Raw genomic sequence first — 54172 nt, 5'->3', positions numbered from 1 at the left:
ACTTTATTAATTGATACAGCTAGCGTACATATGTCGCATATGCACATATTTGTAGACATATATTGTGAACTTATAAGTATGATTGAAGCATACTTGATTGATTGCTGCCATTTCGCTCACCTTTACCTTTCTTAAAGCTCTCAAAAATTAGACAACTTTCCAAACTTTTCGCACAATTCAATTAGCAAAGTTTTTTCCTTTCTTTCAATTCAATTATTAAGCAGAAAGTATCTTCATACACACATACACATATATGCATGTGTAAATTTAACATCAATATGTAACATATTTGGTTTTTCGTTTTATTTTTCATTTTCTTTTTCTGGTAAGCTCAAATTGCACGTGTTTACATTGAAATCAACTTGCAGATTGCAATAGACTTGAGTAAGGCTCAAGCAGCCCTTGATAATTATTAATAAATATATATATACATATATTTGTATATATATATATATTTATAAGTTTATTTTATGGAACCTTAAGACCGTCTCCTAGTTTCCGACTGAACTGAAACTGATTAGAACATCTATAAACATTTATAGAATATATATGGATTTATTTAAAGACTTTAAGTTCGCATTGAGTTTGATTTTTTTCTGTTTGTTATTCATATGTATTCGTTTCCATTCATAACATATTCGTTATTTATATATGGTTATTTTTGCATATAATATGTATAGTCTGATATGGGTTAATACAGTTAATATTTGTACATTTTAGGATTAGAAGCATTTGCTTTGCATTTCAGTTGATTACAAAAAAATAGTATGTATATATAAATATATGTGGTATATATATATATAGTAAGTTGACACATTCATATTGGCTGAGATTCTCACATTAAAAAAAAAAATACTCTTTTCGTTTTTCCATTAAATATTTTTCGTTATTTTCTTTTCATTTTCATGTGGATTAAAAATGTAAATACGCTTTGTATGTAAATATATATGTTTTATATTATATGTATATATGTATATATTTAATAGAATATGCATGCTTTAATGTCTGTCGTTAGGTAAATTTGTCAATCGGCCTGCCTCGCCCACGTCCTTGTTTTCCCTGCCCTGCGATAATCACAAAACTCACCTGCTCTGTTGCCATACTAAAAAAATTGTGTCTCTGCTATTGCTATTAACTACTAGGTGTGCCCGGGTCACTCTGGTCACTCTGGCCACTCTGGTCACTCTGATCACCTTTACGATTTACCGTTATTGTTTCAAATTGTACCTTATGTTCCGGCTGTCAGTTGCGCTTCGTTTGTCCTGTGATTTGTATGAGAAATGATGCATTGAGATGCAAGTAGCTCGCTGCACAGCAAAGTCAGTGGATCAGGATCAAGGAATGTGTGTATAGGTGATTGCCGTCGTCTGCTCACCTTACATTCCTTTAATCTCCATTGCGTGTCGCTGTTCGGCTGTCCGTTTACTTGCGTCTCGGCGGCCCGATCTATTTGACAAAGAGATCCTTGAGCGTGGCGCACAGCGAAGCATCGCACGTGTCCTTCGAGTCGTCCTCGTCGCCCTTGCTGAACCAGTTGAGCGTGGAGCGCATGGCTCGTCCGGCCTGCGACTGGGCCGAGCTGGCGGCCGACGGCCGACTGCGTCGACCACCGCCAGAGCCACTGGAGCTGCTGCCACTGGCGCCGGAGTCCTTGGGTACGGCACCACGACTGCCACTGCCACTGGCACCGGCCGCTGCCGCGCGACCAGCCGCCGATGTGGATGCCCCGGCAGCATTCATGCCGCCGCCCATGCTCGCATTGGAGCTCTTGCGCAGAAAGCCCTCGATGGCCGTGCCCAGTATAGTGGCATCGACAATGTTCGCCTTGGTGGCATCGGCCCAGCTCTTCTTCTGCTTGCTGCGTGGCTTTAGCTTCGGCTTGCCGGAGTCGCCGCCAAGCGGATCCTTCTTCTGCAGCCGCTCGAGCATATCCTTGGAGAGGGCCATGGCGCTGCTCTTGCTGCGCACGCTCTTCTTGCGCGGCAGCGGCGTCGTCTGACGCTTGCCAAACCAGCCGGATATGGCGGCCGAGCTGTTGTCCTGCGCCTCGCTCACCAGCTGCTTGGCGTTGTTCAATATGGACACGTCGAAGCTGTTGGAGCGTGTCGAGCGGCCTGCATTCGGATCGAGCAGCATGCTGCTCGACGTCTGCCCACCACTGGGCGTGGGCGTGGCGCTAGTGGTGCGTCCGCGAGCCGCCTGCTGGAACGTATTGCTCAAAAAGGGGCTGGTGGCACTGTTGCCCGTGGCCCCCGACGAGCTGGAGGAGCCGCCGTCCGGATCAGGCCGGTGCGAATCGGGGCCCGAATAGCTCCCAGATCCGGTTATCGAACTGAATATGCCAGCGATGTCTGTGCGGCTGCCCAGCAAGCCCATGCCGCTGCCAGACTTCTTGCGTCGCGTCGATGCACGCGCCGACAACGGCTGCGGCGACACACTCGGTGCCTGTGGATGCTCTGAGGCACGCCGCATGATGCTGCCTCCAGCCGCGCCGGGCTGGGGACACTCGGAATAGCGGCGATTCGTGTAGCGTCGAGCTGGTGCCCCGGCGCCAACCTCATCCACCGTCTGCACCTCGCACACCTTCTCGTTGCTCGACGTCCAGAGCTTCAAGCGTGCCTTGCGCGACTGCAAATAGATGTCATCCATAATGTCCAGCTGCAGATTGTGTATGCTGCCAATAGGGTCTGTCGAAGGGGGTCCTGTATTGCTCTCCCGGCGTGAGTTCAATACGCGGCTGCTGCTGCAATGATCAATGGAAATGGTCATTAACTCGAGCTGGGTCTAGGTGAAGCTCAAGAGACTCTCACAGCAGAAGAATCAGCTCACAGACTTAGCTTACAGATCCCTCAAGGGCTGAGTGACTTACCCATTGCTTGATGGATAGGCGGCGACAGATTCGCGGCGAGAGCGTCCAAAGAGTGTGGTGGGCACCTTCGAGATGGTAACAACTGAGTGCCGACGGCCGGACGGAGCCGGCGCCTGTGAGAGTGTGGCCAAGAAGGCGGCCTCCTTGGGCGATGGGCCGGAGCCCTCGCCGCCGCGCTCGGATAGACGACGCACCTGACTGGCGGTGATGCCCTCGGTGACCTGCTGCGAGGGCAGCGAGTGTTTGCGAGCCTCGCGCGGATCCCGCCACGGTGATAGCAAGTAGGGATTCACGGGCGAATCAATGTCCAGACTGGCGCGATTCGAGAACGTTTCGGAGCTCTCCGGCTCCAGCTCCTCGGGCAAATTCGATTCCTCGACAACGATGAGCGGCTCCTGCTGTGTGATGTGTGCGGCATGTGCATGTGCCTGGGGATGTGGATGCGGCAAGCCGGGGCCATGGCCGGCCCCACCACCGAAGCGCACAAATGGCGAACCACGCAAGCGTAGCGCATCTAAAACACAAAGTGGAAGCAGTTAAATTGCAGATTGCTAGGTGATGCCGTCTCCCACATGGACGTTCATTAGTGTCGTGTCGTGTCGTGTCGTGTCGCCGTCAACATTAACGCTACTCCCTCTCGCTCACTTACCCATTTTCACAATTGCTCAATTGCTAGCCAGTTGGGAATACGCTCGTCCTGTGTGCGTGTCCTAGCTGCAAAGCGAAAGGAAACCACACATCAGATAAATATTCTATACAAATGTGATGAGCTGGTGTGTGTGCCTGTCTGTGTGTGTGTGTGTGTGTGTGGCAGGTTAAATAAAGCCAGCATGTTCATTATCCATGTGACGAGCATACGCTTTCGTTAGGGTATAGTAACTATGTCGTGCCCCAGAGAGCACTCCGACACAGTCGCCAATGCCTAAATATTTGGCTTTATTTTTTGGCTAAGACAAGAGCTCATATCTGGAAGTCAGTTGAGCCATTTGCTCGCACTGATTTCTATAGTGAGTAAAGCCTCAAATGGCAGCAGCAATCACTGCCTCAGCTGGCTTGGCTTGGTGCGCTCAACGACTACCTGGACAAGCAGAGCATTCAGTGTTCGTTGTAAGGCCCACAGGCGCTGTGACTTGTTACAAATTGCAAAAGGCAAGAAAATCATGCATCAAAGTAATTAAAGCTGTTGCGATGCTCTACACATTGCCATTGCCGCTGTCCTGGGAGTTGACATTTCGCTATTCAGCTAAAGCCAGCTCCCACTTGGCCAATAGAGCTGTGTGTGTGTGAGTCAATACAGTCGCCATAATGAGCATAAAATTATGCGAAAGTTGAAATGAAATTTCACCATTACTCAAGGCCCGCAAGACTTTGTATTTATGTGGCTGCGCGTCATGGACAACTGGTGTAACCCGGCCATTTTGATAACTCAGTCAGCTTAGCCTCTCGGCTTCGCAGCTTCGCAGCTTCTTAGCTGCCCAGCTGTGCGGAGCAATCCCCTGACCAGCCCTGTCCGCCAGTAATTACGGCCAAGAAGTTTTCGCTTTGACACAAGTTTTCAACGGCCCAAGCCGTGGCAATTTGGGCCAAGTCAGTTGGCAGCTGTAACTGGACTTAGTCGGGGCCACCGCAGCAGGTGTAAATATGACAACGCGTTTAAATAATTATAAAGTTTTTAGTATTATGGCCAAGCGAGTGAAAGAGAGCAAGATATTAACTTTAAGGCCAACACCAAATTAACTGCCTTCAGAATGCGATTGCGCAAGCAAAACTCAACATTCTAAATCAACTAACTTCGTTTGTCTTAGCGACAATTTTTATAATCAAAACTAATTAAGCAGCTGTGGGCGTGGCTGGCCGCCATTCCAGGCTGAATTTTCTTGTGCATGGAACATAAATCAGAAAGTTTTGCCCCACACTGCACAGCTCTTTAAGCCCTTTGATCAGCTTAACTAACATAAGTCTGGAATAATGGATTTTAAGCATTTGCTGAGGCTTTTTCTTCTAGACTCAAACAACTTTGAATTGGTAACATTGCTTCATTTGACAATCCATTTAACAGCTTATTATTGTCTCTTATTGAGCTCAGCTTGTTATTTTATTACAGATAAATTCATCAATGTGAGATTGAAATTATTATTCAAAATAATGGTTCTGTTCGCCCATGAGCCATTTAGTGTTCCAGATAGCGCCTTGACCACAATTACATGGCCAAAATCATACTCAAATATTAATGTCCTATAATAAGCTATACAAAAAAATTAGTTTTATTGGTATAAGAAATATATTTTTTTAGTTTATTATAACTAAAACCTATGTAACTTAAAAAAAAAAACAGCTAACATTATAATCTCGACTATAACGAATGGTTCTAGCGCCTCATCTGTTGGTGCGTTTGTTAAGTTGACTACATAGAGCTAGACAGCTGCTACTTAAAGTCTGCTCTATTCAATTTGTAAGTCTGAAAAACTTTGTTACTTAAAATACCAGAATAGCTGGCTACCGACTCAGCTTTGCTCCAATTTCTTATCCATATCGGAATTATATTGAATTAGTAGTCTAATTAGCTTTTCTCGCATCTCGAATCGGTTGGCCGATTTGCTCGACCTGCAGACCTAAATTGGCAATCAGCACAAAACTTTGCGTTCTGTGTTAAAGTTTAACTGAATTAGATGATTGACAAATGCTGCGAAACACGCCCACAACATCGGCAAGCACTGAATGGACAAACAAGCCCTGGCATGGCCATTGTTATGCTCTGCTCCATACACTTGACCAGTGCTTATATTCAAAACAACTAGCAGTGCTGCTGCTGCCAGTGACCGACTGACAGATGCCCTGCTCACTTAGATCCATTCCATTTTGATTAGTTTTCTATTGCGGCATCTGCTCTGATAATCAATTTCAATTCCAGCTTGAATTCCAATTTGAATACAGGTTAGACTTGAAATTCCAATAAGAATATCGACATTTTATCCACGTATGAACAATGCCTTGAGCTTCAAGTTTGTCCGAAAACATCGCCTACGTCTGCTGAGGTAACTTCAATATCTTATATATTCATATAATTAGATATCTATTTATCTATATAATTATATATCTATATGTCTTTATAATTATATATCTATATATCTAAATCTATTTTTTTCTGGCACGCCTCCTTTTCCCTGTTACAAACACAAAGACAAAGCCGTTATAGCCTATTAACCCATTTAGCGCAGCTTTCAGGGTATAAATATAGGGAAAATCTTCTATTTTTTTCCACTTTTTTTATTTGATTGGAAGCTTAGGCAGAGTGCGGGCGTGCTGTTTTTTATTGTGGGTCCGCTGAATGGCAAGTGCCAGACACATCAATTGCTTTGACCCAGTGATGTGTGTGTGTGTGTGTGTGTGCCCATGGGGGTTGTGTGACAGGCCGCTGTGAGCCTTATTAGATACACAGTGTCGAAAGAGTCCTTGCCGGTCTCAATGACCTCTGCTCTTCACTTTTCGCTTTTCGCTTTTCACATTTCAAATTTCACATTTCAGCTTCTGCAAGCTCCATTTGCATGCGTATTTGTTCGGCTGCGGCGTAGCGCATTGTTTGATTGCTTGATTGATTGATTGACTCGCTGACCAAATGTCAGACAAACCAATGTGAGTGATGTGAACAATGTGCACGATGTGACCAAATGACATATTGACCGCATGACAAATTGACAGATTGACAGCCCGTCGCTACTCCGACAGCAGTTGCATGTGCCCCAACAGATTCCATGTCATTCCGGTTGCGGACAGAACTCGACCCAGTTGCCCGCCCAGCTTTATTTAATGGACTTTGCAATAAGTTTGCACAGCAGCAGCAGCAGCAGCAGCAGCCACAGCCACATCGCATATGCATAAATATTGAATGTGGCAAGTGCACATCATTATGTTTGTTAATACATTATCATACTAAAAATCTTCAATCAATAACGAACAAACAAATATAGTTGTTACTCTGGGCTATATGCGACTGCATAATGCGCTTTGAGTTCCATAATTTATCACAAAAATATAAATCATTTGCAAACTATGTGTGTGATGCTGTTGAAGGATTTAATGCTGATACTATCTATAAGAGTCAATTAGCAGATATTGCCCTGTTCTTTTTAGATATATCTATATATATATATATATATATATATATATTTCTATATCTTTATATATTTGTATATTATTCCACAGACTCTTTATTAAGCTTTAAAGAGTAAGTAAATTCAGAAAAACAATGCATGGTATCATAGCCATCTCGCTCTCACTCAGCAATACTCGGGACTACGTTCAGCAACAGCTATCTTTGTCTCTTTCTCGCACACATTAGAGGAGCCAGAGCCAGTGAGCAGTGTGTAGCGAAGACACAAACTCACTCGGATAATACTTTTACAACAGTTCCCTTACAAGCTCCCAGCCTCACACTAATACTACTGCAACAGTAGGGGGCAATCTGCCATTCTGCTATGCATTTCACAGTCTCGCGTTATATTATATAAGACATATATATCAAATCACTAGACTCTAAACTCTGAGTATCGATACACTTTCATAGAGTAGCTCAGCAGTTGCCCACAAGCTCCAGCTTGTAGTGTTATGTTGCTGATTGCTTATTTTAACCAACTTATCAGACATTTAAGTGCCTCGAGACAGGGTTATCTAGACGCGTTTATGTAAGTGAAACTCCAAGTTGATTGCTTTAATAGCGACTTGAAAGCAGGAAAGCTTAAGAAGATGCTATGCGGATGCATGTATTATAATATAGATATGTTTATATAAGTATATATATATAGTAGATTGCATTTCATATGGGGTCGAAATATATTCCCTGCAAATGCACATCGAATATTTTAAGCCAAGTGAAGCATTCGACACATCTCAACTAAATGCTTGGCACAGTTTGTTGAGCACAGCGAAAATAAAATATAAATACAAATAAAAAAATATATGAATATATAAATATATAAAAAGAAAAATATACACAAATATACAAAATAAAGGAGCTGCTCACTGAATAAAGAATAAGTAAACATTAGGCTCTTAGCACTTTGCTCGTTATCCTTTGCCCTCAGCTCTGTGGAGGGGCAGCGGCGGCTGCTTACAGAGAAAGAAATCTATAGTTTGCATCAATTCTGATGAAAAACTCAAGCAGTCGCCATCAAACGAATTTCCTTTGAATTAATAATGAACAGCAAAATGAAAGGAGCTGCACATTGACATTTAAGCACACAGACACACACCGAGACCCAAGCATTGTGCCCCTCATTGACTTAACTTCAGTCCATAATTATAATTATTACTGAGATGTTGCATTGGCAATTATCGAAGATGCAGCTGCTTAAGCCGAGCAAAGCTCTTCTTTTGACTGCAGCGAGCAGGTTCAGTCAGAAGTGTAAAATGCATGAAGTTGTTCATGATTGATGGACTTCAATACAGGTAAATGATACAGTAAGAAGTCGAGGTCAGGGTCGAGTTAAATGCAGCATGACATATAGTAGATAGTAATATACATGTATCTATATATATTCTTAGTATATGCGCCATATAATTTAATTGTTACCAACTTTTTGTGCATTTCCCAAAATTGAGCTGCTTTAAGAAAAAAATACTTTTGTAGTCTTATCTTTGGTAGAAAAATCAAAACTTAAAGCTAATTTTGATTCGCGCTATAAAAGCTGACAGACATAGGAAAACTGTGGTTTCTTTTCTTGTAAGTTAAGAATTCTATTGAAAAAATTGGAGGTGGGACACAAAGCCGCACTTCACATTTCCAGGAAAGACTTTTTGCCAGCGAGAATGATTGGCTAGCAAAATAATCAGTGAAATATCAAATGAGAGCTGGTCTGTGGCATCAAATACATTTTATTAATGCATATTAAATGTCTTTGCCATTACATTTCCAATTTAATTTTTGTAATCATTATGCTAATAATTTCATTTAAAACCGTATAAAATATTGCATAAAACTATTTTTTTTATATGTTTGGTATTGTTACAGAGAATATGGAAAAAATGTAATTACTGCAGGCCAATGTTTTTGCGCTTTTTTCACTTTTTTTTAATATATTTGCTGAATTGATACAGAATACAATTTCATTTTATATTAAGAACAATAAAACAGAGCTCAAATAAAAAATAAATAAGAGTAAAAAAAAAAACTGTTGGACCGTTGCACGAAGGATATGAAGAAATATTCCACATAGGCGGAGAACGTGAAGGCTGCGCTACCCTGATGACACGCTGTATATATATATATATATATATATATATAAGTTAACTTATAACACTTAGTTAGCTTATAACACTTAATATAAGGTATTATTCAACACTTATTATCGGGTGCTAGACAAGTTAAGGAACAGCCCTGGCAAGAGCAACTCTACTTACGCCGGTGAGGCTATGATTTGTAAAAATATAGATCAGTCTCGTGTTTTAACTCGTACTGATAGGACATGCTAAAAATTGGTGTCATATAAGTAAAACTAAAAATAGTGAATATAATAAGAAAAACCAATAAAATTAACTGTTTCGATTATTCAAAAAAGAACAATTAAAAGCAGGGTTAAAAAGCGTTCTTCCAGTAAACCGCTTAAATAAATATTCACTCCGTCATTTGCTCGTTAAATGGCTTATTTCATTGTCTGAGCCCGAGGCCAGCAATAAGAGGCACAGTCGCCTCTCAACCTAACTTTCAGTCACCACAGGACTGGAAATCATATAATTGGCGCCCAACTAGTGGTCGGACTCCACAACCAACAACAATTAAGACAGCAGCGCGGGAGCTGCAATTGACAGATCTTATAAAGGGATTTTTTTTTTTGTTTTGTGTTAGTTGAATCTTGTAAGTGGATACTCTAGCCAAAATTTTTCTTCAAACACAAAAAGTGTTAAAATTTATTTTATAAAAAAATACCTAGGACTAGCGAGTATTTTATATTGCAATTGCATGTAAAAAAAAAAAAAATTAATGATCAGAACCAAGTGAGAGTGACTACTTTGGGAATTTTAGTGGCAGCAATTGATCATTCAGATCGTCAATAAAATTACATTGTGTTACTTTCTGTGTGTCTGAAGTTGTGCATGCAGTTCTCGTAGTTCAGAGCTGTGACGTAATTCGACCCATCTTCTGACGGCCCGTTTTATTTTTCGCGACCACTGACCTGCGCATGTCTCGGTTCAACCAATATAGAAACCCTCGCAGGCAGTCTAGCGACTCAGATTCCGACTGTGTAGTTCCCCCACCATCAGGTAGAATGGATGCAGATCAGCTTACGGAAATAATAAGGACGGCTACTAGCAAAGCTTTAGCCGAACAGGCCGCTGTAAACCAGCAGAGGGAACATGTATTAACTCAACGAATTAATGAGTTAGCTGAACAAATAGCGGTAGCAAACGTTGCCGCCCCACAAGTAGTAGCGTATGCTGCTATAGGAATTAGGAACGATATTCACTGTGACGAGCCACTAGATGCCGTCAAATGCTTACCTGTGTTTGCAGGGGTACAGGAATCGTATGTATCTTGGAGGCAGGCAGCATTAGCCACTTACGAGATCTTCAGACCGTATAATGGCAGTTCTCGTCATTATCAGGCCGTCATCATCATAAGAAGCAAGATTAGGGGCCCCGCAGACGCGGTGCTAGCCTCATTTGGTACTGTGCTGAATTTTGATGCGATAATAAATCGCCTAGATTTCACATACAGTGATAAGAGACCAATTCATGTCATTGAACAAGAATTAAGTACCTTGAGGCAAGGTGGCCTGTCCCTGCTTCAATATTATGATGAAGTAGAGAAGAAACTCGCTCTTCTCACAAACAAAGTTAATATGTCATATGAGCCGGCTTTAGCAAAGGGCCTATGTGAAAAATTCCGCGACGATGCGTTGCGTGTGTTCATATCGGGTCTCAAGCGCAGTCTAACAGATGTGCTCTTTGCAGCAAAGCCCAGAGATCTGCCTTCAGCGCTAGCTCTCGCGCAAGAGGTCGAGTCGAATCACGAAAGGTACTCATTCGCGGCTAATTTTGCAAAAAGTCTTGAAGACAAAGAGCGCAAGCCGCATGCAAAAGCGCAGGGTCACCAATATGAGAGGCATTCGCATCAAGCCGAAAGACAAGCTAGCGGTACAAAGAATCCGCACTTTAGCAAGCAAAACAGGGCCCCATTTCGGACTGACCCACGAAGCACCAGGCAGCACAACAATAATGGCGCACCAGTGCCCATGGAGGTCGATCCTTCCTTTTCAAGGGTAATGCAGCCCACTCAGGCCCTTGCTTACGCGAACAAGAAGCACCCCGCATCTGACCGCACAGGCGGTCTGAGAAAGCAGCAAAGGTTGAATCACGTCACGCAAGGCGCGGGACAGGGGGCAGAGGTGTGTGCTGATGCTGCCTCCAGCGCAGCGGCACAAATCAATGACGTTACTAGTTATAACTCTGATGCCCTTAATTTTTTAGGAGTAAATCCCTTCTACCCGTCATCAGACGAAGAGTAGGAGGGACTCACATGCAATTCCTCATAGACACGGGCGCGGCCAAGAATTTCATTCGGCCACATAAAGGGTTGAAAGGCGTCCGCTCGGTAGAGTCCCCCTTCAAAATTCACTCCATTCACGGCGAGACACAAATTACACACAAATGCTTTGTTTCAATGTTTGGGTTAAAAGCAACTTTTTTTATTCTGCCGGACTTATCAACCTTTGATGGGATTATAGGCCTTGACCTGCTAAAGCAGGCATCTGCTTCGCTTTGTTTAGCTTCAGGACAACTTAAGTGGGGCACGGAGGTCGAACCAATCACCTTCCACAAATGCAAAAATGTAAATTTCACAAATGTAGACTGTGCAGACGCATCCCCATTAGTTAGAAGTTCTTTTTTGAAAATGCTGAAGACCAGACAAAAGGCCTTTGCAGACCCAGACGAGGCGTTGCCGTATAACACATCAGTCGTGGCTACCATTAGGACTACAGACGAGCAACCGATCTATGCCAAGCTTTACCCATATCCAATGGGAGCGGCTGATTTCGTTAATAAAGAAATCAAAGATCTACTAAAGAATGATATAATTCAAAAGTCCGTCTCTCCCTACAATAACCCAATATGGGTAGTAGACAAGAAGGGCACTGATGAAGCGGGCAATAGGAAAATGAGGTTGGTAATGGACTTTCGTAAACTTAACGAAAAAACCGTGCCGGACAAATACCCTATGCCAAATATATCAATGATATTGGGGAATTTGGGGAGAGCCAAATTCTTTTCAACATTAGACCTCAAGTCTGGTTATCACCAGATCATACTCGCTGAACGCGACCGTGAAAAAACCTCTTTCTCTGTGAACGGGGGGAAATACGAGTTCAAAAGACTCCCCTTTGGATTAAAGAATGCAGCAAGCATCTTTCAAAGAACCATCGACGACATACTGCGAGAGCAGATTGGCAAATTTTGCTATGTTTATGTCGATGACGTAATCATCTTTTCAGAAGATGAGGAATCCCACATTAAACACGTGGATTGGGTCCTAAAAAGCTTACACGAAGCAAACATGAGGGTCTCCGTCGAAAAGTCACGTTTTTTTAAGAAAAGCGTGAACTTTCTTGGTTTCGTAGTCACCAGCACTGGCACCACGACGGATCCTGAAAAGGTTAGGGCAATACAGGAGTATCCAGAACCAAAAACGCTGTTCGAGGTTAGATCATTTCTAGGCCTCGCAAGTTATTACAGATGTTTCATTAGGGACTTCGCCGCAATAGCAAGACCCATCTCGAATATCCTGAAGGGTGAAAATGGAACAGTCAGTAAGCATAGGTCCAGAAATATAAAGGTTCAATTCTCTGAAGTGCAGCAGAGGGCATTTCAGAAGTTGCGCGATATTTTGTCATCCGAGAATGTAATGCTCAGGTACCCCGATTTTAAGAAGCCATTCGATCTAACGACCGATGCTTCGGCTCACGGCATAGGTGCAGTTTTGTCTCAAGAGGGTCATCCTATAACAATGATTTCAAGAACATTGAAGGACAGTGAGGTTAACTATGCAACCAATGAGAGAGAGTTATTGGCCATTGTATGGTCACTTGCCAAATTAAGGCACTATTTGTATGGGGTGAAAGACATTAATATCTTCACTGACCATCAACCCTTGACCTTCGCAGTTTCGGAATCTAATCCAAATGCGAAAATCAAAAGGTGGAAAGCGCGCATTGACGAGTCTAATGCACGTATCTTCTATAAACCTGGCAAGGACAATCTGGTTGCGGATGCCTTGTCAAGACAGCAGCTCAACGCTATAAATGAGCAAGAAATTGAGTCCTGCGCAGCAACGATCCACAGTGAGGTATCTCTCACCAACACCATTGAGACGACAGACAAACCCTTGAACTGTTTTCAAAACCAGATAGTGCTAGAAGAGGCGCGTTTCCCCTTAAAACGAAGTTTTATTCTTTTTGGAAATAAGAAACGCTACTTGATCAGCTATACATGCGTCGAATCGCTGCTAGACGAGCTCGAAGATGTAGTCTCACCCAAATGCGTAAATGCTCTCCACTGTAATTTACACACGCTTGCAATGATACAAGATGCATTGGTGCGAAGATACCCAGCCACAAAGTTCTGGCATTGCAAAAATCGCGTAGTGGACATATTTGCGGTTGGAGAAAGAAGGGAAATCCTCACAGTCGAGCATAATAGGGCCCATAGGTCTGCACAGGAAAATGTTAAGCAGGTACTCTCCGAGTACTACTTTCCACGGATGGCAAAAATTGCCAAGGAAATAGTACAAAACTGCAAAACATGTGCTAGGGCTAAGTATGATAGACACCCCAAAAAACAAGAGCTTGGAGAGACACCGATCCCCTCACATGTAGGAGAGATGTTACACATAGACATTTTCTCCACTGACAAGAAATACTTTCTCACTTGCATCGACAAGTTCTCTAAGTTTGCTATCGTCCAACCGGTCGCTTCAAGAACCATTGTGGATCTGAAGCCAGCCGTAATGCAACTTATGAATTTTTTTCCAAAAGCCAGATCCATTTACTGTGACAATGAACCGTCATTGAATTCAGAGACCATCATGACTATGCTCACAAACAACTATGGGGTCAGCATTTCAAATGCACCACCATTGCATAGCATATCGAATGGACAGGTTGAGCGCTTTCACAGCACTCTGTTAGAGCTAGCCAGATGCCTAAAGATCGACAAAGGCATAAATGACACCGTAGAAGTCATTTTACTGGCCACAACCGAATACAATAAGTCGATCCATTCGGTCATCGACCAGAGACCAGTTGATGTGGTTCAGGCGCACTCTGATGAGCCACAAGAGAAGATAGAAGAAAAGATCAGAAACGCTCAGACGACGCTCAGAGCTAGGGAGAACGCAAAGCGGCAGAATAGAGTCTTCGATGTTGGTGACAAGGTTTTGGTCAAGTCCAACCGACGGCTCGGAAACAAACTCACACCTTTATGTGTCGAGAAGGCCGTGGAAGCAGACCTGGGGACCGAGGTCCTCATTAAAGGAAGGGTGGTCCACAAGGACAACCTAAGATGACTCCCTTGTTTTTTTTATTACACCTTTTTTTTAAGCCGCTAGGCAATTTCGAATAAGTTAGATATAGTTTTCTATTTACCTTTAGCCACTTGGCATAGTTTTTATAAAACATTTTGGTGGCGGGTACACCCGATGCTGGTGATTTAGAGCAGACTAGGTCCACTGAAATGCGACTAATGAATGCCAACAGTAGACGGATAGAAGTAAACACTGAGGTTCAAGACCAACTTAACCAGTTAACATTTGCTGTCAGTGGAGTTCTCGGGATAGCCAAAACTCACAAATTGATTTTATTGATTTATTTATTTGAAACACTGAAACACTGTCCAGAAACAGAATGCGGACGATGGAGTTGCAAAGTTTAATGCTTGCTATTACTCTCGCGAAGGCTCATTGTTAGCCCAAACATTTTGGACTCCTCAGATTTAAAATCAATTTGGCTAGAGGAATCCATCAACACTATACATTTTATAACCAAATTCCCAAAAATTAAAAAAGCCTGCAGAAAAATTACGATTTATCCTGTCGTCCACAAGAACCAGCAACAGCTCTATTCGCCCCATAGTTGGATGCTAAGCCAGAACCACAGCATGCAAATCTACAAGCGGAATCGTTGAGGAAACCCCCTTGTTCACGGCACCACCACCAACAGTAGAAGCTCATCAGCCAGCAACAACTAACGAACTCTTCGCGGCGGCAGAGCCAAGCGACTCTTCATCCATACTAGAACCAAGTCAAGAAATCCCCAAAACACCGCCAACTGCATTAATTCAAGAAGTTTCACAGCCACAGGTTGCTCCAACCGCTGCCCATCTCTGTCGACACCTGCCACGGCTGCCGGCTCATCCTCATCCTCATCGGCAGCGGCGTCACGTCAACTGCAGCTGCCGGCATTGTCGGCAGTTGCCGCACGGCAACAGCAGCTACTGCTGAACGGCTCTCTGAAGAGCAAGACGAAGACATTTCCTGCGTATCGAGCATCGGTGCGCAGCGAGAGCGACGACAAGGAGTACAGGGCGGCTAGCAGCAGCAGCAACACGATACCGACGACGGGCAAAAGTCGGCCAAGATCAGCGGCAAGAACTGTAACAATCTGCTGCACAACGCCGGCAATAAGCTAAGCGTGAGCAGCAACTCCTTCGGCCTATACGCAGCATCTGGCATCATCGCCCAAGAGCCCTGTCTCCAGCAACGGCCATCTGAACAAATACTGCCTGACGGACTTGACGCGCCGCAAGGCCGAATTCAATCGCCAGCTGAGCGCGCCGACAGACTACACACATCACTCGTCCAGTAACGGCTCATAGCATCGCTGGAGTGGTGGGACACAGTCATCACGGCCATCACGGGCACGTGCACGGCCAGTCATCGACGGCGCCAGCCACACTCAAGTCGCTGCAGCTGCACAACTTTGGTGTGCATCATCCGATGCCAAGGCTCACGTCCACGTCGGGCACCAACAGCTTCAACAGACGCCACATACGTAGGCGCAAGAGCAAGCTTAGTAAGCGCCTGCTGAACGGCGATAGCGAAGAATCAGTACGCTGCTCATACTGCTCCGTATTGAATGTGAATGAGAACGACTTGCGGATTTCATTCGAGAACACCTGCACCGACTCGCTGGTCACCGCTGCTAATATGCGACCAAGGAACCGAAATGGTGCACTTTGATGATGTGTCGTTGTACGGCACTCCGAAAGAGGAGCCATATGCTGTACTTTAATCTGCATTGGCCTCACTCTTTGGTGGATCATCGACGCAAAGAAGTCCGCGAAGCACTTGCGAGGAGTCGTCGCTGGAATTGGGTCGGTCGAGGACGACCTTACACTTGAGGGGGGGGTAGTTAACTTATAACACTTAGTTAGCTTATAACACTTAATATAAGGTATTATTCAACACTTATTATCGGGTGCTAGACAAGTTAAGGAACAGCCCTGGCAAGAGCAACTCTACTTACGCCGGTGAGGCTATGATTTGTAAAAATATAGATCAGTCTCGTGTTTTAACTCGTACTGATAGGACATGCTAAAAATTGGTGTCATATAAGTAAAACTAAAAATAGTGAATATAATAAGAAAAACCAATAAAATTAACTGTTTCGATTATTCAAAAAAGAACAATTAAAAGCAGGGTTAAAAAGCGTTCTTCCAGTAAACCGCTTAAATAAATATTCACTCCGTCATTTGCTCGTTAAATGGCTTATTTCATTGTCTGAGCCCGAGGCCAGCAATAAGAGGCACAGTCGCCTCTCAACCTAACTTTCAGTCACCACAGGACTGGAAATCATATAATTTATATATATATATATATATATATATATATATATATATATATATATACATACGTTTGTTTGTATCAGCGAAGCCATCAATATATGGGAATTCATTTGCCTTTGCAGCCAGCGCAAATAAATAAATAACTTTTCGCTGCTCATAATGAATTCAAGTGGGTTTTTTCGTTTCATTTCTGAGGTTTAATATATATGTGTACTCACTGTACTTTGATATGTGTGTGCCAATAGAATTTAAGGCAAAAGTAAACATTAGACTTCGCTTTGAATCGAATTTAAGGCAATAACTAATTGGTTTACGGTCTTCAATCTTTAACCGACATTTAGCCAACTCATACCAAAGCGAAGACACAGCCAGGAATTATTTCACGTAGCCATGACAATTGAAGAGCAGGAAAAACCAAATTGGATCATCCGCATATGAATGCATGCGGATGCTTGTTACCATCGACCACAGAGTCTGGACCAGTCAGCACACGATTTTCTCTCACACTTCTCTCACGTTTTTCTTTCTTTTGGAAGAAATTGCGAAAAAAAACTGTTGAAGTATATCAGCCTTTAAGTCAGCGTTAGCTGTTGTTTTTTTGTTTTATTTTCTCCCGTTTTTTCTGGCCAACAGCTCGTGCGGCTCTTGTGGCTGTTGCGGCTGCTGCTGCTGTTGAAACTGTGTTCGGTTGCAGCAATTTTATCAACAATTTGGCAAACGAGCTTCGGCTTTGTTGAATTTAAAAATGACATACAGGAGTATACGTGCATGTTGTCCAAATGATATCACCTGTCACTGCTGCTGCTGCTGCTGCTGCTGCTGCTGCAAATTGTGTTTACATCGCTCTTCTGCATTTTGCGACTGAAAATATTTGTGAAATTTTTGAAAGTCCTTGTGCGTGTGAGAATGATGTAACTGGCCGCTGCTGCTGCTGGAGCCACTAAGCTCACCTAATTGCGGCTTGCCGCACTGAATCTGGCATGCAGCATGCACCATGCAGCGTGCTGCAGCTGGCCTCTTCACTTCGACCATGGATTTCCATGGCAACTGCCTGATGAACTCCCCAATGTGCCCCAGGCATGAACAGTCCTTGCGCACAACACTCAAAACCAACAAGAATGACAGCTAGAATGCAAGCACACACACACACACACACACAAACTGCCATGGATCTGTGTTCATTATGAAGCTGCTGTTGACGGCATCAGCCATAGCGAATGCATCTTGCGGCATTAAGATGCCTGTCGCTCTATTTCCTAATTCCTTGATTCTTACAATGCAACTTTAAGCCGATTATGAATGTATATAACTATGTATATATATATATTGACTCGCAACAAAGTCGGCTCACAGGCAATTAGTATTCCCATATTCAGTTGAGCAACTTTTTCGATTGAAACAAGTCAGCATGTTGCAGTTGGGCGTCAACGACTTAACTATCATCAAATTTGAGGGGCGTCTCTAAGGTTGGTCCGCACAATTTTTTGCTACTGGCTTTGGAGCTTAAAACTTTGCAATATAAAGGTTGTTTTTCTTAGTGTCTTATAACTTTGAGTTGATGGCATTGCGCTATTTGAGAGTTTATTGAAGTATTGATAGTTGCTTTTTATTTCATTTAGCTGACATTTTATTATAAATAAATAATGAATAGGAAAACATTTCTAATTGTTATCAAAATAATTGCTCTCTTCATCAAACCTATCGTGCACTTCGCTCACTTTATGGGCTACAAATTGAAAATTGCTGGTTGAATGAGTACTTAAATAGGCAGAACTGTTTCATTTAGAGTGAGTATTTATAAGCTGTTGTTGAAACATGAATATATTCATAAAGAATTAGTGTTTGCGCTCTATGGGCTGGCGCAGTCAGTCATATGACTTCAAGAATTATGATGGTCCTGCTAGTGATGATTGTTTGTGTTTCAAATTGTATCTTTATTATTATTACATGGCTTAAGTTATATTTTAACATCATTGTCAGTCAATTATGTATTCAAAATAGTTACCTTTATTGACATCAAATATATATTTCTTTATTTAATTAAGATTTAAACTTGAGTAACTCTAAAAAAAGCCCTACATATATATTATTTGATTTGCTTGAATATTTAATAATTCTCAAAAGGGCAGTAACTTATTTTTTTTGTTAATTAAATTTAAATTTTCAATAAAAGGCGTCGCCATTCGACATAGTTCGCTGCAGCTCAAGCATACCAACTGCAACTACACCTGCCCCTTCGCCCGTCTTCCTGCCCCTTAAACTTCTGCCATTTGCGGTTTAGTGTCAAAATCTAAACTAGCTCCGCTTACAATGAAGCTCGTGTCTGTTGTTTGTTCAAGCTACACAATTAAATTGACAGCAGCTCGAATTAATATTATTAAAAATGTAATAGCAACTGTAGCAGGTAGTTGGACTGCGGCAAGAGCTGGCTATTCTATGAATGCTTTGCCAATTAGAAGTTTGTGGGTGGGTTGCGAGCGAAGTTTGATTCGTGGACGTGGACGTGGCCGTGGGTGGCGAATATGTTGAAATATTTGCATATTTCTGCATTTAACGTCGTCACAACTTGTAGTTGTGCTGTGGCAAGGCCGTAATGTGCGCAGGACAATGCCAGTGACAGCAGGCAGCGCGGCACCGAAGCGCACGGAAAGTTTGTTTGATTCAAAACAAAGCCAAACAAAGCCACATTTTTGCGGCCCATTGCAGTTCACGGCAGCAACTGCAGTTTAGTGCATTTCTGTTCTGTTTTTTAGTTGTTCTTGTTGTTGTTGTCGCGCTGCTCAACAATGTTATCGCAGCATGCTTACGCCCACGCACACGCCCACAGACAAGAGTCTACATCACGATTGCACTTTTAGTCAGTGCAATATTTTCTTGCATGATACAAAGCAGCGACAATTTATAACTGAAAAAAGTTGTTGTAAATAGTTGCCACTGTTTTTGCTCATGTGTGTGGGTGGGTGTTGGTGTGCGTATGCGTGTGCGTGTGCGTGTGCGCTTTGCTTGCTGTAATACATTAGCGCGGCAAGCGGAAGCGGATATGTCACACATTTGCTGCTGTTGGCATGTGCCCAAGCCTCGTTGGCGGCCGCAGCAAAGGCAACGCAACTAAAGGTAAAGGTAAAGGTAACAGCTATGATAACGACGGCTGTGCAGTTGCCAGGGGCGCAGGCAGCCGCTGCCAGGAAGCGAAGCGAAAATAGCAATCAAAACTTAACTGAATTGCAGCACATTGCACAACAGAAACTAACCAAACACACCCACCCACACACACACACACACACACACACACACACACACACACAGACACCTACACACACTTGGCAAGTGAGTTTGCTGTTGAACGAATTAACAAGTAAATGCATTTGGCACAGGCGGCAACAGCCAACAGCAACTGCAAGATCAGCAGCTGGACAGAAAAAAAAGATAGAGAGCGAGCAGATGATGTGGCAGAACGGAGCAAAAGTTATACAAATCGAAAAGGCAGAAGTAAGTGCGTTACAGACGTGCGGCACCGACTACAAAATGCCCGTGCGCAGCACGAGAGAAGAGCAAGAGCGGCAGAGAGAGGGGGAAGCAGCGCCCCCGGGACATATATAGCATGCCTAGTAACTCCATAGAACCGCAGCTGGAAGTTTCCAAACTGCCACACAAATCGCACGACTATTTATATAGAAAAAAGAAAATCTGAATACTTTATAAGACTACGCTGCCAAAGAGTACACGTTGCACACTTCAAGTCAAAGACATTGCATCGAGCCAATATGCCCATCTCGCTGCGTAAGCGAGCATTAAATGTGAAAGTTAAGTTGCCTTATCGATTTGTTGCTTGACATTTGTATTTAAGATGATTTGTTCAGATGTGTAAGCACAATCAAATGTCAAATCGAACTACCAGATATCGTATGTATATATATGGTATATACATGTTCTCTCGCCTGCTGTGTACATCATACAATTTGTATGGCAATTCAGTTGTGAAATCGTGAAATAGCCACAGGCGAACTTATCGAACCAGATGTTTCATATTCCATCTGCGAAACGATAATCAAATTACCCCATTGCCATGCACAGCGTTAGCGCAAGCAACTTGCAGAGTCATCAATCTGAGAGTCACGTCTATGGCCAGGCAGCTGCATTTGGCCAGGCACGATGCGAAATTGTAGTGCTCCCAGCTGTCATGCAGTGGGCGAGCAGCTCTCTCTCTCACACACTCACCTATAGCGTGCGTGTGTGTGTGTTGTGGGAGTTGCTGACTCTGGCTTTGAATCCCTAACTGTATTTCAATCTGCACAGATCAGAACAAACAAATTCGCTGCTATTGACTTGACGTTGGCGTCGACATTGCCATTGCCATTGCCATTGCCATTGCCATCGACTGTGGCCCTTGCGAGTCGGCATCCCATTGAATGAAATTGAATTCAATTGAGTTCGCATTGAATTTTCCAGATTATGGTTAAAATAAATTTTAATTTCAAAGTGTCGAGAAACGCAGCTCGGGCAAAGACCAAAACTAGTCAGCCGTCGGGCCAGCCGGGCATCCTGTCAGCCGTCAACTGTCCGAGTGCGCCGCCTTTTTCGAATGTCCTTTGACGGTGCGTAACATTGTTGTTCTATCTTTTTTTTTTTCGTTAATTAAAATGTGGCGGGTAATTAAAAATTCAAGTGCAGATGTACGCCTGCTTGTCTGCAGATTTGATATGCGTGGGCACACTAGTTGCACCACCTACAACACTTGTGCCACTTGCAGCACTTGCAGCACTTGAACCATTTGCCGCACGCGCCGCTCTGGTTAATCGGCTTAAAGGCCAAACAATGCACCGGCTGTAGTTGAGTGTGCGGACGATTACCTTGCGGGCTTCAGGGCTCGGTAAAGCTTTATTGTCCGGCCTAATGTCGGGCAAAGGCAGGTGCAACGCTGCGTATACTCAACAGTATCAAACATCGGCATTCAGCAAAGGCGACTTCTGGTTGGCCTATTGCTTGTAAGCCATTTATATCAGGTGTATTATATTTCAGTTACATTTAAGTCGCAGTTTTTGAGCAGGCCGTGTGGGCGTCCAGTTGCAAGCTGCAGCCACATTAATTTAATCACTCGGCAAATATAAAGGCCATGCGATATTAAATGACAAAGGTAGGCCCGCTGCAGGTGGGTGCCCCACTGACCCACCGAATGTCGAATGCCGTCTTGCAATTCCTAATTTTCTGCATAAATTTGGTTATTTGATATTTTGTTGCTAAATAACTTTATAATTAAAGCCAAATAATTGTGCCGTAAATAAGTCGACTTTGTGCAAGCTAAAATCACCCACTGAGCACTCTTTGGCTTCAAACATAAGCACGCCCACACAGGATAGACATGACGCACAAGCAGCTGCTGCAGCTACGCTTGATCCGCCCGCAGTTCACAGGATGCTCAAGAAACAAGTCGAATTATTGATTGTAATCCATATTGTGATGGGCCTTCTCTAGTCGAGGAGTCTAGGAGTCGAGCAGTCGGGTACCTATTTGTTTTCGAAGTTAATTGTTCATTGGCACAAGACGCTTGCACAATCTGATCAAATCCGACTTTGTTATTGCTTCTAAATGAACAAATTCCCGAAGGAAAACAATATTTTCACTTAAGGCATTTCTTAGTATTTTGCATAAAGAACCTTGCATTTTCTCCTAAAAAGTATTGTAATCAAGAAAAACATTTTCGAAAAATTCGGGCTGAACTGCTTCGCCTGAAGCTTAGATATAAATTGATTTTTCTAGCGAAACTGAGACTAAATTTAAAGAAAGAAGTAAAAAAATAATTTATTTTATATATATAAGAACTTATGTATTTATAAAATACGAATGCAAAAAATATCTGTTCTAATGTAAAATGAAGTAAAATAAATAAAATTGTGAAAAAAAATTATGTACAAAAATTAAATACCATAAATAAATAAAATAAAAAAAAATTAAAAATAATAAATGAAATATATAAATAAATAATAAAATTCAAAAAGAGATATATATTAAATCAAAACAAAATATATTAAAAATCAAATAAAAGAAATATATAAAATACAATAAAATTAACAAATACAATACAAAATAAAATAAAATAAAATTAATGAATTAAATGAAATAAATACAAAAAATTAAATAAATATAAAACATGAAAAAATGAAACAAATTCATAATAAAAAAAATTAAATTTTACAAAAAAATTGAATGTAACACAAGAATCAATTAAGATAAGCTAAAAACATTAAAGGAAATAAGACTACTAAATAAAAAAAAATGAATTGAACAACATACAAAAAAAAAATAAATAATATGAAAACAGATACATAATAATAATAATAATAACTAAATAAGGAAAATACACAAAATTAATTGTTAAAAATTAATTGAATTAAAAAAACGAAGTAAATAATAAAAACAAATAATATAAAAAAAAATAAAATACAAAAATTTACATCAGTATTCTTTGTCTTAAATTATAGAATTTACAAATCAAAAACTGTTGCCAGTTTCGTGATGTTTTATCATATCACTCACTTGGGAAAATACGAATTGGTAGGAAAGTGAAAAACTCGCCACGGAAACTCATTAAAACGCACAAAAGCCTAATCAAACTTTATGAACAGTGCCATTTTAATTTGAATATAAAATTGTTTTTCTTTCATTTTATATGCTGAACGCATTGCAAATGGGAAATCAGGGTGTAATGGTTTTGTTAAAATGTATGGCACTGCCGGAAGGAGGTGTGGCAGACACCACAAAATATATATATTTTTGATCAGCACGACAAACCGAGTCCGTCTGTCCGTCTGTCCGTATGTGTTAACGCATCGTTCTCAGCATCTATAAGCGCTAGAGGCTTGAAATTTATTTGTAGGTCCATTTCTATATCGATAAGTCTTCTCGTTTTATTATTATCGATGAAAAACATACTCGAAATTCAGTTATAAATTTTAATTTCTGACCGAGGAGTTCTGCATTGACGGACAGCACACGTGCTGTGGTCAGGGTATCTCCAAGTCGGGCGCCCCGACTAGAGCTTTCTTAGTTGTATTTTTATTTGTTGCAGAAAACTTTTCGCACGCTGTTTGATTTTGTGAATATTTAATTCGACGTGTGGTTATTTTTTTCGCTCGCCGTATTACGTAAAGCTCATCAGAGCCAATTACCCATAAATAAAAATCAAGTGCTGATATGAACCTCAATGAAATGCATAATTATATTTGCCAGGAAACAATCAGAGGTACAGAGAGATCAATAAATAAATTAAGCCAGCAACAACAACAACTACAACAACATCATTCGAGAGCATGAATAAATAATCAAATATAATGAAATATTTGCACACGTTCATTAATTTCAAATAGAATAAGTTACCAATTAATTATCGTCAATATAATACTATAAATAATTCATTTCTGTATGCGCATTGGATGAAATCGCGAACATTGTGCAATGCCAAAACTGTTTCATGCCAATGCTCATAATTAATTATAATTAATCAGAGGCCCGAGCCCAGGCTCGTTGCCCGTTGGTTTTGCACCTGTGCAGCAGCAGCAGTGCCACTGAAAATTGCCAAGACGAATTCCTAAATAACTAAGCTTCCTTACGGCTGCGGCACGCAAGCCGCAGCAGTTCCGCCGGCTGCGGCTGCTGCGGATGTCGCTGCCACATGCCAGGCCGAGCAGCGCTTCGCTCGCATCGCCAGTTAGATTTCTGACTACTTTCATTTAATTAAAAATGTATTATATTCCCATGAGCTGGCAGCTACAGCGGCTCCAGCTTCAGCTCCAGCTCGAGCTCCAGCTCTGCCCTCGGCTGCCGTTGCCCACTGCGCCCTGATTGACATTTAGACATTTCGAGTGAAAGCAGCAAAAAATCAACATTATTTTGCTCTGTTTGCACCGAAGCAAGCGCAAAAGCAAAACAAATACATAATAATAGAAATTTGCTAACCCACACACTCGTGCAGCAACGCTGCTCTCCCCCCACAGAGCAGCCCGCTTCGTTGCCGAAAGGGGCAAGCGCATGTGCGAGGCAACAAATGTACCATGCTGCACACACACACACACACACACACACACACACACACACACACACACACAGTTGCCTATTCAGTGTAATTCCGCTCAATGTTCAATGCATTTTAAGAGTTTTACTCGCATTCATTTCCAAATAGTTAAATCGTTGCATTTTCATCTGCTTCTTTGTTGGCCGAAATGAAAATAATTTATTTTCCGTATATGTATATATATATATATATATTTCGGCAAAATTCTCTCGACCTCTGCTCCGCAGTAAGTGTTGTTTTTAACACATTCAAAAAGCTTAAAACTATTCAATTTTCATTTAGTCAGAATTATCATTAATATACTAACGAGTCGACGGCTCAAATTTCATTTATAGTCAAAGGCATTACGAAATAAGTAAATTAAGTTGAATTTTGGTTTAACTTTTGTGCACTAAACACATTGAAAATGGGAATTTTGCGTATCGTGATCTTGTGAAAGTGTTTGTAACAGACTGAGGGCGTGGCAGAGTCCATAACGTCAGCTTGACGACCTGATTGGATATAGCCATGTCCATCCGACTGTTCATCCATCTATCGTTCTGTTCATCCAGCTGTTCGTCTGTACGTTTATCCGTCCGTCCGTCTGTTCGTTCATTCGTCCGTTTGTACATCTAACTTTCTGTTCATCCGGCTGTTCATCCGTCCGTCTGTTCGTCCGTCTGTTCGTCCATCTGTCCTTCCGTCCATCTGCCTGTTTATTAATCCTGCTGTTCATCCGTCCGTCCGTCCGTCCATCTGTCTGTCTGTTCATCAGTTCGTCCGTCTGCCCGTCCGTCCGTTTGTGCATCTGGCTGCCTGTTCATCCGGCTGTTCATTCGTTTATCCCCCTGGCTGTTCATCCGTCCGTCCGTCCGTCCGTCCGCTCGTCCGTCCGTCTGTCTTTGAATCTAGGCTGATCCATCAAGTATCATGTATCAGTATTCTAGAGACGTATCCAAACTGTCTTTCTGTCAATTTGATTTGGATTAAATATTAATTACATCTTCGCTCATAACGGATTATGCTATGCATTTCTCGGAATGCCTTTGCTGCACTGAGGCTTGCACGTTCCTTGAATTCGAATGGTCTGTGCCTGCCTTCGATGGCCGTTAATGGAAACGATGTGTTCCAAAGCTCAATTGAAATTAACTGGCGACTTCTATATATTCCAAGTAGGCTTCCAATTCGCAATTTGCACGCCTCAAAGAGCGTTATTAAAATGCAGTCAAAGTCGCAGATTTAAGGGGAAAATGCATGCAAATAAAGTCGACAATCAGATGAAAATGAAAATTGTTGAAGTTGGCCAAAGGTTTAAAGCATCAGCAATCGCAATCGCTTTTTATTAATTTTTAAAAGAATTCCAGTTTCGGCAGTGCCATTAATAAGAAATGGCAGCCAGAAGCCATAAACTTCGTTCGCAATCATTTGAGAGCTGCCCCCGAACGGCTTGGGGCCAACAAGTAAAAGAAAGTTTATTTTGCACATACCGCAAATATTTTTCAAATTAATCTTTCGACGCTGCCAAAGCGACTCGGAGCTGGTCAAAGAACACAACCCATCGCCAAGGCAATGCCAGCCCCAACAGCAGCACCCACCAAATGAACAAAGTTCAAACTTGGCGCCGCCAATAATGCACCCCAAACCTGAATATCTTATGGCTCCTGCCCGCAACAATCTGCTGACCGCGTACTCAAATTATCGAAAATATATATTTTTACATATATATGTATATAAATATATATGTGTGTATGTGTGGGTGTGTGTGTAGCTCGAGTGTTATTTAAGAATTTGTATTTACTTCTTTAGCTCTTTATTTTGCCTGACTGGCGTTTGGAGAAGTGCTTGACTGATTGACTGATTGACTGACTGAAAGCTAGAAATTGATGGTCCAGCTGACTGACTGATTGACAAGTCGTCAGCCAGATAAACTGACTGGACTGTGTCCCTTTTGTGACTGATTCACTTGTTTTGCCTGATTGACTGGCTCACTGACTGACTCATACATTGATTGACTGCCTCATAGCTTGACTGACTGACTGAATAAATGAATTGTTGACATTGAATGACTGACTGCCTCTGTGATTGACTATTATTTCACTGACAGTTTGACAGCTCAAAAGCGTGATTGCCTGATTGACTGATTGATTGACTTAATAACTGGTTATTCAACTGATGCACTGACGAATTGATAGACTGGCTGAAAGAGAGAGTAGCTATAGTAGTTGTATAGTATAGTTGACATTGATTGACTGATTGATTGACTGACAACATTTTGATTGACTCTGCGCATATATGTTTAAATGGCTGATTGATTAACTGATCAACTGTGTACATATCTGATAGAACGACCGCTTGATTGATTGATTGACTATCTGCATATCTGTTTGAATGATTGATTGATTCATTAACTGTCTGCATATCTGATTGATTGATTGACTGTCTACATATCTTAATGTATGGCTGATTGTTTCTAATCTGATTGATTGATTGACTGTCTGCATATCTCATTGTATGGCTGATTGATTCATATCTGATTGATTGACTGACTGTCTGAATGTTTAATTTAATGAGTGAGTGACTAAATGATTGATAATAGTCATAGATTGATAGGTTGACTGACTAAAAGGTTTCCCAAATAGTTGACATCAATTAACTGATTGACGCAGTAAATGGCTGACTGAAGGAATAACTGAAGTACTTACATTGATTGACTGACTGACTGACTGATTGATTGCCTGTCTGCCTGGCTGACTGAAGTTGATTATCTGACCGACTAGATCACAGATTGACTGGTTACTGATTCACTGATTGAAGGCCTGACTGACAGACAAGCCTAATATGTTATGTTAAGCACAAATGTGAAACATAAGATAATTTGCTAATTATTTGATAAGCTAATTGTTGAGCTTAATTGCCGCTTGCGAGGCGAAACGAAATAAAGTATTCGATTTAATTTCAGATAAGACACACTTCGCTGTGTATTACCAGAATCCCAATGCAATTTCGTGTTTTTCTATTCCGATGCTCCTCGAATTTCATGACTGAAGCAGAGAGTCCTTTGGTGCCCAATGTCCACAATCTGTTTCATTAGCTTGCTAACCCCAGCTGAAAGACAAGTCCAATACAAAACCAATTTCTGTAGGTCAGACCAGCTCTCTCCCACTATCTCTCTCTCTCTCTCTCTGTCTTTGTCTCTGTCTCGCCTGCACACACTTGACTGAGTAGCACTTGTCGTAAGCCAAACACTTGAGTCTCAAAATGAAACATTATGATGACAGTTGAAGGCAGGGAAAAGAAACGCGAAGCGGAGCAAAATTAAAATTGAGTGCGCACATTGTGGACTGCGAAATAATGAAATAATAATAATAAATTGCTCAACGAGCGGCAAGGCGCATCTATATAAATATCAAATATGTATAAATATATAAAATATGCAATTTAATTTATTTATTATGCTGCGCAATAAAATTCATGAACAGATTCGGCCCGATGGCTTCTGGACGTGTATGGGCTACGGCTTCGAATTGGGGCTTAGGGTTTTTGGGCGTTTGGGTTGGGGTTGGGGTTGGGGTTGGGGCTGTTGGAGCGTGTAGCTTAGCAACAAAAATTGAAAACTAAAATCGATTTCCGCTTGACAAATAACTTAAGTGGCCGTTTATATACCAGCTCACGAACTTATGAACATGCCCGTAATCGCACTCACATCCGCACATCAGATTGGCGAAAAACTTCATGCATAACTATGTGTGCAAGGAGTGGAGAGCGAGCCAGAAACAGAGACGGAGAGCAGGCTGGAGTGCGCGTGTGTGTGGCTCGAATGCTTTCAAAAATATTCCACACGATTAATTTTTTGCGATCCATTAAAAAGATTTACTCAAATTGACAGAATCATCGAGTGGATGATGCCAGGCGGCATCGCGACGACGCGTCGTTGTCCTCGATGCGCTGTCCTCGAACCTGGCCCTGGACGCATGAAAAATGTTATTCCCCAGAGGCGTGTCAGTGTGCTGCACGCACACACAAGTGTCTCAATTTGCATGCGATAAGCTGAAGCGGAGCGTGGGTGGGGCGTGGCGCGAGGACGGGCTAATGCCTGTTTGGTGTGCAAATGGAGTGGGGCCTAAGCTGAGCTGCGCTGCGCTGGGCTGCGCTGGGCTGGGCTGAGTGTGCCCCATTAAATGCATGTACATAATCATAAATTTACACTCATTATCAGATTAGCGAGCGGCATTCATTCCACAGCTGCAACAACAACAAGAACAACTGCAGAGCAGCAAATTGAATTTTTCAAATAGAATTTATATGCGTTGCCGACAAGCCGACAACTGAGACTCTTTGACCTGAAGATCTCCCAGGGCAACTGAATCTTTTTCCTCTCCATTTATATCAACTATTAGTTCGAGCAAAAAAAAAGTAAAATAAAAATTCTATTTGACTGTGCACAGAGCATTGCTTAGTCGTGCACAGCTTTATTTATTTATTTTTTTTTCTTTAAATTATATTCCCCATTTTATATGAGCTCAAAGTTTTCAATCCGCATTCACATAATTCCCACGGCTTATTACTTTAGCAAACTCGCATTGAAGCCTGGCTTAGCAAATGATTATTTAAATGCTCTCAGCTGGGACTATTTAATTTAAGTATTTACGTTACTCAGACTAGATGCTTATACTTATGAAAATTGTTATTAATATCTGTGCAGCACGACAAGATCCAAGCCCAGATCCATAGCCAGATTAGAGATGACACAGCTACTTCAATATGCTTACTTTTAGCTTATTCATGCCTTGTCTGCGTCATCAATAACAAATGCAGTTAACTTCAAACTTTCACTATAAAAAAAAAGTTGGCCAAAACGGGAATAACTTCCCATCTGAATGAGCTTCTTTGCAGCCAAGCCACTGAGATTGATATATATCCTAGACATGTGCTGTTATCGAAGACGTAGATATATGTCTGACGGCTTTGCTAACAAAATGTTAATATCCGCTGCAAAGAGTATCGAATTCGAATGGCAAAAGGCAAGCAGCAGGCACACACGCACACACACACACACACAATGAGGCTTTTACCCTTTTCACATTTACCACTTCACTCGCGCCGCATTTGTATAAAATGTAAATTAAGTTAATGGTAATAAAGTGTCTATTATATAAGCAACACACGCGCACACACACACACACACACCCACACACTTTGAGGCACACATTTGCATTTTTGTAAATGGTTGTATTAAGTGATTTCAAATTAGTGTCGAGCTGCAAAGACAGAAGGGACAACAGCAAGCAAGAGAGAGAGAGAGAGAGAGAGAGAGAGAGAGAGAGAGACAGAGAGAGTGAAATCTGCTGGCAATTGGCTAACATTTCGCCCATTTATCAGTTAACCAAATCGGACCACAGCGCTGCCCCTGCCACGCCGGCATCTAGTTGTCGCTGTGTTTGTTGTGCCACAAAGTTTTTCCTTTTTTTTACATTTTTTTCGACTGCTAATTATGCGCATATATCGATAAAATGTTGTACGGCAACAGCCAGAACAATGAGTATGGAAATGCGCACGTAATAGAATCAGATGTCAAAGGACCAAAAAAAGGAAGCTGACATGAGGCTGGGTAGCTGCGAAATTGGGTTGACTGCGGCTAATGGGCGAGCCGATGGCATGGCACATGGCACATGGCACATGGCAAAGCGCATAATTAACGTTTCATTGAACAATTTGAATATTTGAGCTTTTGATTGGCGTGGAACTCTGCCAGCTGCTGTGCCAGAGACACAGAGAGAGAGAGAGAGAGAGAGCGAGGCGAATGCAAACAGAAGCTTATAGGAAAATGATATGTGGAATAGGAAAAAAAAACCGAATGGCAGAGATTGTTGTGAAAAAAAGTTCAAGGAATTTCAGCAGAGCAAAAGAATAAAAAAAAAGTAGAAGAACGAGAGAAAATTAAGTACAAATTAATAAAACTGAAACTGAAAATGAAAATGAGAATGAAAAGGAAAAGGAAAAGCACAAGCACAAGGCAAGGAAAATAAAAGTCGACCACACAGAAAAAGGTCACGTGAAAGTAATCCGAGTGAGAGAGAAAGGCAACGGAAAATGAGTTGATAAATTTGGAACAAAGGCAAAGCATTGCAAATGTTAATTACAGCTAATTACATCTTGTTGCCAAAGAGCGTGTGCGCAAGGCAACACGACAAATCAACATGAGTTATGGCCAAAAGTAGCAATGTTTCAAAGAGTTGGCCCAAAGACGACCCGAACAATCAGCAATGCCGAGCCTTAGCCTGTGCTAAGCCAGCTCGTGCCGTGGCGCATTATAAACAACTCGGACTTGCATTTACATAAATAACTCAGCTCAGCTCAGGTCAGCTCCAGCGCCGTCAAGTACAGTCCAGTTGCGTCTGGCATGGCGAGGTCCTGTCCAGGCTGCGGGCATCAACATAAATCAAGTTATGAGCTGTGCCGTCTCGTCCCAGCTTCCAGAAAGCCAAATTGACATTGGCCGGCGGCCAAATACGTTAGCAGCGCAGCCAGCACCGAAAATGACCAACTGCTAAAGCGCTCTGACGCTCCAGATAGCGGCATAACTTTTAGGGTCCCACAAACACGACCATTACATGTGAAAGCCCCAAGCTTAGCTGTCATCAAGCCATCAATAAAGCACAGAGCTGCGCTGGCTAAACAAAAGGCAATCCGCACACCGCACCACCGCACACCAGCAGCTGCCCATTCGGCCATTAAAAAGCGCTGGCCAAATAACTGGGTCGTCGTCCCGCGTCCCGCGTCCCGCGTCCCGAAAATCGCATAATTAACAGAACATGGTTGGGTCATTAAATGGGCATTAACTGCGCCGGAAGACCGGCTGCAGAGAGATGATCCTTGGGTGCGGGTGCTATACGCTGCGCCGCAGCTGATAAGCTCTGCGTTGGACGACCAAAGCCGGGCCAACAACAGCCATTCGCACTGGCTGCTTTAAGCCGTTCAAACGAAGTGAAGCGTCGACAAATTGTCATGACCTGAACTTGAAATTGGACTTAGACTGGGATTTGTGGGCGTGTGCGTGTGCGTGTGTGTTGGAGGGCAGAAAACAAAGCAGCCGTAATTTAACTTGTTAATCCAAAACAACTGCAGCAGCAGCAGCAGCATCAGCAGCAAAGTATGCTGCACTTGAATGTGACATGAAAATGCAATAAAACGAACTGCTGACCAGCGACGGCCTTGATCTTGATATCAATTTGATGCTAGCAACTCTTGGCATTGGCATAAAAAAGCGTCAGAGAGAAGAAGAAGAAGAAGCAGAGAGAAAAAAGCAAGATTTGCAACAGCCTTGACCCAAATGCAGTTGCTGCACGTCGCACGTATGAACAGCAGCAGCAGCAGCAGCAGCAAAAACAATTCCCTCAATCAAACAAAGAAAACCCTGAAGCGAGCGGGCGGGTGGGCGTTGGGGAGCTGCAGGGATTGCGACAGCTGGGGAATTCACGCACAGCCATTGACTGACTGTTAGGCCATTTACCATGCGCCTTGCATTACACATTCATATTTCGCGCTTGCTTTCAGATGAAAGCTAAATAGCTGCGTGTCAGGCTGCCAGGCTGCCTGGGCTGTCGTGCTGCCATCAGCCGTTGCCTTTTAAAGTAATTGCGAAAATCAGTTTGCCAGTTATCAATGAGTCAACAGGCTGCATAATGGCCTCTGCTTGCGTTACGGGTATTCATTTACATAGACTTTGAAATAAAAGCGCCCTTTGATAAGGGCTCAAGTCTGGCTGGGCGGACAGCTGTTTTGATTGGGGCCTTGCATTTCAAGGGCGTGAGTTTTGCCAGCAGAAAACTTAAAGTATTTGAGAACATTTCTGAAATTCAGAGCTCAGAGCTCAGAAATTCGATTTCGATAGCTGCAATCGGCGAAAGGCGCGCGAAATTGATTTCCGGAAGTGGAATTCGGTATGTACATTCCGCCTCAATGCACGCTCCTATTACAGGACTACGCACAGGCAAAGGGCGTTGCTTGTTTACACGGTTCATAAGCACACCCGCCCACACACGCACACGTACGCACACTTGAGCTCAGTCACACTCGCTTGTCAGCAGCAAGAGGCAAACAAACTCCAATTCTGTTGGTCCCCATCCCCCCCCCTCGCCACCCCCACCCCCGAAAAACGCAGAACACATAATTACAGCAGTCGTCGTCGCTGGGCCAACTGCGTGTGTTCTCAACTATCGCAGCTCTGGCTGTGACTGTGACTGTGACTGTGACAGAGATGCGAAATAGTAAATTCACTTGCTCCCTACATATGTCTCCCTGCCCCTCACTTCCTCTTCCTCCCTCTCTCGCCCTTTGATTTGTGCTCTATAAATAGCAAAATGCTTATTTTCCTTTTCCATTTTCGATGAAAGCTGAGTGCATTTCAAGTAGTTGCTGCGAAAGCTTAAGACCTCAACTGTAAACAATCAAACCGAAAGCCCAAATAGTTTCCTCACATTATAATTTTTATCGAAATTTCAAGATATTTCAAGCAACTAACGCAATACAGCCAATGCGTCTGACAACTCAAATTGTAATTTGAGCACAATTCAGATTCCATTGTCTATTTTGAAATCCAAAATCTGGGAATATAACGGGAATAGCATTCGACTTGAAGTATGCCTCTAGCGCTCTCCCTTCACTTTCAAATAGTCGACAGCTTTTGTCGTTTTCATATAAAGGATAACAGAAACTGATATCAGCTCGACTTGGCAAATTTGATATAGGAACTGTTTAAATCAAGAAATAGCCCAACTTCAAATATACCTTCACCAAAACTAATGAGTGAATGAGCGAATTGAAATATTTGTATCAGCTGTACGTCAAGAAGTTATGATTACTAGCACTAGGAGTCAGGCACTGCCAACTTAAACACTTTCAATAGCAATTGTAAGTGTGCTCGAGTCGGAAGTGCCTGACTAGAAAATACCCGGAACCCTGTGCAGAGCTGCTATTTCAATTATTCTTCACTTCTTCTATGCACACATAACTGTTAACACATTTACACACACACACACACATCAGCACGCGCTCTGCTTACTGCGCAGTTACCGCAGCGACTGCCTGCCCTTTACTATGGGCACTTAATTGTTGAATAACTTCTCTTCTAGATGAACTTTGTTAATCAAATTGGCAGAGTGACCTGACAGTCAGGTGTGCTTATGCAACAAAGGGCAAGTCTTTAGTGTTTCAAATTTATTTGCAGTCTTTGCATTCATTTAATTTAAACTGAAAAAACAAAATAAAGTGATCGATTCTTATCGATAATATGTAAATGGAACGAATTATCGAGAAAAGCCCACATAATGCAGGAATATATATATGAAAGTATAAAGCTATATGGTTATATTGCCTCTCTTGTGGATCCTGATCAAGAATATATATACTTTATGGCAGCTGCCACGCCTTCTTTTGCCTGTTTCAGGCATGAACAAAAACCATTTTACTCCCAATTCGCATGTTCAACGAGGGCATAAAAAGTCGCCAGCAAATATATATAATTTTCAGCTCAAAACTGATTCGATTAGAAAAATATAGCATCTGTTATATACTTAAACACAGATATATATAAATATCTATACGCCCCACTGAGACTGCAAGCTTAGACATTTGAAGCTATCAACGGAATATTTAAGGTTTGGCTATCAATTTCAATCGACTCGTGGCCATATGAAGTCAACTCGTGGTCCAATCGAAGCAGTTGAGAGGAGAAGTGCATTACTCGAGCAGAGAAAAGTGCATTACAAACAGCTCCGCTTGGCAAAAGTTGTAATAGGTAAAATAAATAAGAACCGACCGAACACTAACTATTATATTTTGTAATAAAAAGTTTTTTAATGCTTGCACTTATGGCACACACGCTTGTAGCCGGCAATGGGGGGGAGAGACCGTAAATCGATAGCTGGATGTTAAATGTACACAGGGCGGAGAGCTGGAGGAACAAAATAACTAAATTTAAAGTGTAGTCATGCGCTGTACGTAACGCAAAGCGGGGTATATCGAGCTCACAGAAATAAATCAATTTGATAGCCGATGATAAATGGAGGATATGAAGGGAACTTCTTTTCAGATTACCACAATAGCCATTCATAGTGACACTGCTTATAGGCTTAGAGCTTTGCCCGTTTGACTAACGGTCACAGTATTTAACAGTCGGTAATGTCGATTGCAGTGCGTTATGACTTGAGTCTACTTGGAGGTTGGGTGCTTAGACTTATTTATGTAATATATTTATGTATATATATATATATATATATATACCTAGTGTAAAGTGCGGTGTTACTTCAATGTTTGCTCTGCCAACAGCTCAATTTTAATATGTTTACTTGAGAGTTTGTATTGCCTGCTGCTCGTATATCAGCTAACAGGTGTTTTCCACCACACATACCCACGCACACACAGACATGTAAATATGAATATGCATTTAAAATAATATTGGCATTTGGCGCATTTGCCATTAAGAGCTGGCCCTCGAGCACTTCAACTTCCATTGTTCAGCTCCAGCAAGTGAGAGAGAGAGAGAGAGGGCAAGGTCGCTTATTGATATTGCAATTTAGCTGACATAAATTCAGACTCAAGCGCTCACAAAAACCAGCTGTGGGGCCAGTGCTCATTGCCAAGTGGCACTTATAGGCGCCCAAGCAACCGGGCAAACGACCAAATAACCAACAGGTCGGATACGCAATGCGGCGAGTCCTCAATGCGAATCGGCGTTTGCTTTTGTGTTCTTAGCTCTGTGGCTATGGCCGTGTTTATCTTGCGTGTATTTTGTTGATTTTACCGATTTCTCTCGCTCTCTCACCCGCTTTCAGCTGGTGCGGCGGCTGCGGCTGCCGCTGCCGTTGCCGTTGCCGTTGCCGTTGCTGTGGGCAACTTTTTGGCTTTGTTAACTTTTTACTTGATGGGCATGGAAAATTTTATTTTACATTATTGCAAAGGCAGCTCAAGCTGAAAATAAAAGTTAATTTTCGCTTGTCGCTCTAAGCCAATTAGTGTGGTAGTTCCCAGCCGCGCCCAGCAGCCGGCAGCCAGCAGCCAGCATTTGGCCCCTTTCAGCACATTTGCTGTGTCTGGTTGGTCATCAAGTCGCCTTAACGAAGCCAGCGAACCAGCAAATAACAAAAACAACTAATTGAGTAAATAAAGTTGCCTAAACTTGATTTTTCTTCAGCTGAATGCTGCCTGCTGCCTGTTGCCTGTTGCCTGTTGCCTGATTTTTGTGACTGACCTTGCCCGACTGCCCGCAAAGGCGGCAGCAACCTTTTTACTGGCTCAGCTATCTTTATCAAACTTGCACTAACTTTCCCTCTCTCTCGCTCGCTCTCTCTCCATGCATGCAATGTTCCCTTTCACTCACTCACACACACACACACAGAGTTAGCTATTTTTAAACTTATTTTATTGATCCCTAAAAATAATTGCAAAACCAAAAAAGCAAAAGCAAAAAAAGCAGCAAATCTGTTGAAATTTTTATCACAAATTGTTGTAGTTCGACGGGCATCTCCAACTTCAGCTCCCCCATATCATCATCAGCAACGTCATCATCGTCATCATAGCAGCCAGACTTTGCTTTTAGGGGTTTTTAGTCATAATGAAAGAACCGCAAGGCAAGGCCGCCCAGCCGGGCCACCCGCTAACCTACACAGCAGCAAAGCATCTTAATCCAAGCGCTGCCCAAAACCCTTCCACTCTAAAGCGAACCCAAAACGAACTGGCTTTGGGTTGATTTAGTTTGCGCGCACTGAGCGCGGGGCTAACTTTGAAAAATATTTGCCTTTCCCTTTGCCTTGCTTAACTTTGCTTATAAATTTTGATGATTGTAAGCGCCATGGAGCGCGCGCAACGAGAAATCACAAAAGGCAGCTTTTGAGTAGAGCACTAATACACACACACTCACACTCACACACACACACGCACACTCACACAGCTATGGAAGTAAGTATATACACAGCGCTCAACACAATTGAATGGAAGCAAATCCGCCAAATTGGCTGAGCAGAAAGTGAAAATAAAAATCAAAAAAAAAAAAAACACAGTAAAGAAGGAAAGAAAAAAAGCAAAAAGAGTTCACATAAAATGAATTTGGCTAATGAACGAGTAATTTAGCTGGGACGCACAACAAAATAAACAGAATGAAATTATCTTTTAATATGGCATTGGCAAATGTTTGATTCGCACAAAGATTTCCAAATTCTCTAAGCGAAAAAACCAAGTTCAAAGAAAGTTGAAAACCCGCAAACTACAAAGCCAACTTGACTTAATTAGTTAATAATTGTTGCGAGCAAAAGTTCAACAACAAAATCTGAAAATTCAACAAAAAGAACAAGCGCCGTATTAAGCAATTAAAAAACTTTACAAACGCCAGCTGCCAACCGACCCAACAATACTCTATAGAAAATTATGTTAGAGCTTGAATTGCAGCAAAAATAAAATCTATGAAGATTAAGGCAATTGTGTTGCTTATATGAAGACATTTAGTTTATAAATTAATTTGTTTGCGGTCAATAAAATGTATTTAATGATACATATTTAAGAAATTCTTGTTAATCAAATCAAATAATATATCTAATATAACTCAACTGGTCAGAACTAACTCTAACTATATACAGCTGTGTTCATAAAAATAGTACAGCGACGCAGTACTAGATGTGTTCAAAATAATAGTAGTGCCAATGAGCAGTTGTTCATAAAAATAGTAGTGCGATATGGATTAGATTTGTTCATAAAAATAGTAGTGCGACTCAGAACTGGATTTGATAAAAAAAATAATAGTGCAACTGAGCAGTATATATTAGATATTTATTTATTTATTTTATTTAGTGATAAACACACTATTTTGAAAACAATTTGAAATAAATATTAACATAAATAGCAAGAAAAATGCATCAAATGCAGTTGTTCATAAAAATAGTAGTGCGAATATGGATTAGATTTGTTTAAAAAAATATTAGTATAAAAATATTATATTAAATAACACAATTTAAAGATAAACACATTATTTTGTAAACATTTTGAAATAAATATTAAAATTAACATAAATAGCAAGAAAAACTCATCAAATGCAGTTGTTCATAAAAATAGTAGTGCCTACTAAACAGAGAAAAAACAAAAAGTATTTAAGATTTTAGTCTAACATCACATATTCTACTTTACACACATTTATTGGCTTGGCACCTGAGTGACTTGGAGTCGATCTTGTATCTACATAAAGCAGATATTATATACATTAATAATAGCAAACAGAGAAAACTTGGGCTTTTCAAGCGCCAAGCACATGTGGATAACATGTGATTCAATAACTGTTTGTATAACACTTTGAAAGTCTTTAGTACATTGTACATATACCATTGACCTGCACTGTATTGTACTATATAACATACATATAAATGTGTGTGTGTGCGTGTGTGTGTGTGTGTGTATGCAAACTTTTGCAAAAACGACGAAGTCGTCCTCGCAACGTGGAATGTTACTTAAGTTGAAACACAGCTGGGCGCTGGGGCAGTGATAATGGGCTACACCAAAAAGCCCCCCAACACACACACACACATACATACACATACGTGCACGCACCCGCTCACCCCGTCTTATATTACACTTGCGTTTTCTTACAATTTTCAGCTCGTCGCTTGTGTATTGCTTACACACTCAGTTAAGTTAAGTTTGTGTATCTGTTACGCCATGGCGCTCAGTGGCGCAACTTCTATTGGTATTGCTCCCCATTGGCATTAGTGAGCGGGTGCCTGTGTGTGTGTGTGTGTGTATTTTCTTTTTCGTTTTCGGCAAGGGGCTCACAAAAGTTGCGCGCTAGCATTGCCAGAGTTATTTCTCAAATTGTTGCCACAGCAGCAAACACAACGAGGCGATAGAATAGACGTCAGTTGGACAACTAGGCAGACATTCAAGCAGAATTTTTCTTTATATTTTTTCTCCTTGTTATAAAAAAAATAAAATAAAAAGAAAGAAGAAAGAAAGCGACATTTTGGAATGTTTGCCTGCAGCCCAGCCACCCAGCCACCCAGCTACCTGCCCTTGAACACCTCTGCCCCGCACAGCCCCATTGGCTGGCATTGACTGAAACTGTAAGCAACTGAGCCGCACACAAAGCGACACGCAAAATGCGCAACAGGCAGGCAGGAACACAACTGAGACACATGCAGAGAAAACAAAAAAGGGAGAATCACACAGCAGCGCAACAGAGACGCAGCTACTGATACTGAGCGAGAGAGTGAGCCAGCGAGAGGGAGAGAGAATGAGTGAGCGGGTGAGCGGGTGAGCGGATGAGTGAGAGGAGACCCCAGGCAACTGTGACCATATAAAGCCATTGCCGTTACCCACAAATTTGTTTCATTCCCATCATCGTCACCATCGCAGCTTGTTGCTTTGCCAACTTTTTATATATTTCTGCCATTTCCACGTCTTCTGCGCTTTGAGCGAGGGCTGAGCGGTGCGACGGTTACAACTTTTTGCCGTGTCACAGTTAAAGCCAGGCGCAGCCAAGAAATGTCGCTTTAAAAGTGGGTAAAAATTACGCTAAAGACAGAGAGAGAAATGGAAAGAGCGAGTGGGGGCAGCAGGGAACGGCAGTCGAAATCTCGAACTGCAATTGACAGCTGCTATATATACTATATAGAAAGAAATGTTTGTGGCCCCTTTTTTCTTATGGCAGCAAGCGAGTTACTAAAATTATTTGATTGTTATATAATTCGCAAATTTGACAGCGAACAATTCGTGTTAAATTGTGCGAGCCACATTGAATTGAATTAACCACATGACCATGCTCGAATCGATAATGCTCCATGTCGTTAGCTCCGCCCTGGCCAGCCTCCAGCCTCTGCGCCGCCCATTTGCGGCCCCCTTCGAAGCATTTGCAATTGCAAAAAGCCCTTGTTGAATTTGAAAATAAATTTAGTTGTAACAAAACCACTTAAATTTGACATTTGGCCAAGCGTTACGCCCCCCTCACCCCTGCCCCTGGCCAGCTCCCAGCATTATTCCATTTAATATTTGTGCTAAGCTAAAGAGCTTTTCTCTTGCTAAATGTCATCGAAAGATGACAACTGAGAGACCTGCAGCAGAGGCAGGGCGGTAGGCAAATGTTAAGCATAACTGCAGCAGGACATTCCACACTTAAGCGAGTTAAAGTCCATGTGGCATAGACAATGATTCATTTTAAATAATTGATGCATGGCTGGAGCAGCTAAACAGTGTACAGTTTGAAGTTGATGGCAACTTTTTGACCTTTCAAGGCTGCTGCTGGCAACTTTGGCCAGGGCAACAGTGGATTGCTCAGCCCGGCTTGGCTAACCTCAAAAGTGCAGCCACAAGCCAAACGTCCGCCGGCCCCACCACAGCCAGCCCAGAGACTGGCCTGGCGTGGCCTGGGCCTGGGCAGTCTGTTCGGCTGTCAAATAGCTGTCAAATTTGAGCTTAATTTAAACGCCGGGCTTACAGTGAAAGTCGAGCGAGGCGCAATTTCTTTGGCATTTTACGCTGCGTATACGCAATGTGCAAATAAAACCGCGCCGTGGCCTTTAATTGCTTTGAAGCATGTGCACGCTGTAGCTGCATGCACTAAGCGCATGTGGAACTGCTTAATTAAACGCGCCTCAAATCGAAGCAGCGCAAAAGCTTTTAAGACGCCACAAAACGGTGGCTAACAAATATGCCAGATGGGCAGCTACGTGTCAGCGCCTGCTGCCCCAGCTACTGGCTTTATTAGCATTTATGAATGTGTGTGTGTGTGTGTGCGGGGGGGTGGGTGGCTGGGTGGCTGGTCGTGTGAGAGCAACACCGTGCGGAATTTTCTTTAAGTGCACGACGGCGTCGCGACGTCTGCAAGCAAAGCAAAGCAAAGCAAAGCAAAAGCAAAAGAAAAAAAAAAGAAGCGACGCAACAAGTCGACAACTACGTTGCCAATAATGGCGTCTTCTGGCTTCCAGCTGTGCGTGTGTGGCGCTATACACACCTACAGACGCCTATACACACACACACACACACATACACACATATATTTATATATGTATGCCATAGCCACTGGTGTCGAGCGTCTCTTTAACGCCTTAGCCCAGCAAATTGTGCAAGAAATTTTATCTATTAATTCGAAAGGAACGGGAAAAGCATTTACCAACTGCTCGCCGATGAATTGTAGACCTCAGAAACTTGCATGTAATAAGAATAATAGTTCAACTACTAATCTCAGCGCAATTATAGCAGTGAGACCTAGGCGAGTGAGCGTGCTCCAGGTGTAGCTGCTGGACTTTAAGGTACCTGGAATTATGTCACAAATACTCGACCTTCCACACACACACACACACAACAGGCCCTATTCAATTATTGAATTGATTTTTTCTTAACTTTGTTCAGGCGAATCCAAAAAGATGTAAATTGCTATTCATTGCACGACGTCTGGGACGAGCCATAAGCCAGCTCGAAAAATTGATATTTATTGATTTAATGAAATAAATAGCAAATAATTCAAATATAAAAAAACATTATATATATATATATATATATATATATATATTTATATATATATATATATATATATATATATATATATATATATATATATATATATATATATATATAATATATATATATTTAAATCTATTCCATTTACATGAACCCCATCAAAATTTCTCTGCACTAATTTTTCTTGAATATGAAAATGTTTCGTTGAAACTCTGATGCGCCCTATCGCTCATGACTTTCGTACAATTTCAAAAAGCCTTGAAAATACGTCCCCCAGATATATTATTTTCAACAATTGCTCCTATCAAAAAGCTTTGCTCCTCTTAAGCCTTGAAGTTTTTCAAGCTAAATTAGGCCATATCTTGACATATCTCATCTATATAGATGAGTCTTAACGAATGTATATAAAACTTAACGAATCTTGACGAATCTTAATGAAACTTAACGAAACTTGACGAATCTTGATGAAACACCAAATTTTTCCATACTAAATCAGCATATAACTTAACGAATCTTAACGAATCTTGACGAGCCTTAACAAATCATTTTGAATCTTGGCGAATTTTAACGAAACTCCAAACTTTTCTATACTAAAGCAGTCTATATCTTAACGAATCTTGACAAAACTTGACGAACCTTAACGAATCCTTATGAAACTCCAAATTTGTCTATACTAAATTAATCTATAACTTAACGCATCTTAACGAAACTTGACGAAACTTGGCAAATAATGACGAATACTGTTGAATCTTGACGAAACTCTAAACATTTTTATACCCAGTTCACATATATCATGTCAAATCGTCACGAATGAGGAATCTTTACGAATCTTGACAAAACTTGACGAATCATCACCAACCTCACAACAAATCTATACTCAGTCCACCTATATCTTGAGGAATCTTGACAAAACTTGACGAATCTTGAGGCAACTCTAAATTTTTCTATACTAAAGCAGTCTATAACTTAACGAATCTTAATGAATCTTGACGAACCTTGACAAATCATAGTGAATCTTGACTTTTCTATACTAAAGCAGTCTATAACTTAACGAATCTTAACGAATCTTGACAAACCTTGACAAATCATGGTGAATCTTGACGAATTTTAACGAAACTCCAAGCTTGTCTATACTAAAGCAGTCTATATCTTGACGAATCTTATCGAATCATGGCGAATCTTAACGAAACTCTGAACTATGCCAAGTAAGCCTATATCTTACCACATCTTGACGATGCTGCCCCAGAAGTCTTCATAGAATTTTAGCTTGTTCAAAGAAACTAAAAGTTAATTTAAATAAAATAATAATCGAAAAATTTCAATTATCCATTCACAAAGCAAATGCTATGGAAAAAAGCGAATTTATTCTAATCACAATTTCTGATTGAGGTATATGGAGAATCGAAGGAATATTTATATATACTAAGGCCATTATTTAGCATGGTAATCGAAATGGAATTGAAATTAGAATATGCTGCTGTCGCACCTGCAGCGGCCGTTGTTACCTTTGTCCAGTTGCCAATCGATGGCAGGCGAAAGAAAATTGAATTTCCCTCTTTGAATTTCTTTAGAGTCCATAGAAAGACTATTATGTGCACGTGCCCCTGATGGAGTCGGTAATGAGAAAAATCAACTTTCATTGAGTTGGCTGCGCTGCTGCGTGGCTGCGTTCGTTATCGATAAATATAATTAATTAATTTCTTAATTTTCACTCAAGTTTTAATTGCATAAAACATAAACCTGAATCGCTGCTCCGCCACGGCCATGGCCACGGCCACAGTTCGCTTTCTTTTCGCATTTCTTTTTGCCTGGTTCTTGTTTGTTGTTGGGCGGGGCCATTGGGTGCCAAAACAAATAATTGCATTGTGTTTGTATTTGTCTATTAGGGCTGCGGCCACGCCCCGCCGCTGTGCTCTTTACGTGCAATTCCGGCGAGTTAATAGCCCGCAACAACAAGAACCAGGCCGACAGCTTAATAAATCGCTCGTAATTTAGCAAACTCCCAAGCGCCAGCCAGAGACAAATCGAATGGGGAAAGCCAATGAGCGGACTCGCCATGCCACAAAAGCCCCCTAACAGCCCGCCTACCGCCTCTGACCCTACGACTCGAGTTGCCCCTTTAGCGCTGGGCGTATGCTCGCTTAAGCTTTAATGCGAGCTTATTGGCTTAAGGGCAGCGGCGTCTAAGCACCAGGCAAACGGAATTAAAACAGCAACAGCAACAACAACAAATAATAATAACAATAAAATAAATTACAGAGCAGCCGCAGCAGCAGCAGCAGCCAGTTCACAGCTCTCAAGTCAAGCCACTTCCATTAGAAATTCGAAATATTTTTTCGAAATTTCTAACTCACTTTTAAATATATTTAGCAACTTCTATGATGAGTTAATAATAGTTTCATAAATGCAGAACAAATGTGCTAAACTATTGCATATTAAATCAAGTTTTAACTAAAAAATTCTTCACATTTGGCTTACACTTTGGCTTACACTGAGCGGCGGCCTTGGCAGCTGCAACATTATACAGTTATTTGAAAATAGAGCTTGGCGTCTCTTGAGAGATTTCCAGGCCACATGGAGCCACGCAGCAGCTCCACTGCTAGACAACCTACACTAACTGCTCTGTGTTCTGCCCTATTTAAATTTGCGCTCACCTTTTGTCATACAGAAAGTACAAAAGAAATCCTAAATAAATGTTTATAATTTACTAATTATTGTATAAAATTATTTTAAATTTAAGCTTAAGATATTATTTCAATCTGATCTTTGCTGCAGTCCGAGCCAGGCATATTCAACCAACAAAACGTATCTCTATGGCCCAGGGTGCCCAAGCTGAAGGCATCAAGGTTGCAGCTAAAAAGATTCAAATGAGCTGGCCTTCAATAGCATTTTAATGCTTGAACAAAAGGCTTAGAGAAACACAAGCGAAACACAGTCTCAATGATGAAAATTGTAGGCCAGCTGTAGGCTTACCAAACTCAAGGCTGGCAAAACTTTGAAAGATATAGTTTTTGATTAAAAATATATATATGCATAGGTAAATATATATAAACATATATATATATATATAAAAAAAAATATATATATATATATAAATATAAATATATATATATATATATAAATAATCTTTCAAGTCTCTTCCCAAGTCTGCAGCAACATAAGCATCTCTTAACACAGACCATGTAAATTTCAAGTCTCCAGTCCAGACTGATACAAAACCAATATACTCCTTTCAGTTCGTTAGCGCGCATGAAAGAAAAACGCAAACATTTCTTTGTTATTTAAGAGCTTGAGCCATAATTGAAAGGAAATCAATATGTGTCCCAGAATAGGGAAGCAGCTGAATCAAATAGTTGAGAATATTTGATTTCTGACATTTGGCATGAAAGCAAAGTGGAGGCAGCTGAAGGTAGATGAAACGGATTAACTGTATTGTAAAACTGCAAAGATGCATGCAAAACAAGTTGGCAAAAGAATTTTTTGACAATGGCAATATTAAAGTGCAGGCCATCGATAGACACTGTCAGCTGTCAGCTGTCGAGCTGCAGAGAGAGCGAGGGGGCGACTGTTGGCACACGTAGCACACGCCTCATGTGACGCTCCCTAACGTAATGAGATTTTGTGTCAGCTTAGTGTTGCTGCTGGCTGTGGCCATGTCTGTGACAATGGCAATGGCTGTGGCAGCGGCAGCGGCAGCGGCAGCTGCAATCCCATGCCCCAAGATTTATGCACTTCCAATGGCCGGCTGCGAGGAGTTGCATGTTGCATTCAGTCAGGTGAGAATTAAGTGTAGTTGTTGTTGTTGCTGCCACAAGTTGCCAGCTTGATTAAAATGCCATCCGTTGCCTCCGGCCAGCAGCATGGGCGGGTGCGAGGCAACGCGTAAGCCGAAACGATTCGATGAGCTGGCGCTCCAGCCACCCACCACCCACACACACACACACATAGATTTTAAATTTGTATTGCTTATGAGCTGAAAATCTGCAAGCAGCGACCCCACAGAAAGAGCCAGCGCGCGTCGCTTGGAAAACTTGAAAACTTGCCCAAGCACCGACGTCTTGTGCCTATTGCTGGCCAAAGTATAAATACAAAATAGAATTAATTAAATACGTTAAAAAAGAATTCGCCTTGCCTTAGCTGGAATTTCAAATGGAAATTATTCAATGATAACAACAAAGCTTGAGGAACTTAACTGCATCGAATCTGAGTCCGAATCTCAAGCCACACTACTCCTCACACAACTAGCTCTCGCCTCAGGCTAGATCCTGCAGCTGCAAGGTCCAAAAAGGTTCAACTGTTCAGCTCTAGCTCGCTGGCCTATTTAACTTTGCTTGCTCGTGCTCATTTTCAGCTAATAGGCGAAGACCATGCTATCAGTATTTAAAAGTTTAGCATCTTCCTACTGACTCAGACTTGCCTGCTAATGCAACTGGGCTAACACACAGTTGCGTAAATCTATTCCCGCTGGCAAGCAGACGGTGCATGGCTAACTCTCAGTCCGCGCCAATGGAGGGCGATTGAGCTGAACGCCACAGGCATCGGACAACAACAGGGAGCAGCAGCTGCGAACGACCAAGCAGCAGCTGCCACACTTTGCGAACTTGCAACTGAGTCTTCAGTCAAGCTAAAAGTCTGAATTTATTGTGATTGTGTAGCTGCGTCTGTCGTCTTGCCAGCCTCACAAGCTGGCCAGTGTCATTGACCCTATGCAGCTATATAAATATTTATAAATATTTATATATATATATATGTGTGTGTGTGTGTGTGTGTATATGTATATACACCTGGCCAGACTTCAATATTGTCTTCTGTTTCTGCTAGTTAAACTGTTTTTGTATCTGTATCTTAAACTGTATCTGTATCTGAGTCTCAAGCTCAGACTGCATCTGTCAAAATAGCTGTATCTGTATCTCTCTCTATATATCTGTATCTGTAACTAAAACTATATCTGCATCTACATCTCAGACCTTATCCCAAACTGTATCTGCATCTGTGTCTTTATCTGCAGTTATAAATTTAATCCGTATTTATAGCCCATGCTGTATCTGATCTGTGTATAAACATGTGAGTATTTGTATCTCCATCTACATTTCTATTTCAGATACATCTGCACTCCAACTGTATCTATCTCTGTATCTAAACATCACACTGTAAAGATTTCTGTATCTGTAACTCCAACTATATCTGCGTCTTTATCTCAGACCTTATCTACAGCTCAAACTGTATCTGCATCTGTGTCTGCATCTATATCTGTAATCTGTTTATATATATATGCAGATCTATCTTTGTATTTGTATATCCTACTATATCTATAATTGGACATAGATATGTATCTTAAACTTCATTTCAAGCTTTATCTGTATCTGTATCTATATCTATCTATGTCTTTCTGTATCTATATCTATATTTATCTGTTGATATATCTGTATCTCTACCATCAACTGTATCTGTATCTGTATCTTAAGCTGTTTGTGTATCTATATCGCAGACTATCTGTATCTGTACTTCAAACTGTATCTATATTTTTATATGCTGTATATGTATCTATATACATATATCTATATTTGTATCTGTTTATATAGCTGTAATCTGTATCTATACCTCAGACTGTATCTGTATCTATATATATATATAAATATATATATATTGATATGTCTGTCTATATATTTGTATATCGAACTGTGCCTATATTTGGATTTTTATCTGTATCTCAAACTGTATCTATATCTATATCTATATCTATATCTATATCTATATCTATATCTATATCTATATCTATATCTATATCTATATCTATATCTATATCTATATCTATATCTATATCTATATCTATATCTATATCTATATCTATATCTATATCTGTATCTGTATCTGTAAGTCTAATCTGAATCTATATCTCTGGCTGTTAGTGACACAGCTGATGCTGCTACAACTGTTACTGCTACTTTTACTGTTGCACTGACATCGATATTAATTGTCGCAGCAGCGTCTGGCGCTGTTGCCTTGGCTTTAATGTCAGAGCTGTTAATTGCTACACGTTGAAATTGGCTGCGCTTCGGTGTCTTCGGTGACTTTGGCGTCTTCGGTATCGTGTGCTCGGCCTTTCGCTGCTGTCCCTGGTCGGCTCTATTAGTTTTAATTAAACACCTGAGCGTCCATCGGGCTAATTATTGTGAATGTCCATTCGTGGCATTTCGTTTTTAATCATAGTAATTATTGTGCGCTTGTTTAATAACAATTAAATGTTGGCTTCTGCTTTCATTTTGTTTGTGCTCTAGTCCGTTGTTGTATTTGTTTTTATTTTACTTTTTTACTTCTGTTACGCAGCGCAATTTGGCATTTAATCAATACAATTAAAGCCTTGGATCTAGACTGCGAACATCATTAAAAGAAATGCCGAAGACAAAGAGGAAGACAGCGACAACGACAAAGACAAAGACAAAGACGACAATGACGATAACAAAAATAAACATTAAATAACAAAAAAAAAAAAAAAATAGCAGCAGCAGCAGCGATAAAAGGCAGCCAGGCAAGAGGCGAAACTTGTTGGGCGAGTCTCCACAGCTGTCCGCCTGAGAGAGATACAAAAGCGGGATTAAAACTTTTTTCTAGCAACCAAAATTTAAGCCAACAAACGTACGCACATACGCCAAAGCAAGGGAGAGAGGGAGACAGAGAGATGGGGACGTGAGCGACGAAGAGCCCCAGCGAACAAGACAGAGGAGGAAGCGCGGGCCGAGCAGCTCAAGTATCGCACCCGAACGCGTCCCGTTATCTATGACACACAAAAAATCGCACAGAATGCGAACACCAAAAGGCAGTGGGAGCAAGGGGCAATAAAAAGGCGCGGGAGCGGGCGCTTAGGCAGCTGTTGAGCGGCAGCAAAGGGAGCAGACAACTGGCAGCAGCAAGGGAAGCCGAAGTGAAGCGTAGCAAGTTTTTACGCAAATAAACGCACGTTTTTGCACAACTTTGCGCCACTTTCATTTTATGTCGTATACCCTGAGCCCGCATAGTAAATGTAAATTTTGGGTATATGGCTTGGACTCTGAATCTATTTTAGATGCCCGCAGGGGCTGCGGCTGGCCGAGTTGACAGTTTCAATTTGAATACAATACAAAGCCAGTTTGTGTTAGATTATCGATAAATGTTCATGGAATCGATATAAAATCGATCTAAGGTTTTGAATCAAAGAAAGGCATGGTTAGTCAAGTCATTTTCGATCTGCCTCAGGAGCTTCAAGAACAAGTATCTGCGAGATTATCGAATGCTGTTAATGAAATCGTTATCGAAACTAGAAGTTTCAAGAACTTGACTCAACAATTAAATGGTAAATGCTTGAAATTTAAGTTAACTGATAGTAGACGGCGGCAGCAATCGCAACAGTTTCTAGAGCTAACGAACTGAAATTTGAGCAGCAGAGCAAGTGTTAGATTGTCAATAAATTTTAGTGGAACCGATTAAAATCGATATCAAGCTGCAGAGCGTTGCAACTGTGCTCAACTGTGAAAGCCTTCAGAAGAGCCAGAGCGAAGTAATAGGACATCGAGCAGGGTATCATTGTGAGTGAGGATAGCTGCTAGTCGCGCACTCCCCACTAGAGCACCCGCAGTTATTTTACACTTTTTTTTGATATTTCTGCCCCTTTTTGTATGCTACACTTTTTGTCTCTTTGCTGGCGCGCGTGTGTGAAACGTTTTGTTGTCTTTTTTGTTTCGTTTTACTTTTTTTTTTGCTACTCCTTTTTGACTTGTTGTTGTTGGGCCACCAAATTCTCAACTAATGGAAAATAGTAATTACAATATTTTCGTGGCCGCCTGCTAAAGGTTTCTAAACGCCTGACTATTTCCATTTCCGCTTTGGCAATCAAAATAAAATAAAGCCAAAAAAAATAACCGAAAAAAATAAGCGAAAAAAGTGCAAATTTAAAAGACAAACAAACCAAAGGCAAACAAAAACAAAATAAACATTAAGCTATTATGGTTTCAAACGAGACAGCAGCAGCCTGACGGCTGAAGGCTGAAGGCGTGGCCAAGGGGCGTGCAGCTTGCTTTTCGGGGTCTGGTCTATTTGTGTGCGTGCTGCGTGAAAATTAATAATAAATCAAAATTAAATGTTTGCTTACTTGACACTTTGGCTTCCTTGCTTTGCTCAACCTCCAAGCCCCGCCCCCTCCCATTCTCTCTGTCTTTTAGCTTTCCGCTTTTTATTTATATTACTTTACGCTGCTTTTATTTTCTTTATTATTATTAATATGCGCTACTGTTGCTGACTTTCTGGCTGAGCTTTTACTTTTTTGCAAATTTCTTTCTGTTCTTTATTTATATTTTTGCCACTGGCCAATTGGCCTTTGGGTTCGCTGCAAAATGTTGCAAAATGTTTAACAGACAATTAATTTGATGGCAAAAAAAATGGCAAAAGCAGCAACTGCAACAGCTGCCACAAGCAACAGCAGCAGCCAAAGCAGCTGAAGCGGCAACGCATTAAATCGTTTATAAATCACTTTCGAGAACTTTTATATTTGCACGCACACACACACGCCCACACACACACTCCCACACCCACACCCACACACATGTAGTTACAGTAAGCTACATACGTTTTTGGGCAGTGCAATAAAATGTCATTTATTGTGGATGCGGTCGAGCCGGAGGCAATAAGTTTCGATTTGTAGCTGCAGCGCGCGCATGGACAGTAAACAATTAATTCGCGATTCCATAACCAATCTACAAATACTACTGTAAGCCTTTAAGCTGCTCCACAACAAAATAAAAATAAGAAATAAAAATAAAAAATCAAACATAAAAACATGCAGGCAAACAGAAATTGATTTTGAACAAATTTCAATTTCGGTTGGCTGCAGCGAAAAAATTGTCGCAATTTTTACCATTTTCTTTCTTCTCTGTGCTCATCGCACTTAGCCATAACTGTTCGGCCAATTGGCAATTAGCTCAACGCATTCCGCGCTTAGCGTTCACCAGAAAAACTTCAACATTTTTATGACTCTCCATTAATAGATCCAATCAATTGAAATTCGATTGAAAATAAAGTTTTATAATTTCAATCAATTTCCCAATTTAAGTCCTTAAATCTTAATAAAAAGTTACAATTATGCTCTCTCCTCATTGAACTCGAACCATCGAGTCCTCAAATGGTTAGAGCAGAGTAGCAAGGCAATGAGATTAGCGTAGTCGCTAGCTAAATCTGCAGATGATAGAGCCAAACCAAACTTAGCTCAGCTCTCTTTGTTTCCCGGAATTTCATTTATCTGCCATAAACGCATGAAGTTCATCAGAAATCGCTATGATATGTGCGTGGTTGCATAATGCAATCAACCAGAAAAACTAATTGATACATAAATATATATACACAGAATACAATACAATTACAAGTTCTTAAAAATAAAATATAAATATAATAGTAAGTAATAATATAAATACTTCTAATATTATTGCCAATTATCAATTATATTTTTAGAGCATTTTAATGTTGAAGTATTTATATTATATAGTTATATTATTATATTTATTATTGCATTTACATTGTATATTTATTTTTCGTTTTTATTTTTTAGCTTTAAGTATTTCTTTATTTCATTAAAATTAAAAAATACTTTTAAAAATATTAAGCAAAATAATATTTTTTATAAATGTTTTTTTATTTTTGTTTTTAGTATTATTAATTACTTTACTTTTTATAATTTTTTATTTTATTTATTATTTTTTATATTCTTATTTTCTTTATTTTTAGTATTTTTTTATATTTTATTATTTAATGCTTTTCTTTTGAAGTATTAATTTAATTATGTCTTTTGTATTTTATTTGCTTTTTAGTATTTTTGATTTTAATCCTTAATATTTTTATTCAAGTTTTATTCTTTACTATTTTTTATAGATTTTTAGTACCTTATTTTTAAACTTTTTTTATCATACTTTTAGTATTTTGTTTATATTTTATTTATTAAAATATTTATTTACTTTATTTTATGGTTTTATAATTTCTTATAAGTATTTTTATTTATATTTCTTAGGAATTTCTTATGTATTTTATTTTTAGTTTCTTTTTATTTTTTAGTAGTTTCTTTTGCATTTTATTTATTGGTATTTTTATTTACTTCATTTTAATTTTTTATCATTTGTAGCATTTTTAAAGTATTTTATATATCTTTTATTCTTGAGAATTTTTTATTATATGTTATAAATATTTTGTGAGTGCAACAAACCTGTTTATTTCAGTTAAGATATGTAGTTTGATCTGCTTAAAAATACTATAAAAAATCGAAATTATAATACAAATTTACAGACATATATAGGAACAATAGAGAATACCATTTGTATATATAAAATTATATCAATCTTGTATCTATATGTATGAGTAATGCCTATCAGTTCTGATAATCTCAAATTCTTCGATCTAGGCATTTACAAAAACGTCCCTAAACATAGTGCTGTTATATCATATGTTTCAATGGATATCTGAGATAAATGTATTATTCATATTTAACTCATGAAAATTTGAATATTATTTAGCTTAGCTTCTTTCAGCTTTCTTTCGCTCAAAAATTAGCATAAATATTTATAATACAGCCAACTTTGTTCTAAAAATTGTTTGAAAATTTGTAATCTTGAAGAATATTTGAACTTTGGAACCTTAAAATGAACTTCAAAAATGTATACTAAAGAATATAATAGAGAATATCCTATAACTTGCCCTATATAAACATTTTGTTTTAGTTTTTTAAGACTTAATAATATAATATTATATTTGTGCAAGAAACATAAGAAAACAAGTCTTTATACAATAAATAAATAAATAAATACACATTCGCATGCATTTAATTAACATTTGTAATAAAAAATAAAAATATATATGTATATATATCTATATATGCACAAAACATGTCCTGAAATCCAATTTTTTAACTCATTTTGTTTTTGTTTTTCTTTTTTATTTTCTTTCATTTTTATCACTTGGCATTTTTTATGCCTTGCCGCCTTAACGGCATTAAAAAAATACAAAAAAAAATAGATATATATTTTTATATATGATTTAAACACACAGCATAAAAAAAATGCAATTTGAAAATGTTGCGCTCACCGTTAGAATCAATTCACTGCGAGATTAACCGTTAAACTCAAATCGCACACTTAAAAAAGTCAATTTGGCTTCAAATTGTGAAATTTCTTCAAATCAATTATTTATTTAAATTTTCTTTTTTTATTAAGTTTTTTATATAATTTTTTTTTTTTTTGGTATTTTTTATTTGTATATGCCTTGAGAGGATCTGGTGTGTGCGTCGAATAACTTCAACTGGTTGTCGCGAAGCTGCTTGAAGCGGGGTAATTCGCTGGATGCTTTGCACGGCAGCGCCAAGATTGGTTTTGTGCGGCCAGCAGCGACGACGATGAGAACGAGAATGACGCGACCAAACGATGGCCATTGCGAGACAAGCCAGAACGATGGAAGACGATGCGACACGAGGCGGATGCCGATGTTGATGCCGACGATGAGGACAAGGACGAGGACGTCGTGCACGAGGCCAAACACGAGGACAAGAGCAAGGGCGAGGACAAGGACGCGTCTCCAACTTAAATCGCTTCAATTTCAGTTTGATGACGCGCCCGACAGGTGAGGCGGCAAAAGAGGGCGTGCTGTTGCTGCTGCAGCCTCAGCGGCATGCTGGTGTTGGTGTTAAGGACATGGCCGTCTCCTGTACGTGTGTATCTGCCAGCAGAGACGCAACAGTGCCGACAACGTCGATTCGTCTGCAGCAACACCAGCAGCAGCGGCAGCAACAACAAGTGGAACTTCATTTTGCTATTCGGCAAACACGCACACACACAAGCACACACACGCACACGCACACACACACACACTTGCACTTGAGCATTCGTATTTTGTGTATTCGGTTCATACGATTCGTTTTCGGTTTCGTTTCGCCTTTGCCTGTGCTTCGTCTTTGCCTTTAATTTATACAGCTAGCTCAGCTGTACATGAGCAAACCAAAAACGAAAAAAAAAACAGAAAAAATGCAAAGTTTGCCGAAATAGCCAAAAGCTGCCGCTGGGCGGCGCCACATTGACAAACTTGTGTGCGCCTTTGCCAAAGCAGTCAAAAAGCTATACACACACATGCATACTCAAACACATGCATGCACACACACACACACACACACAGGCATGCACGTACTTAAGATTTGATTAGGTAAAGTTTTGGCCGCAATTGAATTGTTGTTGGATTTGCTTCTTTATTTATTTGCCAATGCAAATAAGAAGCGAGCAGACTAAGAGAGAGAGAGAGAGAGGGAATGAGAGAGAGCGAATGTTCCGATCTCAGCGTTTCGTACGGAAATAACTCAAACAATTTTCAGTTCATTTTTTTCAGCTTTTCAGTTGTATTTAAACATTTAATTCGAGCGGATCGTGGAATGGATTTACTTTTTCTTAGCCAGCGCATTTATTTGGGCGACGGCAGCCACGAAACGCCCCTCAACGGCGGCATTATTGTGGACACGGGCGGTATCATTCGACGTGGTAAGTGGAAAAGCTCAAGGCTTTTCACGATACGCAACCTTTTGACTATTATGAATACTTATTTATAAGCTATTCTATACAGTGAGGCGGGCAGATGGATGTTTGTGCTGCACTTGTTGGGTTTTATACAATTTTTAGGTTTTCTCTTGACATCCAAAATAAAACACATAGCGAAAGAGAAAGACAGCAAGAGAGAGAGGGAGAGAGAGGAAGAGAGAGAGAGTAAGAGGAGGGCAGCAGATAAAAGAGGAATGGCACGAACAAGACAACGCCAAAGAGCGTGGGCGGGCTAGAGCAGAACAAGCGAAAATCAGCTCTTGCCCATAAGAGTAGCTGACTCGGAAAATTCAGCGACAAATGTTGCTTATGTTGGCTACAAGTTAATAAATATATAAATACTAA

The 54172-nt window shown here is 40.8% G+C and overlaps 2 protein-coding genes across 5 annotated transcripts in view; one reads left to right on the top strand and one right to left on the bottom strand.

Annotated features, from left to right (window-relative positions):
- Positions 1 to 1002: 1002 nt before the first annotated feature.
- LOC111593054 lies at positions 1003 to 52389 on the bottom strand. 2 transcript variants are annotated; one of them, XR_002751014.2, is made up of 5 exons: positions 52335 to 52389; positions 3519 to 3583; positions 2870 to 3383; positions 1376 to 2743; positions 1003 to 1307 (listed from the first exon to the last, which is right to left on the bottom strand). XR_002751014.2 is itself a non-coding variant. In XM_023305628.2 (4 exons), exons 2-4 carry the CDS (start codon positions 3520 to 3522, stop codon positions 1447 to 1449), a joined length of 1815 nt encoding a protein of 604 aa, XP_023161396.1. In that variant the 5' UTR covers positions 3523 to 3583; positions 52335 to 52389; the 3' UTR covers positions 1003 to 1446. The 2 variants fall into 2 exon arrangements, 1 of the variants encoding a protein (XP_023161396.1); XM_023305628.2 differs by having other exon boundaries at positions 1003 to 2743.
- A 1238-nt stretch (positions 52390 to 53627) lies between these two features.
- LOC111593045 (allantoinase) overlaps positions 53628 to 54172 on the top strand; it is a 3922-nt gene continuing 3377 nt past the window's right edge. Inside the window, exons 1-2 of one of the 3 annotated variants that reach the window (XR_002751013.2) lie at positions 53628 to 53770; positions 53853 to 54072. Coding sequence is in view for 1 of the 3 variants with exons in the window: in XM_023305615.2 (XP_023161383.2) it covers positions 53665 to 53770 (106 nt within the window). In the remaining 2 variants the exon portion in view is untranslated. Of the gene's footprint in view, positions 53771 to 53839; positions 54073 to 54172 lie in introns of those variants that run through there. The other 2 variants (XR_002751012.2, XM_023305615.2) reach the window with 2 other exon arrangements.

The sequence above is a fragment of the Drosophila hydei genome, unplaced genomic scaffold (assembly GCF_003285905.1).
Source record: "Drosophila hydei strain 15085-1641.00,03,60 unplaced genomic scaffold, DhydRS2 tig00000426-arrow-arrow-pilon, whole genome shotgun sequence".
Classification (NCBI taxonomy): Eukaryota; Metazoa; Arthropoda; class Insecta; order Diptera; family Drosophilidae; genus Drosophila; species Drosophila hydei.
This window is presented reverse-complemented; position numbering and strand designations above follow the sequence as displayed.

What these genes read in the sequence shown, in the direction of transcription:
- LOC111593054 (XM_023305628.2), bottom strand. An exon ending in GCCTATCCATCAAGCAATGG is followed by an intron (nt 2,744 to 2,869) that starts GTAAGTCACTCA and finishes TGATCATTGCAG; the next exon opens with CAGCAGCCGCGTATTGAACT.